General features: G+C 45.6%; 1 protein-coding gene across 3 annotated transcripts; it reads right to left on the bottom strand.

The window, feature by feature from the left end:
- Positions 1-6,260: 6,260 nt before the first annotated feature.
- Positions 6,261-42,792, bottom strand: TEKT3 (tektin 3). 3 transcript variants are annotated; one of them, XM_043583173.1, is made up of 8 exons: positions 42,710-42,792; positions 32,660-33,265; positions 29,480-29,563; positions 24,186-24,256; positions 18,999-19,142; positions 17,247-17,469; positions 14,297-14,451; positions 6,261-6,595 (listed from the first exon to the last, which is right to left on the bottom strand). In XM_043583173.1, exons 2-8 carry the CDS (start codon positions 33,236-33,238, stop codon positions 6,379-6,381), a joined length of 1,473 nt encoding a protein of 490 aa, XP_043439108.1. In that variant the 5' UTR covers positions 33,239-33,265; positions 42,710-42,792; the 3' UTR covers positions 6,261-6,378. The 3 variants fall into 3 exon arrangements, with proteins under 3 accessions (XP_043439108.1, XP_043439107.1, XP_043439109.1); XM_043583172.1 differs by lacking the exon at positions 42,710-42,792 and adding an exon at positions 42,126-42,352; XM_043583174.1 differs by lacking the exon at positions 42,710-42,792 and adding an exon at positions 34,701-34,855.
- Between the last annotated feature and the right edge of the window lie 29,297 nt (positions 42,793-72,089).

Here is a 72,089-nt window from a genome sequence, read left to right on the forward strand (position 1 = left end):
TTTAGATGACCTTCCCTCAATTGTCCAGGATCCTTTTCAGTATATTTTCATAATGTATTGCTTTTATTTTTCAACATTTACTTATTTATTTTGAGAGAGAGAGTGCGTGCGCACAAGCGAGGGAGGGGCAGAGAAAGAGGGAGACAGAGAATTCCACCTCCCTGCAGTGGGGCTTGAACCATGAGATCATGACCTGAGCCGAAACCAAGAGTCGGACACTCAACCAACTGAGCCACCCGGGTGCCCCTATAACGGATTATGTTAGTAATACCCTTCGGCTATATTTGGTTTTGCTAGCCGTACTCTAAGTTCCTAAAGGACAATCAGGGTCCAGTTCCATTCTTCACATCAAAACCAGAGTGGTCTTCCAGAAACTGAGGTATGTCCCTCCTTGCTTAAGACCTTCCCGTGCCTGCATATCGCAAGTCAAATCAAGCTCAAGCTCCCACAGTCGGGACTGGCTACAGACTTTAGGGGACACGGTAAACAATGAAACTTCAGGGCTCCCTGTTCAAAAATCGTTAAGAATTTCAAGATTGTGTCAGGAGAGCATTCACTAGGTATGAGCCTTTCTGAGCCCAGGGCCCTGAGTGGCTGACAGGTCTCATGCCCGCGAAGCCAGTCCTGGCCATAAACAACACCTGTATATAGCCCCTGGGTCTTTGGAAGCATATTTTTCCCAAAGAGCCTTCAGTCCCAGATAGGAAATGATTGTGTTTACCAACCACATACACCAGCATTTTGGTGCTAGTCCACTAAAATAGGTTCTTTCCCGCATATGTGCATTTTGTGTTGTTGTCTGAGCTGGAGTTATAGCCACAAAAATAGCTCCCTGACTTCCTCTGGAGGGAAAAGAGAATTCAGAACTCGGTCTCTCCCATTGTTACCTCGATTTGGATTCTATCTCATCTTGTGGATTTTGAGACCCTTAGTTCACAACATATTTCTTTGCTCATGGGGAGCTCAGGAGACACCGGGACACCTTAATAAAACGAACACTAAGCATTGTGTTGTGACTGCGATAGGGAAGGTAGGAAGGAGTCTAAATACGAAATAGAGAGAGAAAGAGTCGATGAGGAAACACCTTCATAGTTTTGAGCTGTGTTTATTGTTCATCCTTCAAGAAGAGAAGGACGATGTTTATTCACCTCTTGAGGTGGAGAAGGCTCAGAGGCTCAGGGATGAGACAGAAAGACCCATCAGGGGCGAGATAATGACTGTATGGGGCGGTTTCCTGAGAGAACAATCTCTTCTAACTACATTAGACAGAAAGGGATCCAGATCTTCCCTGACTTACGCTGTGGTTGCATCCCGATAAGCGCATCGTAGGTGGAAGATACCGTCAGAAAAATGCATTTAGGGGCACCTGGGTGGCTCAGTGGGTTAAGCGTCTGACTCTTTGGTTCAGGTCATGAGCTCACGGTTCGTGGGTTCGAGCCCCACATCGGGCTCTGTGCCGACAGCGTGGATTCTGCTTGGGATTCTCTCTCTCTCCTCTCTCTGCCCCTCCCCCGCTCGTTCTCTCTCTCTCTCTCTCTCTCTCTCTCCCTCTCTCACAATAAATAAATAAACTTTAAAAAAAGAGAGAGAAGAAAAACAGGAGCTTGGATTGAAGACCATTTAGGGGAGCTAAGACCCAGAAAATAACTTTAAAAATACATAGCTACCAAGCAAGAGAGATGACCTAACTCAGAGTACAATACACAAATATGCTGCACAAACAGCACGATAACGTAGTTTGACTCCATTTATGAAAACTAAAAGGAGCTTGGCATTCTCTAATGTTAAGTTTGAGATGGCAACAGGGAAACTAGACGGGGAGGTTCGTGTGGGTTGCACGTAGTTGAAGGACTTTGTACAAGTTCCAAACTGGTCACTTTGAAGGACCCGGTGGCAACCATTCTTGCATGACTATAGAAATGACACAGGTCGACAAAATCAATCCAGTGACGAAAAGCTAGATAAAGTCACTTATGTGACTCATGTAATCAAGGCGGCTGTTTATTTTTTTCATTTTTTAAAAAATTTTTTTTAACGTTTTTATTTCTTTTTGAGACAGAGAGAGACAGAGCATGAGCGGGGGATGGGCAGAGAGAGAGAGACACACAGAACCTGAAGCGGGTTCCGGGCTCCGAGCTGTCGGCACGGAGCCCGACGCGGGGCTCGAACTCACGGACTGTGAGATCATGACTTGAGCCGAAGTCGGACGCTCAACCGACTGAGCCACCCAGGCGCCCCAAGGCAGCTGTTTATTTGTAACATTTAAACTATATGTAACAATATATATTGATATTAAAACTATATATAACCATGCTTATAACTACATATATAACCATATATATCTATGTACATAGTCACATTATAACTATAACTAGCCTCCGTGGCTAAGTCACTTCAGCGTCTGACTCTCGATTTCTGCTCAGGTCATGACCTCACAGCCTTGAGATCAAGCCCCGCATCAGCCTCTGTGTGCCGAGTGGGGAGCCTGCATAAGATTCTCTCTCTCCCTAGGGGCGCCTGGGTGGCTCAGTCGGTTAAGCGTCCGACTTCGGCTCATGTCGTGATCTCACAGTTCGAGGGTTCGAGCCTTGCGTCGGCCTCTGTGCGGACAGCTCGGAGCTTGGAGCCTGCTTTGGATTCTGCATCTCCCTCTTTCTCTGCCCTTACCCTGCTTGCGCCCTGTTTCACTCTCTCAAAAAACAAATAAATGTAATTTTTAAAACAATTAAAGATTCTCTCTCTCCCTCTTCCTCTCTCCTCTGTTCTCATAAATAAATAAATAGATAAATCAATAAAGCATCAATGCTTCAGTCTCTCATACTGTGGTGTGGGTGGTGCTCTTAATTCTTGGCTGTGGCTCTGGCTTATGTTTTTCCTCTCAGGTTGCCTGGCCTCATCTCTCTCAAAGGGATGTTACCTACATCAAAGGGCCTGGGGTTGAAAGGTGAAACCGACCAGCTTGTTGCAAATAAACGGATACTCCCCCACCCCCTCCCAATATATAAAATGAGTTTCGCTATCAGTAAACACATGGGTGTCCAGAAACAGCAGGATCTCAGGCAGGCAGAGCACCACTGGGTGGGGGGCTGGGGGACAGGAAAAGCATCCTTATGGCTGAGTGACTGCGGGGCTGACATACCCAAGACTAGAGTCTTGAAACTTCGTCCAAAGATATCAACTCACCTTACAGGGAGGGGACAAAAACATACCAATGGAGAAATACCCGTCATTTGTGCGGTTTCCACGGCCCTATCCTTCCGTACACAATGAGGCACCACTGAGAGCCGTAGTCGAAGCCTCCGGGTCCCCAACAAGCTCCCTCTTCCCTGTGCCATGAGGCCACCGGAGTTGATTTTCAGACTCGGCCAGCTCTTCTAGAAGGTCCTTCGGCTAGAGGGAAGAAGTTGGCCACAGAAAGGGTCTCCTATGAGCCCCTAGCAAAATTAGCAGGTTGCAGAGGGAATGAGCCAGAGATCACGAGACGGAACCTTTGTGATGCCGACAGAGAAAGATTTGAGCTGAGAATTCAGAACGTTGAGAGCAGGGCTGACAGTGTTTGTGCAGATAACTCTTGCCGATGACACTGGCCTATGGCACCTCTAGACGCTTACCTGTCCAGGCTCCCACGGGGCCTCAGAATCCTCCTTAACACTCCATAAGTGCACACTACTCTGATCTAGAGCTGGTCTGCAAGGTGAAACAGATTGTCCATCTCTGGTGAGGAGATTAAGTATTGTCTCTCTTCCCCACGGATGCATGAATATATAGGGTTCCAGAAAGACCATCAGCGCACTCTGCGTAGAAGGCGGGCCTTGGCCATGATGCCAACCGTGAACCCGGTGCTGCTGGGAACAGTGGAGGAGACAGGGCCAGCAGAGTGGAGACTGAGGGGGAGCCTGGGGACGCGACCTTGAGCGGCCACTCTGCCTCCTCCCGGGTGCCTTGGGTCAGCCCTGCCTACGAAGGGAAGGGCTCCGTCCTTGCTTTTGGAGCGAAACAAAAATTATAACCCCCAACTAGACCCCACCTCGGCTATTTACAGCCTGAACTCAGGACTCCAAGAAGTGCCAGGTGAGGCGTTTATGACAACACTTCCCCGGGGGCACGAATGGAAATTGCTAAAATTACAGTGGACTTGGCTATTTAGGGGCAGTTACGCGCATTTCTAAATCTGAATGATGCCTGGGGAGGTGGAAGCCTGTGGCATTCCAGAAGCCCTTCTTAAAGCCACATACTATGAAAGACACTTCGGGGCCCAAATATATCAAGTCGCATCACGTGTCGATATTTGCAGGCTGGTGATTCTTCAACAGGATCACACTTGGCGATTCTTGGCTGTTCGTGGATTTCAGCGTTCGAATATTTACCCCCGCGAAGTGGCCGCGACATTTAAGACGAGAAACCGAATGTTTATTTGTAGAATTTAGCCTTGCCCACGGTTTACCAAAATTAACAAGAAAACCAGCCTTTTTCTGTGTCGGAACTACATCGTCTTCCCATCACATTCTTGCAATTCCGGGAACATTATGTTTAAGTTAGAAAAAAAGAAAAAAACTCCGCAAGCATATATTCCTTCAAAAAGGGAGCAATTCATGGAAAATGTCAGCAAGATTTTCCCCGAAGCATGTAACAAATAAAAGACATGCGGAATTTATGGTCACCATCGTCTAAAACTGATGACCATCCACACCTCATCGCTCGAATTGCCTAAGTGTTTGAGTGGCACTTAGACATCTTTGTCTCCATTAGAGGCGAAGGGAGAGGGTGCAAAGCCTACAGTCTGATTTCTAAAATGATATACTGAGACCACAAAAAGAACCCTGGTCCGAGCTTATCGTGCTTACGTCAACTCTACTAGCCTTTTGAGACGTTTCGTGAAGTTGACTGATCCAGGTCTGAGAAAGTTTTAGGAAACAGAGAGAGATGGGGTTTGGGGTTAATCAGCGGTTGGATGAGAGCAGAGAGAACACACGGAGATGCTAGCTAGCTAATGGGAGACGCGGGGCTACCCTAAGCGAGAAGCAGGAGACCCAGAGAGAAAACCGTTCCCTCCGGTAACCCCACCTTCCGTGTCGGGGCTTCTGCATCAAAGGATTCAAACGCTGTCGACATCCTGTGAGGTTGAATTCCAGATGGTTAAATGCAAGTTCAGGAGGCAGTAAGGGGTGCCTGGGTGGCTCAGTCGGTTGAGCGTCCGACTTGGGCTCAGGTCACGGTCTCGTACTCTGTGAGTTCGAGCCCCGCGTCGGGCTCTGTGCTGACAGCTCGGAGCCCAGAGCCTGCTTCGGATTCTGTGTCTCCCTCTCTCTCTGCCCCTCCCCGCTCATGCTCTCTCTCTCTCTCTCTCTCTCTCTCTCTCTGTCAAAAATAAATAAACATTAAAAAAATTTAAAAAAAAAAAAGCACAGGCAGTAAGATGTTGACAAACCTCCGTGATCACTGCTGGGTGTTATGATAAAGGGTGTGTTTTAGGAGTCTGTGTGTGCCTGTGTTCCCTAGTTTCCAAAATACGGCATGCAAATGTTTTTCATTTACAGTAAAGAAAAAGTTACTTAAGCAAAACAACTCCTGAGATACCACAGGACCTCCTGGAATGCAAGCAATGCCCCATTTTGCAGCTCATCCAGGGTCAACGCCTCTGTCATTCCACACCCCTTGACGCTCAGTTCCCTTGGAAAGAGTTCCCCAAGTCCCGTCGATGGGTTAGAATATGCTTTGCATTTCTCCCGTCTTTGCCTCTACGGCCACCTCTCTGAGTTCCTTGCTCAGTCGTGATTTCATCGGGCCATTTCCCCGCTCGGACCTCCCCCAACTCCTTGACCTGCGGTTGAAGGCCTCCCCACCTCACGTGCCCCGCCATCATGAATCACAGCCTGGTCTCCTTAACTATGGCTCCCAACGCACTGTGTATTTTTCCGCCCGTGTTTTGGCTCAGACTACCCCCAAGGTACCCCGCGTACCCAAGGGTCTTTCTCCTTTTCTGTTTCCTTCGAGGCAGAGCTGAAAATCCACCCTATCTGTGATTCCGGCCCCCACCCCCTCAGAGGAGATACATTTCTACTTCCCAACCCATTCGTGTTACATGGAGAATAATGAGGATAATACAAATAATCCTTTCTCTCTCTCTCTCTTTTTTTTTAACCTTCTCCTTTAGATCGGGTGTCTTTCTTTATTTCCTTCCCATAGCTCAGAAGCCTAGTAAATAGTAGAAAATCAAGGTTTGGAAGGAAACATAAGACTTTCCAGGACAGGACACTCGAACCTTTCTATCAACGCAACCCTTTAATAAGTGAATAGAGGAGCAGCTGATTTCAATGCTGCCACCAAAGCCCTGTGGCTTCGGTTCTCTTTGCCCTCCTCCTGGGGGAGGGGGGGGCCCTAACAGAAGCCCACCAACCGGAGGGTGTTGGGGTAAGTCTTCCGCATGCTCATGCACTTTTCCTGGTCGATGTACAGGGAATTGGCTTTGACGGCCAGGTCGTGCTCCAGGGTGGCTTTGGTGTGGACCAGCGACTGCAAGGTGTCCTCTGCCTCCCTCAGACGCTGCTGCAAGGTCTGGATGGTGCCGTCCACCTCGTATACTTCATTGACAAGGCTGCGGAGGCAGAGAAGCGCCGGGTTAGGTTGGCGGAAGTCACTCCCCCGAGACCGGCTAGGTGCTGAATTAAGGGCCTGCGTGGTTACTGGATTCCCACTGGACGGTGGCTGCGGGGCTGAGGCCCCCAGCAGCCCCACGGGGCACCCAGACGTCAGAAAAAAAGGAACCAGTGCTTGGGCTCCCTTGTGGTTCCGGTACCAGGCCGGGGCCACTCCCCTTAACGACACCCAGAATCCAAAAAGCAAGGATTTTAAGGACACCGTCAAATTTTCATACCCACGTACATTAAATTGCTAGATTTTAAGGGCGCCTGGGTAGCTCAGTCGGTTAAGCCCCTGACTCTTGATCTCAGTTCAAGGTCTTGATCTCAAGGTTGGGAGTTCAAGCCCCACGCTGGGCTCCGTGCTGGGAGTGGATTCTACTTTTAAAAAAATATTATATTTTATTTTTTGTTTTTAATTTTTTTTTTTACATTTATTTATTTTTGATAGACAGAGAGAGACAGAGCACAAGTGGGGGAGGGTCAGAGAGAGAAGAAGACACAGAATCCGAAGCAGGCTCCAGGCCCGGAGCTGTCGGCACAGAGCGCGAGGCGGGGCCCGAACTCACGGACCGCGAGGTCATGAACCAGCTGAAGTCAAGACGCTTAACCGACTGAGCCACTCAGGCGCCCCCAAAATGTCATATTTTAAAACAGAGGCAAAACTTGTAAACCTGTGACAGTGTGATATTTTTTTAAGTAGTAAAAATGGGGGGAAAAATCAAAGCTCAGCTGAACTTTCTTATATTTATTTCATCATGGAAATTATTTTCATTGTTAGGGACTTTACTCAGTGGCTAAAATGCAGCACAGTCAACATAGCCTGGGGGGGAGGGGACAGTGAGAGGGGTTAGTTAATGGGACATTCCTCAGATCATAATGCCCCTGTCCCCAGGTAAGGCCTCAAGTTCCCAGAGTCAACGTACTTGTAAAGGCGGAAAACATAATAAACCGGAAACTGATCGTGCTTGAAATCAGCTACATAAAACTGTGGAACAGGCTGTAGTTCCAATTACCTTGTGACAGTAAAAAGAAACATGACACGTTTTTCATTAAGATAAAAGAGAAAAAAAAAATTCATTCCATGGAAAAACCTATAGCATCTCCTCAAGTTACGTGGGTCAATATTGTTTTAATTGTTGTTTCCCTGAGTATCAGTGAAACTTCGCCAAACGTCTGTTGACCTTGTCCACGGTGAACTGCCTGGTCTGCTCTGAGCCGATTCTCTCTTTTGTTCTCTTTTCTACTGGGGTATTACTTGTATCTTATTCATTTGCAAAGAGCTCTTCCAGTATTAGGCATGCTGATTTTTTTTTTTTTTTTTTTGCTGTTTTTTTTTTGTTTTGTTTTGGTTTTGGTCTCCCTTCCTTCTGGCAAATGTTTTCCCTAAGTTGTTTTTTGCTTTTTGATTTTGGTTATGATGTTTTTATTAGACGTATGATTTCAATTTTTTACAGTAAGCCAAATCTTTCCCTCTCTCTCTCTCTCTCTCTTTTGGTGATTCCTTCCACCGTGGTTGTATTTAGAAAGTCTTTCTCTTCCTGAGGAGCAGTTAAGCAGGCGCTCCTTTACCCACGGATTTGGCCAATTACACTGAGGAGAGAGGACTACATGGTCACTTAAGAGAAAGAATAGGAAACAGTTTATAAAAAGACAATAATAGGGGGGGGCCTGGGTGGCTCAGGCGGTTAAGCATCTGACTCTTGATTTCAGTTCAGGTCACGATCTCACGGTTCATGAGTTCAAGCCCCACATCAGGCTCTGTGCTGGCAGAGCAGAGCCTGCTTGGGATTCTCTCTCTTTTTCCTCCTCTCTCTGCCCACCGCACCCCCCCCCAACTCATGCTGTCTCTGTCTCTCTGAAAATAAATAAATAAACTTAATACAATTTAAAAACCAGGGACGCCTGGGGGGCTCAGTGTGTTAAGCACCTGATTTCAGCTCAGGTCATGATCTCACGCAGTTCGTGAGTTCGAGCCCCGCGTCGGGCTCTGTGCTGACAGCTCGGAGCCTGGAGCCTGCTTCGGATTCTGTGTCTCCCTTTCTCTCTGCCCTTTCCCCTACTCATGCTCTGTCTCTCTCTGTCTCTCAAAAATAAATAAATGTTTGGGGCGCCTGGGTGGCGCAGTCGGTTAAGCGTCCGACTTCAGCCAGGTCACGATCTCGCGGTCCGGGAGTTCGAGCCCCGCGTCAGGCTCCGGGCTGATGGCTCAGAGCCTGGAGCCTGCTTCCGACTCTGTGTCTCCCTCTCTCTCTGCCCCTCCCCCGTTCATGCTCTGTCTCTCTCTGTCCCAAAAGTGGATAAACGTTGAAAAAAAAAAATCAAAAAATAAATAAATAAATAAATAAATGTTAAAACGATTTTTTAAATTAAAAAAACAGACAATAATAATGATAGCAACACACTTCTTAACTACTTTGTTATATATAAATATAGTATATAACATGTATATGTGTATTATATACATTCTATACATGTAGTATATATATATATAAATATATATGCACATGTATATACAGTCCTAAGTACTTTCCATGATCAGACAATTTAATCCCCATAACAACACCACAAAGTAGATACTACGATTATCCCCATTTTATAGATGACAAAACCAAGGCATAGGAATGTAGGTAACTCTCCTTATAGTTTTGCATGGGACTAGCCATCAGCTGCTTTTATTTTTTTTTTATTTTTTTAATGTTTTTGTTTATTTTTGAGACAGAGAGAGACAGAGCATGAGCGGGGGAGGGGCAGAGAGAGAGAGGGAGACACAGAATCGGAAGCAGGCTCCAGGCTCTGAGCCGTCGGCACAGAGCCCGACGCGGGGCTCGAACTCACGGACCGTGAGATCATGACCTGAGCTGAAGTCGGACGCTCAACCGACTGAGCCACCCAGGCACCCCTTTCAGCTGCTTTTAATTACCGTGCTGCTCCCCTGTCTGACTCTAGTCTGTTGAAAACACAACTTCAAATTTACCAAATTTTAACTAGTGATTCAATATTAAGGTCTTCTTAAAAAAAAAAAAAAAGTAACGCCTTCTTTATTTGGGAATTCATTTGTCAGCAGACTGGAGGGGCACGGAATTAATCAAAATCTACAGTAATATAGGGGCACCTGACTGGCTCAGTTGGTAGAGCATGTGACTCGTGATCTCAGGGTCATGAGTTTGAGCCCCACATTAAGTATGCAGCCTACTTTGAAAAAAATTTTCTTAACGTTTATTTATTATTGAGAGCGCGTGAGCAGGGGAGGGGCAGAGAGATACACAGAATCCAAAGCAGGCTCCAGGCTCCGAGCTGTCGGCACGGAACCCGACGCGGGGCTCGCACTCACAAACCGCGAGACGGTGACCTGAGCCGAAGTCGGACGCTTAACCGACTGAGCCACCCGGGCGCCCCTAAAAACATAAAATAAAATAGACAGTAATAATATGAAGAGAACAGTGACAATGAACAGAATAAAGATACGGTGTCCCTAGAGATAGAAAGGGATTTCTCCATCATAGAAAAACACCCAGGCCATGAGAAAATCATTATACCCAGGCAACCGTATAGCTTCACAGAACCCGGCAGCTGGAAAATAAATGTGAGAGGTCATCAAGCCCAGCTTCCTTGTTTTGCAGACAAGGAAATTGAGCTGGGGGACTGATGAACTGCCCTCTCCGCAGGCAGGCGGCCCACCTGAATTTATAAGCTTCACGCGGTTATCCAGGAAACCAAGAAGGAAATAAGGAGCCTCACAGGCCATAATAAGGAACTGGGTCCTATTTCCTGCCCCTACCCTCTCCGCTCCCTGCAAGCAAAGCACAGAAGCAGAGACCCGGGGAGCTGGCTTCCGGATACAGGACCCCGTTGGGTAAGACCGTCTCATTCCTTTTTGTAATCCCCACAATGTAGGGTTGCCAGGTAATATACAAGATGCCCAGTTAAATTTGAATTCCAGATAAATGTGCAATTTTTTCAGGATACTAGCTTTTTAATTGCAACAGACGACACGCAACACAGAATTTACCACCTTAACCATTTTAAAAAAAAGTTGCAGTTTGTTTATTTGAGAGAGAAAGCATGAGTGAGAGAGGGAGGGGCAGAGAGACAGGGGGAGAGGGAGAATCCCAAGCAGGCTCCACACTGTCAGCACAGAGCCCGACGCGGGGCTCGAACCCACGAACCGTGAGATCATGACCTGAGCCGAAGTCGGACGCTCAACCGACTGAGTCCCCCAGACGCCCCTTCTCACTCATCTTTCAAGGCCGCATCTCACCGCTGGCTTCCTTGTTCTCCGCAGATCACAGAGAGCTGTTCTGCTGAAACCACTCATTTGGGGAGGGGAATTACAGAACTGAAAAAACATTTTGCGTTCAAATACAAATAAAGCTACCGTCATTTTTTTTTTTTTTTTAACGTACCAAGATTATTTAAGTGGAGCAGAGCCTGGTCTGGCCTCCCACCAAAGATGCCAAAAATGTTTTAGCATTGCTTTTGAAAGAACCCCTTCGGGGGCGCCTGGGTGGCGCAGTCGGTTAAGCGTCCGACTTCAGCCAGGTCACGATCTCACGGTCCGTGAGTTCGAGCCCCGCGTCGGGCTCTGGGCTGATGGCTCGGAGCCTGGAGCCTGTTTCCGATGCTGTGTCTCCCTCTCTCTCTGCCCCTCCCCCGTTCATGCTCTGCCTCTCTCTGTCCCAAAAATAAATAAAAAACGTTGAAAAAAAAATTAAAAAAAAAAAAAAAGAAAAGAAAGAACCCCTTCGGAAAACTTGAAATGAAAACAAAAGTCTGGACACAAAAACTGCAATTTGTCACTCACTCCCCAGAGTCCACGGTCTTTCTCGTTTCTTCGTCTACACGGCCAAAGGGTTCCTCTCCGAAGGATGAGGGTGAATAAGGAAAATGATCCCCTCCCTCAGTCGTCATCCCAAATTCCACGGCTGTTCCTCTAGGACCGTATCGTTTGGCAACGGCACTTTAAGGAGAAATCTTGACGGAAACAAAAGTCGGTTTTGTCCTGAGGTCAGGAAAGGGGGCAGGGGCCACAGACATACTGTGGGTTCTACAGGAAGCAAAGGGAGAGTAAATTCTGCGTAGCCCTGAAGGGGGAAGAAAGTAAAAATCACGCAGCCCTGAATGCCTCCTTGTCTGCTTAGACGACTTAGACGGCTGCTCAGAAACCTTTTAAAAAGCAGCCCCTTGTGTGTCGGTCGGATGGCAGTGTGAACAATTTATGGATCCCCGTCTCCCCTTCTGGTGCCGCTGCAGAAACTCTCAGAGAAGGAAACTTCGCTCAGCGTCCCCTGATAATATTTGCGGAGAGCCACAACCTGCGAGCAAATCCTGAAGGGGCCGGATGGGCCTTGCTCTCACTCCCGGCGTCCTGGGAAGCAAACGGGCGCTGCAGACTGGCCGTCGGGGGACCTGCCTGGCCTCCAGGGTGGCGGAGGTCAGCTCACCCCGAATGATGCCCGGGCTGCGCGTGGGGAGGGGCTCCCTGGAACCCACTTGGGGAAGCGTGGTGCCAGCCTGGGTGCGCTGCTCTGTGATGGCCCGGAGGGCTGCCCCGCCAGGAGAAAGGCAGGCTCCGTTGGCCTATCTGCTGAAGCACACTTCTTTTTTTTTTTTTTTAATTTTTTTTTTTAACGTTTATTTATTTTTGAGACAGAGAGAGACAGAGCATGAACAGGGGAGGGGCAGAGAGAGGGAGACACAGAATCGGAAACTGGCTCCAGGCTCTGAGCTGTCAGCACAGAGCCCGACGCGGGGCTCGAACTCACGGACCGTGAGATCATGACCTGAGCCGAAGTCGGCCGCTTAACCGACCGAGCCACCCAGGCGCCCCTGAAGCACGCTTCTTAGCATCCGACGCACCCGCCGTAGGGGGATGGTACAATCACCACCCCCGTGAGAGGCGGGGAGAGAGAGGGTTGATTGGGTTGAATGGGGCTCTGCGGTGCGGTGGGCAAGGACTCACTCTGCGTCTCTACGCACCAAGTCGCTCAACCCGCTTGTGCCTCAGTTTCCTTGTTTGTAAAATGCGGGGAGTCAGCGAGGTCCTGGAGGGCTGAGGACGGGCCCCGGCACTGAACGACAGCCAAGCAGCCACTCTATTCCGGCCATCGCCCTCTTTCTTGTCTTCACCATCGTTGGACTGTTGGCTTCACTGCCATCTCCCTTGGCCTCCGAGGAATCCACACTGTGTCTCCATCCACACTTGTGTCTCCGGCCGGGGCTCAAAGCTGTTTTAGCCCTAGGATAAATCCTTTGTGATGATGAGGGAACCCCATCCGGGAACCAGGCGGGAGACAAGACCAGCAGGCGGCCGTTCCCCCCCACCCCCTCCCAACACCGGCACCAGAAAGGAATCTGGAAGTTCAAGTGCAGCCCCTTGGCGCTTCCACTTGCTATAAGTTCGATTTGCTTCCGCACGGGGCCTCTCCTGACCTGAGAAGGGCAATGATGAAATCCAGAAAGAAAAGGCAAACTGGCAGGTGTTGGGAAATTGGACGTGAAGCCAGAATGTGGGGCGGAGCGGAGGGGGTGGGGTGGGGTGGGGGGAAGCTTTGGCCAATTCCCCAGGAACCCATCCCAAAAAGGGATGTTTGAAGTTAAAATCATCATCCTAATAAGACGCATCTAGCGTTCAACGGCCTCCGAATCTTCCTGTTCCTGTGTATGTGCAGGACGTGACGAGGGCCAGCTGCTTTTGATTTCTACTGAGAACAGAATACCCTGAAATGAGCCTAACAAAAAGGGTCCTAAGGGACCATGATGATGGTCTTGATGAGGAGAGGAGATATTAAATGCCAAGAGAGGCCAATGAGAACAAGTGAGTGAGAGCAAATAGACAGGGGTCATTGGAACTGGTACCACACGCCCCTTTTCTGATGAGTCCCAGGCGCTGAAATACACACAGGAAACAACACTTACAAGAGAGGTACTTATAAGAGAGGTGTTCTGGAAACCCCAGACCCCAGGAGAGTGCAGAGGAACCCGGACGCCCCACTGGCCCCAATGAATGAGCCTCAATGTTTATTATCATTTTTTTTTTTTGCATATAGTATTGGTATCATTTCCTTTTTTTTTTTTTTGTGGTGGATTGTACATGCAAAAAATTTACCATTTATTTACTATAAAAATTTTTTTAAGTTTATTTTTGACAGAGAGAGAGAGAGAGAGAGACATAGCATGAGCAGGGGAGAGGCAGAGACAGAGGGAGACACAGAATCCGAAGCGGGCTCCAGGCTCTGAGACATCAGCACAGAGCCCAATGCAGGGCTCGAACGCACGGACTGGGAGATCATGACCTGAGCCGAAGTCAGATGCTGAACCCACTGAGCCACCCAGGCGCCCCCATCTCAACTGTTTGTAAGCACACAGTTCAGTGGCATTAAATACTTTCAAACTGTGGGGCCTCCGTCACCACCACCCACCCCCAGAATTATCATTCATCCTCCTCAATTGCAACGTCGTGCCCATCATGAATAATTACGAACACTCTTGAAGGAGGCTCCTACAGAATCAGCATCACTGTGCTCCGCGATCTGACCGGTGTGAAAGCAGGAAGCGCCTTCATGAAGACCACCGAGCCACCATCGGGCTGGTGGGTTGACCCCCAGGCGCATCCCCCCCAGCCTGGCCCTCCTGCCAGGGGCGCTCTCCCGCCTCACCGTAGCTGAGCCATGTCCTGGCAGAGCTCTATGTTGGGTCTCCTGGTGCGCTCGTCCAGTCTGGTCTGAGCCACCTTCAGGAAGGCGGACTTGTCCTTGATGGCCTTCTTGATGGATTCTATGGTCATCTCAGTCTGGAAGATCTCCTGCAGGGTCTGTAGGGAGAGGAGCAAATGCCTGAGGCTTCTTGCATTTGAGGAGAGGGCCTCTTGCCCTCCCGTGGGGAGGGGGTTTCTCTGAGCTCCTTGATCCCTCCCAACCCCCTCCCTTGGGAATCTCCGGAGAGCTGACTGTGGGCATCTCTTCCCAGGTCCAGGTGCCACCTGCCAGGTGGGGAGAGTATTTACACGATAGAGATGAGCAAAGACTGCAAATTGGAGCTTCCTTCCCACCCACAACCGCTAGATCGCCTGTTAAATATTTAGCAGCGCGCGTGTGTGCCTAAGGCGGGAGGTGTGAGTGGCCCTTACTTCCCTCCTCAATCAGGACGTCCTGCCTCTTTGTCTTCTTACTAGCCTCATAGAGGCGTTTTCCTGCTGGTGGACGATTTGCCTTGAAGCCAATCAAGTTCAAGTTTCTGAGTGTCTCACTTGCGTGAGAGGAGCACTGGCAGTTTGGGGGTCCTGACTTTCTATTCTCTTTTCGTAAAGAGGGTTCCCCCCCCGCCCCCAAACTGCATCACCCTGGATCCCTCCCTGGTCTCTTCTCCTAGACCCTGACAATTCCACCTTCTGCCACGACCTTGACCTCTGCACTCCCGATTCTCCCCATCCGCCCACCACTCTCCCCTTCCTCGGCCACCTTCCTGTGGCCTGGAGACACATCCCAGGGTCACCCAACCTCTGGGTCTCTCTAAGATACAAGATGGCAGGACCAATGTGTTGCCCATGTGTGTTTACCCCCCAAAGTGCCCAGCATAGTACTTCGAATGCAGCTGGTAGGGCCCGAATGCTATTCTCTTCCCCAGCCCCCCAAAAGTTCCTGTGTCCAAGTCCTAACCCCAGTGTCTCGGAATGTGATTGTATTTGAAGAAAGCGCCTCTCAGAGAGGCAATTATGTTAAAAAGAGGTCATTGGGGGGGAGGGGGGCGCCTTGGGGCTCAGTCGGTTACGCATCTGACTTCGGCTCAGGTCACCATCTCACAGTTTGTGGGTTCGAGCCTCACGTCGGATCCTGTCTCCAGCCCCCCGCCCCCACCCCTTCCCCACTCATGTGCCTTTTCTCTTTCTCTCAAAAATAATTAAAAAAAAAATTTTTTTTAAATGAGGTCATGAGGGTAGGTCCTAGTCTAGTACGACTGGTGTCCTCATAAGCAGAGGAGATTAGGACACGAGCAGGCACGGAGGGAAGAGCATGGGACACATAGAGAGAAGATGGCCATCTGTAAGCCAAGGAGAGAGACCTCAGAAGAGACCAACCCTACCCTGCTGACTCTTAGATCTTGGGACTGCAGCTTCCAGAATTGTGAGAAAATCGATTTCTGGTGTGTAAGCCACCCGGTCTGTCGTGCTTTGTTACGACAGCCTTAGCCAACTGATGCAGAAGTAAATACAGGTTCGTTGAACAAAGGGACTCCGATCGCGCGAGCCTTCTAGAGGCCTTTGGAATAGCTTCAGACTGCCCCGTGGACACCTTCCCACTGATGTCGCCTACCCTGTGGCTCCAGCCCGCCTTGGCAAGTTTCTCTTCCCGGGACACACGCCGTCCATTTACAGACCTGACCTCCGCCTCTGACCGGCCACCTCCTGAGGCTTTGCTGGAGACGTCACTCCGCCTGAATGTTCGCTTCCTTCCCCAGACCCCGGCGACACTTTCTGTATTTAGTATCTGGCGACCGCAGTTTATAACTTTCTATCGTTACTAATTGTTCATGAGCTTCCCGTGTGTCGCTGGGAAGCTTCACAAATACAAGCTTCCTGGGGACACGACAGACTATCGTACTCTCTTCTGTAGCGCACTGCCCGGCTCAACAGATCTCCTGCCCAAAGAAGACACCAGGAGAAGGGGACTTCAACTGTTGCCATCCAGGAGAGCCTGGTGCCCCCAGGGGGATAATATCACCTTCCAGCAACACGGCTGAATGCGTCAGGTTCTTAAAATAAGAAATGAAGGGGCGCCTGGGTGGCGCAGTCGGTTGAGCGTCCGACTTCAGCCAGGTCACGATCTCGCGGTCCGTGAGTTCGAGCCCCGCGTCGGGCTCTGGGCTGATGGCTCGGAGCCTGGAGCCTGTTTCCGATTCTGTGTCTCCCTCCCTCTCTGCCCCTCCCCCGTTCATGCTCTGTCTCTCTCTGTCCCAAAAATAAATAAAAAACGTTGAAAAAAAAATTTTTTTTTAAATAAATAAATAAGAAATGAAAACCCATACGCAGCATAATCCACAGAAATCATAACGGCTCCAAGAGAGACGCGAAAGAAAGAGCTCCTTGTTTATCTTGAAACACTCGACTTCTGCTGAAGTCCTTCATTTTATTGTCATCATAAAACGTTTATGCTTAGAGCACTTTAAGGAGTTCAATATCAGAAACACTTTGAACCACCTAATCGTTTCCTGGTTTGGGTTTTGTATGCCAGAAAAAGAGCCTGAAATAATTGAACAGAAAACATCCCTGCCATATGTTCTAATAATACATTTGCTTCCTAGTTACATCCAGCGATCCATTAAACTTTAACCATAATATTTTTGTTTCTATTAACTACTAGGAACCTTTCCATGCACAGTGCATTCTTTGTATTCCAAACACAAGTGGATTCCGATTTCATTTTGACACCTGGCTACCTGGCTAAAATAAATGGCGTGCTTTGTACTGGCTTTAATTTTTCTCAGTCTGGATGGCCAGGAGGTCATGTGTCTTCCGGCATCCCGGCGGCGGCGGTGAGAGATTTGTGATCTCAGAGCCCCCTGCCCCATCTATCCGGGTCAGCCAAGGGGTACCACGGGCGCTTGATTTACCTTCGCTAAGTGAATCTGAATCTTATTTTTAGCATCTGCAGTCTCAGCAATACGATTGGTGAAAGACAAGTTCACTTTGTTGAACTGATTCCACATCTCATTGGCAGTCACAACCAACAGGTTGTGAATGTCGTCCCTTAGCTTGGAAGAGGCCGCTCGCGTACTTTGGGAATGGAGAACATTGTCATCCGTAAATTTGGCCCAGGACTCGGGCACTGAGACCCTGGAGGGAAAAAAAAAAAAAAAAAGTAGAATCATATGTGGGTGACAAGGACGAATCAGCCTAGATGGTCTGCAGGAAATCATTCATTTTGTGAAAGACAGAACCCCAGAGCAATGAATCCTGGTTTTATTGCCTAAAATATAAACATCAGAGCAAAGCTTGTCGAAAACTTTTCTGAATTGTTCCTTATTTTCCGGCTAATGTTTCTGTAAATCCAAAGCATACACTAAGTCCAGTCGGGAGGCCTGGGGGGATTGATGAAGGGTATCAGCGTGTTGAGTCATAAGAAATGTGTCTCACTGGCCCAATAAACATATGAAGAAACATCCAACCTCAGGAGTAATCAAGGAAGTACTAACAAAAACAGTAATATAGTAATAACCCTTTACTGGAATAGCAAAGAGTGAAGAGAATGATAATGTTCTGGTGAGCATGTTTTAAACGTGTTTTAATGTTTATTTATTCATGGGGGGAGGGGCAGAGAGAGAGGGACAGACAGAGAATCCCCAGCAAGATTCCCCGATGCGGGCTCAAGCTCACGAACTGTGAGATCATGACCTGAATCGAAATCAAGAGTCAGATGCTTACCCAATTGAGCCAGCCAGGTGCCCCAAGGCAAGGAAAATATGCTTCATTCCAACGGTGGTCATGGTGATACAGGCATAGAAATTTGTCAAAACCCACCCAAATGTACACCAAATGTATTCCAGTGTAGGTGAATTTCACCTCAATCAAGTTGGTTTTTTTTTTTTTTTTAAAGGGAAGGATTGGAAAAAGACCATGAACCCAAGACTGCATCCAGGGGCCTGGCATGGAAACCACTGATGGCACAAGTTTAATGTTCAACATTTAAAGCAACAAGCAGTGATGGGGCGCCTGGGTGGCTCAGTTGGGTAAGTGTCCGACTTCGGCTCCGGTCGTGACCTCACAGTTTGTGGGTTCAAGCCCCAAGTTGGGCTCTGGGCTGACAGCTCGGCCTGGCACCTGCTTCAGATTCTGTGTCTCCCGCTCTCTCTACCCTTCCCCCACTTGCACTCTGTCTCTGTCTCGCAAAAGAAATAAACGTTAAAAAAAAAATTTTTTTTAAGCAACAAGCAGTGATAATAAAACAGGAAGCTGTTTTTTTTTTTTTAATCCCACAGTTTCTGCTTCAAGTAGCTGTTATTTTCACAGGTCGAACTATAAACAAATATTCTTTTTTTGAGCTTTTAAAAATATGTATTCTTGAAGTACAGTGGATTACAACGTCCTAATAGTTTCAGGTGTACAACACAGTGATTTGATGATTCTATACATTACTCAGTGCTCACCACAATAAGTGTAAACAACAAATATTCTTTTACAAAATAATACAGGATGCTAGAGTCAAGGCCTGACGGAGGAATATGCACGCTTACTGAAGATCCGTCCAAAGCAGGGAGGATCTCTTCTCTTCCCATGTTTTCCACTTCTAACCTGCATCATTTTGAAGGGAGAGAGAACGAATTAAATGACGTCAAAATCCTAGAAGTGCTTCGTGCCCAACTTACGTCGCATCGACCCTCTCCACTCCGCGAAAGTAGCTGACACCATCCGACGTGTTGCGCAGATGGTGACATTTATCGTCAATTCGGTAAGCTGCCTGTTTGTCACTCAGGTCCTTCTCCAGCTCGTGCTGGGAAGCTCTGTTAGCTCTGTAACACCGAGTGGGGGAAACGGAACTTCAGGTTTAGGCAACAATTTGATATGAGGAAGGGTAAATGCCCTTCTGTGCAGGGACCAACCCACCACTGCGGTCTGGGTCTCTCCTCTTGCACACAATGTCCAGCTTCCCAATTAACAGGCGCCCTCCCTGAAGGTGTCCATACATGTGAGTAATTAGAACACTGCCCACACTGCCCCTCCCATGGTGTGTGGTGGCGCTTGGGAGAGAAGAGGTGTAGACGAACAGAAGGTTTGAAGCCCTGAGGCTGGGGCCCATCTTCCTAACACAAGCCCTGTTCCAGGAAGGATACTGGTTTAAAGTAATCTGTCCACACCTGTGCCTCTCTTTCCTTCTTCTTTTCCCTCTTCTATATCCTAATCCCTCCATTCTTTGAGTCCCACTCTGTGAGAAGTTTTGAGACATTTAAAGCCAGCTTCCCTCCATCTAAAAGTGACTTCAGTTTGTGCTCACGGGAGGTTGAAGAAGTTTGCCAGGAGATAGAAACCAAGAGTCAAAATTAAGCTCTGGGGCAGGGGAGAGAGTGCTTGAAAGCAGATCAGGAATTGGTGGCCCCCAGGCTCATATGCTCCAGCAGCCACCCTTCTGGGAAGGAAGAGGCTCTCAGATGCATGGTGCTTCCTGCTCTGCCAGAGAAGAGACCCAGCAGCTCACCACCAGAGAGACAGGCCCATGGGGTGGGCATGGGTGACGGGTGAGCCACATCTTTACTCAGGCAGTAGTCAATTCAACAAATGCCTGAGTGTCCACTACATGTCAGGCACTGTTCTCCAAGCCCGAATGTATCCATGGACAAGGCAAACATCTCTTCTCTAAAGAAGCTGACATTCTAGCAGGAGGAGACAGGCAATACCCCTAAGGAATAAGGAAATCGTGTGGTTCGTTAGCAGAACAAGGCAGAAAACAAAGCAGGGAAAGGGAAACAAGAGTGTGAGTGATTATTTAAACAAGACGGTCAGAGTAAGACTCCTTAAGGAGGCAGTGTTTGAGCAAAGACTTGCAGGAGGAAGAAATAGGTCAGGCAGGACCTTGCTGGATGTTGGAAAGAGTCAAGTTTTGTTCTGAGTGAAGGGAGAGACCGCCGACTTACAATTTTAAAGGATCATTTGGTGCTGGGTTGAGAACAGACAGCAGGGGACAGGTAGACCCATTAGCAGATGGGTACAGTTAAGTTACGCAGGAGAAGGATAGTAGTGGCTTTGACCAACAGGGTAGTGGTGAAGGAGGTGACAGGCGTTCAGATTCTGAGTGTTTTAAAGAGAGAGCCAATCTCTCCTAGAAGCTTAAACATCAATGGAGAATAAAGAGGTGATGTTGAGTAATTGGAATAGCAGAATTCCATCAACAGAGATGGGTGAGGCTGTGGGCGAGTAGGCTGGGGAGAAAACGGATGGTCAGCCAATACATTGAGCTCAAGCGTCCATTAGACATCCAAGTGGAGCTACCAAGGAGCTTGTTGGAACTTGGAAGAGAGGTCTGGGATGGAAATAAAAATTGGGGGATCATTAGCATCTAGATAGTATTTGAAAACGCAGGACAACTGGATGGTCTTCATCATTTCGGTATTCCTGGCACACAGAACGGTCTTGGCATATGGAAGCCATTTGGTAGAGCCTGTGTTGAACTGACTAGACTAATCCCAGCTGCCTGTGCCTTTAGGTAAGTCAACTGACCTATCAGAGCAGATTCTTTTTCCATAAAATGGAAATGAGGGTAGCAACATGCCAGTAGTCTGCATTTTGTGAATCCTAAAACAATTTTGGGAGCTCTAAAACACATGCAAAAGTTGAAAGATGGGAGAGTTGCCTCCCCTTGCTATTTCTGCGTTCAGTCTCCTGCTTCAGGTTCTTCTGTTGAAACTCTAAGATTAAGGCCTTTCTGACTTGTGGTCTGGGACCAAGATGCCCCATAGCCTTCCTCTCTTGGTCTGACACGCCCTGAACTTCCTCTGACCTGACCTCAGAAACTCCCTTAGGAAGGTGTTAGAGGCAGCATCCCATCAACCTATCTTATAACCCAAGATGGGAAAAATCCTGGCTGCCATATTGCTGCCTAATGACATTCCATTTTCAACTGAGATCCAAATTGAGGCTTTCGTTGTGTGTTCCAAAGCAAATAAAGTTACGAAACTCTCCTCCCATCACCTTTCCTAGACCAAGCCCAAAGACCATGTAGGCAACCCCAAAAATCCTGGAGAAACCAACCCAGGAAATGAGGTAGACATTCTGCCCACTGTGTATGAAATGAAAGCCACGGTCTTTAAAGCATCGCTAACAAAGGTTCCAAACAAGTGCACGTGTGGAGACGCAACTTTCTGCAAAGGCCTGAACAGGGCCAGGAATGGCTGGGAATGAGACAATTTATAAACGAGACTGATAGGAAGATGTGGCTGTTCCACAGTAGAACAATCTGGGCAAGAAGCTTGAAGAACATGGAAGATGAGCTGCAAGGTTTTAGGTTATAAAGAAAACAGGATTGGGAACTGGACCTGGAGAAGAGAGAACAGACACGATTCTGTGAACCATGCTAAACTGTGGTTCTGTGATTCCCAGGGAACAGAAGCCAAGAAGTAATATCAGAACTGCACTGCCTTGTGGTTACAGCTCAGGAAAACTGCATGTGGTCAACCAAACCATGTACAGTCAGTCATCCTTAACTAATCTTCTACCTCTCCTCAGTATTTTTGTACTAAAGAGCCTTTCCAATCAGACACAGAGAGAGAGAGAGAGAGAGAGAGAGAGATCTCAGCCATCTAAATCTTGCCAAACTTCAGAGCATCAATCCTGATGGGCACAGTGAGCAAACAATACAGACAGTACGGATACCTCCATGACACTTAGGTATACCCTGTAGGCTATCCCACATTATCCTTGATAACATTAATATAAGCAGAAGCAGCCTCTCCTTTGGCTGACATATTTGATCCTGCTTTCCATGACCCATAACCAGATGAACATTAATTTTTCTAGTCATGTTAGGGAAGAGGCTCAACCAATGTGTTTTCTATGCTGACAGCTGTTTATCATTGCTTAAGACCTTCCTTTGATTATTATTCTCCCTTGCCTCAATCCCCACCATAAGTAGTAAATACCTCCTATCTGCTATTGCCAAGAAAAGAGGAATTTGTATTCTGGTAGAGTAGGATGGGCGAACAATTGTAATGCAATGGGAAGCAGTCAGTGCTGTAATAGCACAACCAGAGCACTGGGGAGCATGTGCCAGGGACCGTGGGAGATCAGGGAAGTGTGAGTCTTTAAGGAGTTATGGAAATCACCATTCAAGTGAGCCACAATTCATTACTTCTCCAACTGTTGGGCTGAATATATACCAGTCACTCTCTCATCAAAGAATGAAAGCCTGAGTTGAAAGAAATCTTAGCCATGTCTCCAAATTAGGGCAGAAATCCTTTCTTTAGCATCTTAAAATGATTTCTTTAACTATGAACTTAAAGCAAGCACACCAGGGCACGTGGGTGGCTCAGTCAGTTCCGGCCCAGGTCATGATCTCACAGTTTGAGTTCAAGCCCTGACTAGGGCTCTGCACTGACAACTCCAAGTCTGAAGCCCTTCCCCCACTGGTGTGCACATTCTCTCTCTCTCTCTCTCTCTCTCTCTCTCTCTCTCTCTCTCTCAAAAATAAATAGAAATGAAAAAAACCTCATTTCAACCTCCAAATAAAAATGTATATGGGAATGTAAGCTGGTGCAGCCACTCTGGAAAACAGTATAAAGTTTCCTCAAAAAACTAAAACTAGAACTACCCTACAACCCAACAATTGCACTGCTAGGTATTTATCCAAAGGATACAGATGTGCTGTTTCAAAAAAAATTTTTTTTTCAATGTTTATTTATTTTTGGGACAGAGAGAGACAGAGCATGAACGGGGAAGGGGCAGAGAGAGAGGGAGACACAGGATCGGAAACAGGCTCCAGGCTCTGAGCCATCAGCCCAGAGCCCGACGCGGGGCTCGAACTCACAGACCGCGAGATCGTGACCTGGCTGAAGTCGGACGCTTAACCGACTGCGCCACCCAGGCGCCCCCAGATGTGCTGTTTCAAAGGGACACATGCACCCCCGTGTTTACAGCAGCACTATCAACAACAGGCAAAGTATGGAAAGAGCCCACATGTCCATGGATGGGTGAATGGATAAAGAATGTGGTTGGTATATATACACAATGGAGTATTACTCGGCAATCAAAAAGAATGAAATCTTGCCATTTGCAACTACGTGGATGGAACTGAAGGGTATTACGCTAAGTGAAATGAGTCACTCAGAGAAAGACAAAACTCACATGACTTCACTCATATGAAGACTTTAAGAGACAAAACAGATAAACATGAGGGAAGGGAAACAAAAAGAATATAAAAACAAGGAGGGGGACAAAACAGGAGAGACTCATAAATATGGAGAACAAACAGAGGGTTACGGGAGGGGGTGTAGGAGGGGGGAGGGGATAGATGGGTCAGGGGCACTAAGGAATCTACTCCTGAAATCATTGTTGCACTAGATGCTAACTAACTTGAATGGAAATTTAAAAAAAATAAATTAAAAAAATTTTCTAAAAATGTAAAAAAAAAAAAAAACTTTAAAAAATAAAATAAAAATAGGGGCGCCTGGGTGGTGCAGTCGGTTAAGCGTCCGACTTCAGCCAGGTCACGATCTCGTGGTCCGGGAGTTCGAGCCCCGCGTCAGGCTCTGGGCTGATGGCTCAGAGCCTGGAGCCTGTTTCCGATTCTGTGTCTCCCTCTCTCTCTGCCCCTCCCCCGTTCATGCTCTGTCTCTCTCTGTCCCAAAAATAAATAAACATTGAAAAAAAAAATTAAAAAAAAAATAAATAAATAAATAAAATAAAATAAAAATAAAATAAAAATGTATAGGTGCGCATGCACGTGTGTGTATGTGTATCCATCTACAACAAATCCTTACATAAGACGCTAAGAGAAATTTAAACAGGAGGCACAATAGCACAGTTTGGAGACGTGATTTTACGTTGTATATAGAGTTACAACTTACGCAAGTTGAGCGATGGCCTTATCCAAATGAAGCTTCATCCTTTCTTCACAGCACAGAATAGTGTCAACCTCCTATGCGATTAAAAAACAAAACACATTAACGTTTTTCATCATCAGGTACAACATCCAACAATGTGAGAACACATCAATAAAGGGCAACTTGGTTCCTGGGGGAAAAAAAAAAAGAAAGCATCAAATAAAAACAAGAGAACAGTTTTTACATCCAGTTAATTACCGACATCCCCTCATGATGCTGCAATCTAAACATGAGGATGAGAGTTTCCCTTTTCTGGGGCTACCGGAAAATTACATGAAGGAACTAGTCGGGATGGGGATAAAACTGTCGCATTTTTCTTTATTTTTATCTCTGGTCCTTAATCAAAACAATCAAACGGTACGTAAATACAGACATTCTGGTGAATTTAACGCAGGCTTCTTTTATAATAACTATTCTTCAGAGACGATAAACTGGGGAGACAGAGGAACAGCCAATAAGGGACTTCCCTCTGGCGGGGCATGTAACCTCCAACAGACCCATTTCTTTGGTCCAAATGGAAACTTGACCTCCACACCAGGAGGCCAGCCCTCCCTCGGCCCTGCCTGTGCCTTGCAGTTCAGCTCTCACACTCCTATAAACACCTTTGTAGCCTCTCTCCTTGTCCACGCGCATGGCATTCAGATGCCGCCAGGATACATGCACTATTACATAGCATGTGTTGTATCACAGATGTTTTTTTTTTTGTTTTGTTTTTTTTTTTTTTTTTTTTTTTTGGGACAGAGAGAGACAGAGCATGAACGGGGGAGGGGCAGAGAGAGAAGGAGATACAGAATCGGAAACAGGCTCCAGGCTCTGAGCCATCAGCCCAGAGCCTGAGTATCACAGATGTTTTAAATAAACATGTCTCGCTTCCCTCTGAAGATCGTGTTCACATAAGAAAACCCAGAAACCCAAGATGGCAGCAAGAAGACATTTCAGGGGCGCCTGGGTGGCTCAGTCTGTTAAGCACCCGACTTCAGCTCAGGTCATGATCTCACGGTTTGTGAGTTCAAGCCTCGTGTCGGGCTCTGTGCTGATGGCTCAGAGCCCAGAGCCTGCTTCGGATTCTGAGTCTCTCTCTCTCTCTCTCTGCCCCTCCCCCACTCAGGCTCTGTCTCTCTCTGTCTCAGAAATAAATTTAAAAAAAAAAACACTAAAGAAAAAAGAAGAGAGAGAGAAGACATTTCAAAAGCGCCCATGGTCATTGTTGCCACTACTTCAAGCACAGAGTGATCACACTACACGCACTTGTTTGTGGCCTGCCTTTTCATTTGAACCTTTAACATTCCCCGATGACATTAAACAATACCGTGATGAACACCCTCAGTCAATATTTGGACACCACCAAAGGGTATGCCTTTTGTCGAGGTTTTGACAAATACAGCCCAACTGCCCTTCACAGAAGCCGTGCCCCTGTATAACCACAAGTGAGGGTACACCTCATTACCTCACCTGTAACGCGGTCCCCACCAGATCCTCTCCATTGTTCCCGGGGCGACAGGACCCCTCCCCCAAACAGCAAACGTGATGAAATTAATAGTTTGACTCACGTTTGCTCATCGTTCGGCTTTCTTCTTTTGTGAACCACCTGTGTCTCCACTTTTTCTGGGGCTTTTTTTCTTATTAATTTATATATTTAAAATGCAATCCTTTCCCATCACAGAAGTCATAACTGTATACATAAATACATGTAGTATTAAAATATACGTATATTTTTAACCAGTTTGTCCCTTGCCTTTGTATTTTCGCAGAGTGGTTCCAATACATAGACAGTCGTGATTTCTATAATGTCAAATCTATTAAATATCCCCTTTTGGTCCCTGCCTTCATTAATTTGACTAGAAAGGCCTTCTTCACTCCAATATCAGTTACTACTCAACTATATAGTCTTCTTATTCTTTTTTTTAATGTTTATTTATTTTTGACAGAGAGAGAGAGAGAGAGAGAGGGAAAGAGAGGGCAAGTAGGGGAAGGGCAGAGAGAGAGGGAGACCCAGAATCTGAAGCAGGCTCCAGGCTCCAGGCTCCAAGCTGTCAGCACAGAGCCCGACGTGGGGTTCGAACTCACGAACCGTGAGATTGTGACCTGAGCCAAAGTCAGACGTTCAGCCGACTGAGCCACCTGGGCGGCCATTTTTTCCCCTTAGACAGAGAAGACAGCACACAAGCAGGGGAGAGGGGCATAAGGAGAGAGAGAGGGTGGCTGGGGGGGGGGGGGAAGGGTTCATGGAATAGAGAATGCCTAAAACCAAAGACCTTTGGAACTGTCCCCAGTGTTAGTTTGTATATTAATAGGTACTCAAAGGTTCATTTGGCTTTAACTAGGTCAAGGAGTTAGCCTGGCCTGGGAGGACCAAAAAGATGGTACCCTGATCGGTTCCCCAAGAGAAGCCATTCTGGAAGAATTTGATGGCTATCACTGATTGAATGTGAGTCAGAGTCAACAGAATTCACGAGAAAATATGTCGAGGCACCCGCCTTCGCGAAAAGCAGGCCTTTTAAGACTACTTCTTGTCTTTGCCAGGGCTTATTTAATTATTCTAAAAAGGTAGAGTCGTGCTGGTAAAAAGAGAAGATACGCTAATATTACCACTTGGAGTAAGATATGGGTGCCCTCGTTACTCGAATGGCAATGACCAAGGTACCCCTCAACTGATGAACCATTGTTCTAGCTGCAGATTTCGTTATCTGGATATAAAGCAGCCTCTGCTACTGGTCTAGACAACATTATCGTTCTCGAACTGGGAAGGGACTTGTGACTCTACTATATATTCAGGATACTCTATTCCTGATCACTCGTGTGCAGCAGTTGGGGTCTGTGGCTTTTGCAAAGTAGATTGTGTGGTCTCTCTGTAGTGGCCAAATTTCCCTGAGTTTCTCATTTCCACTCATATTTCTTTCAGAGAATCAGGCAGTGAAGAAAAGCAGAAGAGCCAGGGACAGTCTTCTGCTTACGACCCTTCACGGCAAGAGATCACTAAAAATAATTTAATACACTGTTAAAAGGAACCCTGATAACTTGCGAGGATGCCATTACTGATGGCCAGGCTGTTAGCTAGTCCAATTGCCCTTCTTACCAAGGATTCATCTTTTACCAAGGACCAGTCACGGAAAGGCCAGCCAAGCTGGTTCAGGGATAGTGAACCGATTGCCTGCGGCAGAAATTCAGCAGGTCAGAGTAGGAAATGAGAGGGAGAAGGCGTAAGAGCCAGACAATGGAAGGTCCTAGAGATTCGGGAGTCCGGGAAGAGATTTTTAGTGGACAGAACCTCTGGTGATCATGGGTAGTATGGATCCGAGCGAGGGGAAGATATTTGGGGATTCTGCATAAACCAGCTAGGAAGGAGGACCAGTAGGGAGAACGGAATGGGAAGGAGGGGGCTGGGAATCAAATCAGAGGAATAATTTACAAGAGCTACAGACTGACTACAAAGGGTGAAGACGGTCAAGCAATGACACCGTGCCTGGAGAACCGTGGCACCGAAACTAGGAAGGGAAAGGCTGGAGGCATCAGGGTAGAAGAAAAGAACACTTTTAAGCTTCATAAATAGGAGCCAAAAAAAGAGGTGGGGGAGGGGTGACAGGGTTATAACCCCAACAGAAATACATTTCTGGGACTTAGGGACACAGGACTAAGACATAATAGAGAATCTGGCCAAAAAAAAGACAAGGAAGGGCTCGAGGCACATCGTGGCTGACATCTAAAGGAATAGCAGAGATCTTCTGGGGGTAAGTCTAGGAAGTGAAGGCCAAAGAACTCAGAACTAAATCACATTTAATTGGTGGAAGGTTTGGAATATATATATATTATATATATATATATATGAATATATATTTTGAAATATATATATAAGGTTTGGAATATATTTATGAATATATATTTTGAAATACATATATAAGGTTTGGAATATATATATTATATATATGAATACATATATTGAAATATATATATAAGGTTTGGAATATATATATATTATATATGAATATATATATATTGAAATATATATATAAGGTTTGGAATATATATATATATATGTATATATATATATATATCTCAGCTTCTAGATGGCAACTTGGCTATATATCAAAACTTCCCAAATGCATATGCCTTTTAACACATCGATTACGTCTCTTGAAATGTGTTCTAAGGAAATAATCAGAAAAAATACAGTTATCAATAATAGTATTTTTGTACACTGCAGTGTTATTAAAATAGCAAAAAAATGGGGGGGAGTGAGAAAGGGTGACAACTTCACTATTCAAAAAGAGAGGATTGATTTTTTTTTTTTTTTAATGATAGCACCTTGACATTGTGGAACCCAATGCAACCCTTGAAATCACACCTTCATGTATATCTAATGCTATGGGAAAATGACCCCAATAGAATTCTTAATTAAATAAAGCACTTTGGGAAGGGAAGGATAACTAGGCAGAGCACACAGGAGTCTTAGGGAAGTGAAAATACCATATACATCAATGATGGATATGTTATGATACCTTTGTCCAAACCCACGGAATCTACACCACCAAGAGTGAACCCTAAGGATAAAACTGGACTTTGGATGTTAATGATGGACCAGTGTAGGTTTGTCAATTGTAACAAAGGTACCACTCTGGTGGGGGGGTGTTAGTAATGGGCGGAGGCTGTGCCCGGATGGGGACAGGAGCTAACTGAGATATCTCTACGCCTTGCCCTCAATTTTGCTGTGAACCTCAAACTGCTCTTAAAAAATTAAGTCTTTAAAAAGAACGGCGGTGCCTTCCCTACAACCATATCTAAGAATAAACATCATTGAGCAGTTATCCAGAAAAACAACGCACCACAATTCAAATTGTGTACACAGTATCATTCGAATCTTGAAGACCTGTTTGTGTGTCTTTAAGTTGGGTGCTGTCTCAGTACGACTAACAAAAAGAAATTCTCTGAAATTCTCTGGATGAACTGAAATTCTCCAAAATTAAAGGTGATTTCTGTCCGGCTGAACTTCAGATGATTTTTTTTATCTTTCTTTATCCTATACTGTATCTTTCAAACTCTCTTACATCTATTGAACATCTAATGAACATATAATGAACATCTATTACATGTATAACCAAAAAAAAAAAACGGTGTCTTTTGTAAATGCTATAAACATTTGGATACTATAATTTCTTACTTATAAATGGCTTCATGTAATATCATTTTTTGTTTGCTTCTATACATTAAGGACATGTTTACAACTACATTTCTCCTTACTGGTGCATTTCCCCCATATTTACCGTCAGTAGTTGGATTTCCACATCGTCATGAACCAGATCAATTCCCATTCTCTTCTCTCGATGAAATAGACATTCTCGGGCTACCTACAGATACACAAAGAACAGAAAGAACTAATCCAAACTGACTAAAATGAGTGACCAGCAGCTCTAAGGACCTATTTCTAAAACAAGTCAGTGGATACTCCCAATACCAATTTTTCAAGCCATTTTCTTGGAAATCTAGTATGAGACCCACCATGACAACTAAGAAACTCCCTACTGCTAGTTAAGAGATAGAGTTAGCTCTTCACATCAGTGTGAAAAAAACTCTAATTTGGAAAGTTGACAAAATAAAGCACATGACATTTACATGATTCCCACAAATTAGCATCTGAGAAAACTACTTAGCATTAAGTCTTCTACAGAAATAGTTCGACAACCTGAAACATAGTTTTCAAGATAGTATTTCCACATATTTTCGACTGAGGGTGAGGAAGAAACAAATTATTACCTTTAAAGATGCCAAAATATTTGTGTAGCCAAAAATCTTAATGATTATTTTTCAAGTTCCATTTATTGTTTCCTAATTACGAAAATAACGTGCCTTGTCCATTAAAGAGAAAAAATATAGAAAAGTAGAAAATGGTCTAGCTATATTCCTATCACTGTTTCATTTGTTGTTTTTAATTAAAAAAAAAAAAAAGGTTATGAGGCACCTGGGTGGCTTCGTCAGTTAAGCGTCCGACTTCGGCTCAGGTCACAATCTCATCACTTGTGAGTTCGAGCCCCGCATCGGGCTCCGAGCTGACAGCTCGGAGCCCGGAGCCTGCTTCGGATTCTGTCTCCCTCTCTTTCTGCCCCTCCCCCGTTCACAGTCTGTCTCTCTCTGTCTCTGAAAACTGAATAAAAGTTTAAAAACAATTTTTTAAAAAAGGTTATAATGTCCTTACAATTTTAGAGTATGCTTTTTAGGATTGACATTAAATGGTAGGCTCCGGTCATAAAATATTCTTCGAGACAAAGTAGGTTAATGACTCCAGTGGAAAACAGCTTGGATTGCTAACAATAAATTATGTATGAAAGAACATTATGTAAATGTTAAAATACTCTTTTCCAAAGACTATTTCTTGACATGGAACAACTGTATAATCTTAATCTTTTAAGCATAAAATATAATAGCATGTATACTGTAATCTGGACATAGTGTCACTGAACAAAATCTTTCAGTGAATGTATATTTTTTAATAGGAAAAGTCACATTTACTAGAAGATGGATTAAGGGGTTGAGAGGAACGCTGATGACTCTAATGTGTATCACTAACCTGCTTTTCGTAAGTTTCTACTAACCCACAGTCTATTAGGGAGCTGTCAGCCCAGAGCCTGACGCGGGGCTCGAACTCACGGACTGTGAGATCATGACGTGAGCCGAAGTCGGACGCTCAACCGACTGAGCCACCCAGGCGCCCCAACTTTTTTGCTCATATTAGTTGATCATCTGTGTTTTCCCTTCTGAGATGTACCTGTTCATGTGACTAACTCTAATCTTAAATTTTTCTTAATGTTTTTTATTTTTGAGAAAGGGACAGAGAGCACGAGCAGGGGAGGGGCAGAGAGAGAGGGAGACACAGAATCTGAGGCAGGCTCCAGGCTCTGAGCTGTCAGCACAGAGCCCGACGCGGGGCTCGAACCCACGAACTGTGAGATCATGATGTGAGCCCAAGTCGGACGCCCAGCAAACACTAATCTTAATCAAGACCTTCTCACACTGTGCTGATAGTAAACGTTCTAGCACACAGGAACATCCGGACAAAAATTGTATAAAAAAAAAATATTCAAATTAGGCCCATCTCACTGAAAGGATTACTACTGAAAGGAAGAAACTGAATGTGCTCTGGAAATTCAGAGCGTAAGTGGCTGTCACTTCAAGGATACTCTGAAGGTCAGGTGGGATGCAGAACAGACCAGGAATCCTCAAAATGAGCCAGAGCATGAAGAAAGTATGGAAGGGCTTCCGACCTTCAAAAAACATTTCATGACAAGTGAATTTAAAAGGACATCGTTCGTGCACCGTCACTCTTTCTTGGGATTTCTGGTGGTTGTGCGTGTTTGTGCGTACTTGTGTTTGGTGGGGGTACCGGGGAGAGGGGGGGCAAGATAAGAAGTAACAATGTGAAGAGGTCTCCAACAAATTCTTCAACCCACTAGACTTCTGGCTCCTTAATTCTCTAAGGAGATGTCATAACAAAGACCTCCTGCAAATGCTCATCACATGGGAAATGAGTCATACAAGTGTGAAGAAAAATGGTGTTAGCTTCATCAGTATATATACACCTCCAGAAATAATTTCTGTAACTTACGCATCTTCAAATACAGAATGTCTTCTTTCAATGGTTGGGGGGGGGCATAGAATGAGCTTGGAAGGGGCCCCCCCATCACACATTCGGGGGTGAGAGGTAACCAGAGGCCAGCAACAAATTAAAATGCTGCCCCCACGATCACCAGAACTGGCTTGACTTCAGGCCCATTTCTCTATTCAGTCAAACTCATTCTATCTCCTAAGATGGTCTTGAACATTTCACTGTGCCCTCAAAAGGAATCAGCATACGCACGGGAGGCCTTTCACGAGACAGATTGAAAGAACGGTACTTTTTTTCCTCAAATAATGGGACAGCAATGACCAAGCAGCCTATTTAATAGATGGGAAGATGGCATTCTCACCATAAAACGTTGTGTGTCTTAAGAATGTCCCTCAGGGCGCCTGGGTGGCTCAGTCGGTCACGTGTCGACTCTTGATTTCGGCTCAGGTCATGATCTCATGGTTCGTGAGTTTGAGTCTTGAGTAGGGCTCTGCACTGATGGTGTAGAGCCTGCTTGGGATTCTCTGTCTCCCTCTGTCTGCCCCTCCCCTGCTCACGTTCACTCTCTCTCCCTCAAAAATTAAAAAAAAAAAAAAAAAAAAAAGAATATGTCTCTAGTTAGCCTCCTTTGCTTTGCATTCAGAATTCTTTCTATCTAAATGGCTGTTCTGTATGAAACTCGTAACGGTTTTACCAATGGTGAAATTAATTACAGATGCATTGATGGGAGGTTGGCTTCTACAGGTGAAGGAAAACATAATAGGTAATAACCTCAGTAATTCAACCAGTGGGTTACAATCATATAAATACATAGTGTTTTTTCATCAAAAGGTCTTATATTTACCTGAAGAGGGGCTTCTGTCTCCATCAAGGCCCTCTCCAATTTTTTCTTAACATCAGTGAGTGCATTTGTCTCTCCAATCATTGCGTCCAACTCATGAGTGATCTCAGATTTCCAAAATCCTATGTCATTGACTCGCTCTCCCAAATTTTGCGTGGAGTCTGCCTGAGTTTTTCTTGTGTGTTGATACTTGTCTTGAATCAGGCGAGACGTATCTACCCTTAGCCTCTCGGAATTATGTCGGGAAGTGTCGGATTCGAGATAGTTGGTCAGATTGGACCTATACCAGTCGTCAGGAGTATACCTTGTGAAGAGAGTGGTTCGGTTGGAAACAAAGGGAAGCATGGTATTGTCGCACACCTTCTGAGATCTGGTGCAGTACGGGCCCAAGGTTGGTGAGTTGGAGGCTACTTTGTAGTACGTGCTTGGCCTCCAAGGAAGGCTCAAGGGATGGGTCACATTGTTGTGGGGGAAGCGGTCCCTGTAGCTGGATGCCAGAGTACTGACGGCTGGTAGAAAATTGGTTGGTGTTGGTTTAGGGTGGGCGTAAGTTGCCGTTAACATAGAACCTAGAGGCTCCATGATGCTCAGACAGTTTGTAAATCTCTCCTGTTTAAAGGGCGGGGGGGGGGGTAGCATAAAAATAGACAGTCACATAAATTCATTTTCTTTGGTGAAAATTTAAAAATTAAAAGCCACATTTGGCTTAGTTTTAGTAGCAGTGCTCCCTCACATATTAGGTGTCTGTTCTAATTCGACAGCCACCTTTACTGGCGATAATATGCTCCAAAAGGATTTTTTCCCATCTCTGTTTCTAGAATACACTAAAATCACAGTTTTTAGATAAGCCATCTGAGTTTCTGAATTTTTTTTTTAATTATGATTTAAATTTATTATCTTGTAACAAATCTACATGAAGAGCCTGAAATACGCATTTTAACAGACAGGGATTCAAATCTTGGCTCTGCTATTTGCTAGCTGTGAGGCACTGGGCAAGTTACTTAAACTCGCTGTGCCTCAATTTCCTCATCTCTAAATTGGGAATAATAATAGCACTTAATTCTCTGGACTGTTAGGAGAGGTGTTAATAAAAACGGGTTGCCTGGCAGAATCCCTCACACCAAGCGATCCTAAATGAGCACACGGTTTGGGTAACAACCGTGTGCTTGCTTTGCAAACACAGCTCAAGGCAGGTGCCTAGCTCCCTTTTCCTGGCAACTTGCCACCTCAAGGCACCTCCAGTATAGACATTCTAGGGCAATTGTGAAGACCAAGCAAGACAATGGTAAGTATTTGGATTGCTTAGCACAGTTCTGGGCACAAATTCAATGTTCGATAAATGTTAGCTTTTTCAACTACCAATACAAAAGAGTATATAAAGTAAAAGATAAATATCCATCCATCCCCCCAAGTAGACATTGAATGGTTCATTAATAGTTGTTTCTTTCCAGATTTTTTCCTATTCATATGCCAACATATGTATCATTTTTTTTTAATGTTTATTTTTGAGAGAGAGAGAGCACGCGCGTGAGCAGGGGAGGGGCAGAGAGAGAGAAGGAAACAGAGAATCAGAAGCAGGCTCCAGGCTCTGAGCTGTCAGCACAGAGCCCGACGCGGGGCTCGAACTCACGGATGGCGAGATCATGACCTGAGCCGAAGTCGGATGCTTAACTGACCGAGCCACCCAGGCGCCCCACCATCTGCATCGTTTTTAAAGCTACTTTAAACCTGCATCTTCTTATATCCCATTTGTACATACGAACAGAGCTTTTTAAATTTTTTTTTAACGTTTATTTATTTTTGAGACAGAGAGAGACAGAGCATGAATGGGGGAGGGGCAGAAAGAGAGGGAGACAAAGAATCGGAAGCAGGTTCTAGGCTCTGAGCCATCAGCCCAGAGCCCGATGCTGAACACAGCTTTTTAAATACAAATATTGAATTACCTTAATCATTTTATGTATCATTTAGAGCACGCATGTTTAAAAATATATGTTTCTGACTTCTCTCCCTCTTAGAACATAGAGCTCCACTTCCTCCTGCTTACCCCTTGAAAAGCATTCTATTGTTTGGAACTTTTGATCGTTATTAGTCCAGAAAGGCAAGATGCCGTAGTCTGTGACATACTTTCCAGCATCTAAATGTCATTCTACTTGGGGGTCAGTGTCTATGGACCCATTTACTGAAAAGGGAAAATAAATCAGATCCAATTCCATACCCGTCTTGGGAAAAAAAAAAATATTTGATGATTATTTCAATAGTTATGTCTTGAGGCCTTTGGCCCCCAAACCACAAAATTATCTATTTGTAGAATTGTGGTCAAATCAAAATGCACTTGTTCCATATGTGGTGAAACAGCTGCCCACCGCCAGTGGTGGTGGCCCACACAACCCTACCTTCCTGACTTTTTCCCAATTCTTCCCTCCCTCAGTGCCCAAACACCTTGTACTGGCCAAGCCTAGCAGCATGATGGTGAAAAAGAAACCTTCATAATCAGTCACATCTCTTCACCTCCGTTTGAAAGCGAAACGCCGTTTTTCGGAAGAGCAAATTCAGAGCAACTCGAGCCCTTCGGGTCCCCATGGCTACTTTCCGTTCTAAACTCTTCTCCAGTCAAATCTAGAAATAATCTTGTCATCTTTCCTTCAGCAAGAAGCTTCAAGCAGGCACTGGACCCCTCTTACTTAGATTTTCTTAATTCTTGACAATAAAAGCTAGCGACTCCCTTGGTCCTTCAACCGAGGAATTCCAAGCATAGAATTACCGCATATGTTTGCCCAGCACCTATTATGTTGAGGTCCTGAGGCATCTAAACCCATGTTTGTCAAACCATGAGTCATCTACTCTGAGTGGTAATTTTTGAAATGCTGAGGTTCATATCCCAGAGGAGACGTACGGATGAAGAAATTCAATACAGTTTACAAATGTTTCCAGTGCTATATTTTTAAATTAGGGATGGGACGTAATTTAAAAATCTGGAATCTGATGCATAAAGCTCAGTTGTTTAATGTTCACAGATGTAGAGCTCCTCGTGGGTGGCAGTAGGTTTCACACTGAGACACAATATTCTACATGATACACAATGTTCTATACAGTCACACAACAGAAGTTCTAGCTCCAGTCAGTGATCTCAAAAGTCATTCAGGAGGACCAACCAAAAGACGACAGCATGGCAACATCTTCTATTTCGAGTCATTATTGGTCAAAGAAACTGAGAGTGTCATGGCCTAAGCAATATTTAAAAATTCAAAATAGACTTTCGCCTCCAACCATGATAGAGTAATAAAGACTAGACTTAGGCTCTTACATCTAAAAAACTAGACCAAATATATGAAACACCTGTTTTCAGATACTGGACAATAAGCAGCACGAGACTCTGATTCCTGAAAGAAGAGAAACAAATAAGGCAAACCTTCTGATTGTCCTGGCATTCTGCCTGGAGGCAACTTCCAGATTAAGGGAAAAACAGATGACAATGGATCAGAGCCTGTCAACATGTGTGAGTCGAGGAGGAGATCAGAACTTTGAGAAGCTGACACAGCTGGAAGTTGTGAAGCAGGATTCCAGAATGAGTCAAGCTCTCTAAGTCAATGTAGGCATCTGCTTGAGTTTTTGCTGAGCAACAGGCTGTACATACATCAAGGGACGCTCCACAAACTTTGGCAAAGAAGGATGCCAGGGTTGTTACTGAACAATTTCTAGAGATCACAGAGGGTGGAGAGACATTTTGAACTCAGACCAATCAGAGTGGAGAGTTGCTGATGATAATCTGGAGCATTCCATGGAGACCCCGAGGAGTCACACGTTAGAGATGAGGCTGACCCATCTCTGGAATGAAAGTACTGAAGAGTCATTCTAGCAAAGCTTAAAAAGAGGCCTCAAAGGGATCAAATTAATCTGCAAGTAATTTGATTGCCTGATGACATCAAGACATTCACGTATGTAACCTAACAATGTCCAGCATTGAATCAAAATTACCAAACATGCCAAGTAGCAGAAAAATGTGACATATGATTAGGAAAAAAAAATCAGTCAACAGGAAAGATGTGGTAGAACAAGCAAACAACATGGAAGTAGTTAAAGGAAAACAAGAACATAATGAAGAGAGACTTGGAGGATTTTTAAAAGAACCAAATGTAACTTTAGGAATAAAACATAAAATACGTTCTTATACAGTATATACTTGAAAAATTCCACTAGATGGGATTAACAGCAAATTAGACATAGTCTAGTTAGTGAATTCAAATCTAATCAAACCAAAGTACAGGCTTTTTTAACTTAAAAGAGAGAGAGAGAGAGAGAATCTTCGGGAACATAGGCATATCATCAAGTGTTAGACTAAATCATGTACTTGGGAATGTCATATAGAAAGGAGAGACAGAAAAAATATTTGAAGAAATAATGGCTGTATATTTTCCAAATTTGATGAAAACTATAAATCCCCAGGTCCAAGAAGCTCTAAACACTCCAAGAGGGTAAACATACCCTATACACATGCACACAGATGCACACACAACACTACCATCATCATCGCCACACCCACCATCACCTCAAAGATCATCATAATCAAATTGCTGAAAATCAGCGATAAAGAGAAAAACTCGAATCAGAGCAAAAAGACACACTACAAAGACATGAACAAAGGTAAGCATTAGTGCAAAATTCTTGTCAAAAACTATGCAAGCCAGAAGACAATCAAACAACATCTTTAAGTGGCTGGGAGAAAGTGTAGGCCTACAACTGTATATCCAGTGAAAGCATCCTTCAAAGATGAAGGTGGAATAAAATTTTTCCATGAAAACAAAAGCCAAGGGCATTGATCATCAGCAGAACTGCACCAAAAGAACTGTTAAAAGAAATTCCTCAGGCAAAAGGAAATGATACCAGATAGAGACTTGGATCTACACAAAGAAATAAAGTATCGGAAATGGTAAGTACGTGTGCTAATATAAAAGAGATCCTTTTGTAACTTTTAAATTTCTTTAAAAGATGGTTGTGTAAAGTGAAATAACAAAAAATTACTGTGGGGCTTATAGCAAAAATAGAAGTAAATTATATGGTCATAATAGCACAAATGATGGAGAGCTGAAATGGAAATGTCTTATTGCAAGGGTCATAACTAAAATGGAATAATGTTATTTAAACATGTACTTCAATAAGTTTAAGATACAGATTGTAAAATTTAGAGCATCAGTTCCCAAGATATGTCCCAAGAACCCACAGACTTGCTTGAAACTTTCTCAGGGATGACAAGGTCAAAATTGTTTTCATAGTAAATACTCAGGTGCTATTTTCTTTTTTCACTCTCATTCTCTCACAAGATTTACAATGGAGTTTTCCAGAAGTGATGTGATATGTGATATCACAACAGACTGAATACAGTAGACAGGAGAACCCAGCTTCTAAGACAGAGATCAAAGAACTTTGCCAAAAATGTAAAACAATGCTACTCTTCTCACCAGATGATCTTTGTTCCAGAAACATAGCTTTTTAATAAAACATATTATTTACGTTACTCTATAATGAGTTGTATACTTATTTTTTTAATAACATTTTTAACTTTTCAATTTAATTTCTAATATAGTAAATATAAATAGGTGCGATCCACATAAACTAAAGCTCTTTGAGGTCCTCACCATGAGATTATTTGAGTATAAAGGGGTCCTGACCTGGAACACTCTCTAAGAAAGAAATAGAACAGAGTTAAAACTAATCAGCTAATAGGATAGGGGGGAAATGGAAGACTTAAAAAGATGCATAATTAATCCAAGAGAAAAGAGACAAAAATAAGACAAAGAGAAAACAAATAGCAAGATGGTAAGCAAAAAACCCCACCACACTGATAACTATATTCACAATAAATAGTTTAAACAATCAAATTAAAAGGCACAGTTTCTTAAGCTGGTTTTTATCAAGCAATATTGAACTATATGCTTGCTCAAAAAAAAAACCACTTTAAATATAAAACACAGATAAGTTAAAAATAAAAGTATAGAAAAAGATGCAATGTAAACACAAATCAAAAGAATTCTGAAGTGGCTATATTAATAACAAACCAAGCAGACTTCAGAACAGTAGATATTATCACAAATAAAGAGAGAAATAAGGAGAAAAGGATTAATCAAAGAGATGTAATGATCTTCAATGTCTATGCAACCATCAATAAAATTTTAAACACATAAAGCAGAAACAGGCAGAACTAAAATGAGAAATAGATCCACAGCTATGGTCAGATATTTCAACACTCAACTGTTAGTAATTGTTAGAAAAAATAGAAAATTGGTTGATAAATAAGTTATTTGGACCGTATAAGTAACTGGACATAATTTGCCTCTATAGAACACACCATTCAAAGCAGCAGATTCTTTGTATCTATATGAGATGATAGATATTAGCCAAATATTGTGGTAATCATTTCACAACACATGTAAGTTAAGACATTATGCTGTATACCTTAAACTTATATAGTGCTACATTTATTTCAATTTGGCTCAGTAAAACTGAAAGAAAAAATATCTTTAAACAGCAGATTACATACTATTTCCAAATGCACAGAATATTCACCAAGGTAGACCATATACTGACCATTGAACAAGTTCTCAATTAACATAAAATACTGAAATGATACAGAATATGTTCTCTGACCATATCAAACTAAATTAGAAATCCAGAATAGAAAGATATTTGGAAATTTCTCAAATCGTAGGAAATTAACACACTTCTACTTATCCTCTAGGTCAGTGAAGAAATCACATGGGGAACTAGAAAATATTTTGAACTGAATGAGAATAAAAACAGAGCACATCAAAATTGTGAGATTCAGCTTAAACAGTGTTTAGTGATTTTTCAGTGATTATTCTAGAAAATAAGAATTAGCTAAAATCAGTGCTCTCCACTTTATTCTTAATAGTGGGGTGGGGAGGATGCAAGCAAAGTAAAGCCAAAGTAGAAGGAAAGAAATAATAAGAAGAGAACAATCAATGAACTAGAAAACAGACAAACAGAAAAACAAAAGCAGTGAAATTCTAACAATAAAATGGATAAACCTCTCACCAGACTGATCAGGATAAAAAGAGATGAAAAATTACCAATATCAAGAATGAAAAAGAGGTATTGCCATACACCCTGCCCACATTAGACCATTAATAAAGCAATGTTACTAACAACTTTATGCCAAAGAATTTGGCAACAGAGATGAAATGGACAAAATTCTTTAAACATACAAACAACCAAAACTAACTAAAGAGGAAACTGATCACCTGAATAGCCCTCTGGTAGTTAAAGGAACTCCATCTATAGTTTAAAATCTTTCCTCAAAGAAAACCTCATACCTAGATGGATTTGTTGATGCATTCTACCAAACTTTTAAGGAGGGAATAATACCTCAGTTTTTAAAAAGCCTATAGCTTACTTTGATGATGTGCCTTTGACAACATTTAAATCTCTAAATTCTAACTCAGGCACATCTTAACAGGGCTCGTGCAGCACATACTAAGATAATCAGCTGATGCTATAAATGTCTCCTATTTGCAAGTAAACCGAGCAAATTCTTTGGAAAAATGACCGAAAATAGCTGTGGAAAAATTCAGACCCTAAATTATGCGATTGTTTTTTTTTTTTTATTATACTTTTAGGCATGACCGAAAAACATTTTAAGAAATGAAGTCAAATACAGTGTTTGACTATATTTATTTAATGTGGAGGCAATAGTTATTTACCTACTGGGGAAAAAATGCTATAATTGTCTTCTATAAATATTAACATGCCAAAAATACAATCAATCACACAAAGATTGTTAAGTACTGGGAGGCTCCGCTGACAATCCAAAAGATGACCTTCGGTTGGATAAACGTATTTTATTAGCATATTTAGGGAAGACTTTAAACTCATAAATATTTTAAGGTATAAAAACCTATAGATCATCTTCTGCAGAAGATATGACAAGTAGAGTGGGTGTCCATGACATGCTTCACACTCTGCCTCAGTTCAGTGACCAAGATAGGCTTGAAATAATCACATACAGTCCCCCTTAGCCCCCTTGGTCATAGCCGTCTCATGACTGCCAGTTTCAAACTGGAACACAAAGAAAACACTGCCCCCAATACATTAATGAGCAGCAGAATTTTAAAAAATGGTATCAGATTTCAGCATTAAAGCAGTTTCTTTTTAAGCAGATGTTAAACAAGAAGGCAGGAAAAGCGAAATAATCTCTTTCTTCCAAAAAAAAAAAAAATGTTGAATAAGGCACTCCCGTCACCGAGAGTGGAAATATACGTGAGCATACACTGGAGAGCTATGGGGCAGTCTCTAGTAAAGTTGAAAAAGTGCTTTCCCCTGGGGCCTGGGTGGCTCGGCCAGTTAAAGGGTCCAACTCTTGATTTCGGCTCAGGTCATGATCTCACAGTTGGTGAGTTCAAGCCCCACATCAGGCTCTGCACTGTCAGCGTGGAGCCTGCTTGGGATTCTGTCTCCCTCTCTCTCTCTGCCCTTCCCCCACTCACTCCCTGTCTCTCTCTCTCTCTCTCTCAACATAAATAAAAATATACTTTAACAAAAAGAAAAAAGAAAAGAAAAGGCACCTTCCCCATTCAGCAATTCAACTTTTTGATATATACCTAGAGAAAGTTGAGTGTGTACGCAATTAGAATGTCCCAGAATATGTTTCTAACAATTTTTAAAAGCAAACGGTCGAAAAGTCTATCAACAGGAGCATGCACACATCATCAGTAGGAAGTTCATAAAGCATTATCACAGGGCAGTTAAAATGCATGACCTAGAGCAGGTAAAGCATGACACCATTATATAAACTTGAAAAACAACGCTATACGTTCATTTTTGGACAAATACATAAGTAGTAAAGGTATAAAAATACACAGAGTAGAAGTAAACACTAAATTCTGGTAGGTACGTCTGCTGGGACGACCCCTCCAGGGTCCCCTTCCCCAGTGAGGCCCCAACGTCTGACCTCAGCATTTGGGAGCCGTGGAAACCAGACAGGAAAGGAAAAGAGGGGACGCGATTCCCAAGGGGGTACATAGGAGGGAGGCCTCATGATGGATGCATGGATGCTTGAATGCTCTACTGCGGAAAATATTTCATTTTAAAAAGAAAAGAGTTGGGGCGCCTGAGTGGTTGGGTCGGTTAAGAGGCCGACTCTTGCTTTCGGCTCAGGTCATGATTTCACCGTTCTGGGGATCGAGTCCCACATCCGGCTCTGCAGTGACAGCACACAGCTTGCTTGGGATTCTCTCTCTCTCTCCCTCTCTCTCTCTCTGCCCCTCCCCTGCTCATGCTCTCTCTCTCTCTCTCTCTCAAAATAAACAGTTAAACATAAATAAAGAAAAAGAAAAAGGAAACAGCAGAATATTTTACCAGAAACCCCAAAAACACTTTGCCTAGTAGTGAAACAATTTGCTTGCCTTTTTTCACAGTGACCAGACAACTAATTTTAACCCATTTCTAAAATGCTTACCTGCATCATTATAAGCATCCAGGGGGGAAACATAAAGGGACTTGGTCTAAACGGTCAAAATACAAGAGCTTCATGGTCAGAGCAGGAACACAAATGGCCACAGGCCGCGGGAGAACACCTGCCTTGATGGGAACCTCAGGAACCCTCTCTGAGCGGCCAGGTGTCTGTAGGGCCCTCCCCTTGGTGGCACTTAGAAACCCGGCTAATGAAGCAGGACACAGCGCGACAGTGGAACAGCACAGCACTGAGAAATCACACGAGGGAGCACAGGGGCGGGGGGGGGGGGGGGGGGGGGTCGGACGCCCCCTTTGCTGGTTCCGTATTTAGCAATAACTCCTCAATCCTTGCAGAGCATGGGAAATGTAAGTTGCAAAGGCACCGGGTAGGGGTTGGGTAGTGGGTACCAGTGGGTTTGGACGGTTTCTATTTTGAGGGGTGGGAGCAGGGAGGTGCAGGTGGGGGAGAGGAATTCCAGGGTTTCCACTTCACCCCCAATTCTGAGGTCAGACGTTGGGGCCTCACTGGGGAAGGGGACCCTGGAGGGGTCGTCCCAGCGGCACGCAGGAGCCGGTGAGACCACTCACCTGTGGGCGCGCAGTCCCGCTCTTGAGGGCTGGGACCCCTACCGGTCCGGCCCTGGCCCCGCCTTTCCCACCTGTGACGTCAGCGCCCGCGGACCACTCAACGGCCGCCCCTGCCGGCTCTCCGGGAGCTGATTGGCCCGTAAGAGGAGGGGCGGGCGGCGGGCGCGGGAGGAACCCTGTGGCTGGCGGTTGCCATGGACGCTCTCGCGCCTAGTAACCACGGCTCCCTGGGAGACCTGCTGGGTCCCGGGGGTGACCGGGTGAAGCGCCACTCAACGGAGAGGCCAAGGTGATTCCCCGCCTTTCCTGCGGCACCTGAATCGGAACTCTTCAGCTGCAGGGGGCTTGGTGGCCCGTTCTACGTGCAGGATACGGGCAGGACTCCACATTCGCACCTGTCCTCTGTCCTAGCAGAGCCTTCTCCCTTGGTGGCATTATCTAGTGATCCTCCCCTCCTTCCTCACTCTAAGGAAAAGATTTGGGCTCTCTCTCTCTCTCTCTCTCTCGCAAATATTTCCGTAAACAGTAGCCTGCCCTATTTCACCCAGGCACTGGGTCACCTGTCTTCCATATATCACTATTCACCCGTGCAACTTCCTTACAACCATGCGGTAGGAATTTACGTTTTACACACACACAAAAACTTCAGGCCTGGAGAAGTTATCTGACATAGGCAAGGCCCCCCAAACAGTAAGTGGCAGAAGTCCCACTAAAACTCAGATCTGTCAGACTTCAAGGAGCTCTTTTCTACAAGGCAACCGTCTTAATGGGTGAACAGTGAGGCCAGGGAGTTACTGTTAGCGCTACAGGAAAAAAAAAGCCCCCCGTTAAACATTCTTGGTTGGTCTGGGAATCCCCGCGTGACATCCCACCAAAGGGTGACACCAGGGGACTTGCTGCCAGGGTAAGGCATCATCAGGCTGGCCCTTGGCAGACCTTAGTGAGGTGACTAAAGGTTAGGGACCTCAGCTCTGCCCCTTCAGAGACGTGAGTCTGTCTGTTTTCCAGGTTGATTAGAGGCCAACTCACGTGAACTGAACTAGAAAATCTGTTCCTCCACCAGAGTCTCCACTAAAGCAACACAGCAGGTCTGACCATGGATACAAACCCAGAATATTATCCCCGAGTACGAAAACCACAGACAGCATCCAATGATCAAAAGCTGCTCATCAGCCCAGCCACAGAACTAAACAGGACGAGCCTGGGCCCCCAGACCCCACCAGGGCACCAGGGCTCCCCCAACCCTCTCCTGTCCTCCTATGTTCCTTACCAGCGACTCTTTCTATTTCTTGCCTAACACACATTTTACCCCGAGCTACCTTTTTTTGAAACTACCTTGTCTCACAAATAGTGTGCATTTTGTATTAATTCTCAGAATTCTGGCCTGCAGGCCGTAGACTCGGTAGATGCTACATTGACCTTCAACTCATCAACACACCCCTTTGAGGAAGGTACTGCAGCCCAGCACACATCCATACCTGCTGAAGACCTGGGGAGTCGCTTTCTGTAACAGGGAAGGCAGGCACAGGGGCGAAGGTCCCCTGTTCGGAGGCTTTAAAGCCATCTTTTATAGGATAACACCTTTAATAAGGCAGTCTGAATAATTTTGACACCATCTAGAAGGGAGGGCGAGTGGCCCACAGATCAGGATTCCATGGCTGGTCCAAGAGAGCTTAAACACAACCTCCTCAAGGTTCTGGGATCAGAGTCTTTGCAGAAGATGCTTGTTTGTCAGCACAAAGGCCAACGGAACCACAAGAGAACGGGCTTAGAAAGGTAGTGCCGGGCCACGGCTGCTTTATGAGATCCTTTCAAAGTCAAAGATCACGAGGGGGTCGCGGACAAGCTTCTGTTCATCCTGGAGGGCAGAGCAGGAGACGGGGTGGGAAGCTTGTCAAACATGAGCGGGAGTGAGAAAGTAAGCAGGGACCCCCATCACAGACCGCCGCTTCCGTCCCCAGAGGGGCAGCCCTTGGAGGCTGGGATGGAATCTGAGGCCTTTCCTCAGCCCTTTAGCACGGAAAAAAGAAAAGTCTTACTGCATGAGATGGGTGTTTCCCAAAGTGTGTTCCCCGGACCATTAAAGAGGCGAGTGGTCAACTCAGAACGCTTGTTATCATCTCCAAGAACACTAACTGTTCCACGGAACACAGTTTGGGCAACACTGGCTTAACATTAAATGTGTCCCCAAGATACGCTTCAGTGAGAGAAAGAAAAATCCATGTGCATGTCTAGCTAATTGCAGACCTTCTCCAAAGCAGTTGAAAAATACCTGGTTTATCTGTGTATTCAGTGAAAGGTTCTAAGTCAGTTGAGGCTTGAAGGCAGTTCCCCATCTGAGTATACTGTCTAGGAGTGCAGGGGTGGGGGGTGGGGGTGGGGAGGAGAAGCCAAAGGGTGGCACATGGGAAAAAAGATGGAAGAAGGACCCACAGAGAGGGAGAGAGACAGTAAGGAAGTGAAAGAGGTGTATGGGGGTGTGAGTGTGTGGGAGTGAGAATATTTAGGAAAATTAAATAGACAAATATAGGATTCCACTCATTTGTGGAATTTAAGAAACAAAACAGATGAACGCAGGGGAAGGGAAGGAAAAATCAAAACACAAAAGGAGGCAAACCCGAAGAGACTCTTAAGTACGGAGAACAAACTGAGGGCCGCTGGAGGGGGGTTGGGTGGGGGCGGGGCTAAATGGGGGATGGGCATTAGGCGGGCACCTGTTGGGATGAGCACTGGGTGTTACATGTGAGTGACGAATCCCTGGGTTCTACTCCTGAAACCCATCCTACACGGTATGTTAACTAACCTGAATTTAAATGTTAAAAACGTAAAAACAAAAAACGTTTGCACTCGTGAAAATAAAAGAGAATATATATTACCTTTGTATCCGGCTGTCTCTCTAACCCGCCCGCTCTTTCTAAATTCTTTTCATTCCATTAGTCCATCTAATGGGTATTTATGTGGGGAAATCGGAAGTATCGCGTTGTAAAAAACGTGAGAGCCGAAGTCCTAGGATAACGTAAGTCCTGAAGTGCGGTCTAAAAGGACAGAGTAGTGTAAATCTTGACCTGCGTCCCCTGCCATTCGTTTACAACCGCAGGAAGGCGATATCAGCGGCCGCTGTTGTGTTTTGCTTACGTTACTAAGCTATTTGTAGGTAGGGGTGTGTATCACCTTAAGCTTTTTCAACCGAATAGACGTGGTCATAGCGTGAAATTTGCAGGGCACGCCCTGTGGGGAGTGGAGTACCTGGGGAGAGCCGAAGACACATAGACCCTACCAAGTTTAAACACCGTCTTCTACTCCCTTGTGTAGCAGGTGACGAGCTGTGATTCTAGAAGCTCCGTGCCGCACCGAGTGTCCCATTTTGGGGTGGCCTCCTGATCCAGTGGGACAGACTCCCACAGGGCTCCCACAGGGCTCTCTTTCCTTGTGTTTCCATCAGAGTCATTGTCGCCTTGTCACATGCTTTTTTTACATATCATCTCTCCCGTGAGACTGTGAGCCCTTTGGGGACGGGGCTGATGTTCTTCCAGCTGTGGTCCCCAGAACCATTTTTGACGTCACTCTTGTCGTTGAGTGAAGTTCCAACACACATCCCCGTGTTTGTCTTACCTGTTCACATAAATGAAGATGCCGACCGACATTCAGGTTGGAGCTTCCTCGTTCATCAACCGCAGCCGTAGGCTGCCCAGAGACAGAAGAGTTTAGCGAAAAATCAGTGGAAAGCACTCTGTGAAAATCAGTTGGCACTATGGAACTTACAACACAGAGTATCGTATATCACTATCATTTGTAAATTGTGAGCTATACATCCTTTATATCATTCAAGGATATAATAAAGTTGTGTGTATGTGTGTATACGAATACACTTTACCCTGAGAGCCAACGGTTGATTATTTGTATCCCCGTGAGTGGGTCCCTGTTCGTATCTCTAAAGAGATTACCATCCGGTGGGACACGGGAAAGCCCGGATGGTGCGGGCTCCAGTGTGGGGAGAGTCCCCAAAAGAGGGAACGCACAGTCAGCCAGGGAATCCCGAAAGCTTAGCTTCTAGGTGATACAGAATACTGCCGCTCCTCAAACTGAGGAGAGTTTGCGGAAATAAAAATGGAGCCGGCTCTATAGACAGACGTGCTGTGTTTGTATCAGGTATTTGAAGTGGTATTTCTCGGTGATTAATAAGGAAGTTAATTTCTCTTTGTTGACTTGGTTGAAAAGAGTTCCTCCCCTCTTCCTACACTGAAAGGAGCCAGAGTCTGGTGAACGTGACCTTGTCTGCTGTGTGTCGGCCTTTGATGTATGTTGGCCTCGGTTGGCCATTTCTGCAGGTACCATCCTATAGACACAGGCCCTAGACACACGACTGCATGTTTTACGACCCGAACCTAAGCTCCCAGCTCGTTGGGTCGTCGTCACAGTCAGGCAATGTGGGGAAGACTTTAGTCAGCTTATGGCGTCAGCCACGACCACAGCGCTCTGGTGAAGAGAGCCTCTCTAGCACATTCTTCAGCTGGCTGTAGCAGATGATGTCAGTGCTACAGTCCGCAGTCCGTCAGATGCTTTGACCGTTTCGTGAGCACAGCCTGTCAACGTGCTGTCACTCGCAACACTGGGCTTTACATCTCCCTGAAGAAGGACTGCCTTCTGGCTGCCAGCAGCTACCTTGCCTGCAGAAGAAACGCTAGAAGTGTCTAGGAGTTTGTGCCTCAGGCCAACCGTTACCCAAGACTAATGAGTTCACGGGGATGAATGTCCCAGTTGCCTTGCCCTGACTGGGACGACTCTGAGGTGGGACCTACCCTATCTCCAGAGCTCCCCCTGAGGCACTGAACCAAACCCCCCTTCCTGGGGACTTGGCTAGATATTGTACCCCTCCTCTCCTGACTTCCCGTCTAGATGTCTGGATCTCACTTCCTCATTTCTCTACTACTTTTTCCAGGGGAACACTTTCTGAATAAGTCACTTTCACACTAATCCTCAGGGCCGGCTTCTACGGAACCCAACCTATGGCAGTGGCCGTGGTTCCTATGATGGGCTCTCTACTCCCATCCAGCACTCTCCCTGGCCACAGCTGATTGGACCACAAGTGGGCACCTAGCTCAAAGGCAGCCCATCTGTAGTCTGGCCAGAAGACTGAGGTAGCCCAGCACCAAACCCAATCAAGGCAGAGCCTCTCTCTTGGAAAGTTTGGTTTTGAGTCACGCAGAGAGTATTTGAGTCGGCGTGTTTGATGTTGCGAAATTCTGGCTGAGGTTCATACATTTGGACTGCCAGGGAGGAACAACACAGTCCTGTCATTGAGGCCCTACCGTATCCTCAGCGACTCTCCAGTTTGCAAACATTTTCCCATTTCCGTGAGATTTCTTATTTCCACCTGCCTCTCCTTCCTGCCGCCCTCATTATTCAAGGTAGTTAGATATCTCTGTTTCCCAAAGAGCCTACAACCCAAGCTGGGAACCACCTCATCGGTGGCCCCGATGTTCTGGCCACTCATTGCCAAATCCTTCAGGGAGAGTTTCCTGAGAATTATCCAGAAGGCCATGATGATTTTAAATAGGAGCGACTGGAAGCCAAATCGGTGTCCAAATAAGTTGAATAATGGAGATGGGAGGCAATCTGTTTGAGATATTGAAAAGCTGAAAGGACACCGACTAGTGTCCGTGCTTGGGTAGAAAAAGCATCTGAATCGTCTTCCGACTTCCATAGCCCCTCTGTCACTTGCAGCAACCAAGATGAGACTCCCAAACTAAGGAGGAGACAGAGAGTGGAAAGTCTACCAACCAGGAGGGTGGAGGGAACTATACATAAACCATAAATGTGGAGCCCTTTGGGCTTAGAGGTGACTCTGGGGGCTTTGGATGCCTTTGGATGCCTTCAGTGATGACAGGACCAGACTAGAATGGAAACTGAGGCACGTCGTCTGGGACTTGCTCCATGTCTGCTCTATAACTAGATTAAAAAGGGCCTTCTGGGGGCGCCTGGGTGGCTCAGTCGGTTGAGCGTCCGACTTCAGCTCAGGTCACGATCTCACGGTCCGGGAGTTCGAGCCCCGCGTCGGGCTCTGGGCTGATGGCCCAGAGCCTGGAGCCTGCTTCCGATTGTGTCTCCCTCTCTCTCTGCCCCTCCCCCGTTCATGCTCTGTCTCTCTCTGTCTCAAAAATAAATAAATGTTAAAAAAAAAATTTTTTTTTTAAATAAAAAAAATAAAAAGGGCCTTCTGACCTAGCCTGGCTCACCAGGACCCCAAAAAAGAGACAGGAGCACAGAGCAGACATCTTTGTTCACAAGTGGACGTTGAGTGATCTTTGAGGGATCAGGCCAGGTAGAGTGTGGAGATGGTGGAATGGAAAGCCAGAATGTTACAGACACGAGCAAATGCAAACAGAATTCAAGCTTGCCGGGAATCAACATCGTCCCCCTCCCCACCCCACACTTCTCTAGAATGCTCATAAAAATACCAAGTGCTCTTCATAGGCCAATAATTAGCTCATCTGAGTCACAATACACAGCCATCTTTGCTCTGCTAGAACATTCCCAAGTACAGAGCATGACACATCAGAATTGCCCAGAGAGCTTTTAAAATGCAGCCTTCAGGCTCTCATCCCAAGGGGATCGGATTCAGTAAGTCTAGGGTGGGGCCTGGGAATCCCTACAAACTTTATTGCAAAGGAGTCTACTTGGATCTGAGCAGTAATACCTTACTTTAATCTTAGGGATTTTTTTTTTTATTGACATATAATGAACATACAGGGTTATGTTAGTTTCAGGTGTAAAATACAATCAGGGTGCGTCTACAGGCAAAGGAGATACTCTGCCTCCTGATTTCTTTTGCTTGCGATGGGTATTTCTAAACTGACATAATCGACATTATAAACAAGGTGTCCTTTCTCCTGCCTGTGAGTGAGATTTTTAAAATAGTTACTTATATTTCGAATTTAAATTAACTTGTTGTTGTTGTTGTTGTCGTTGTCGTTGTTTTTAGGACGAGGAGGAATTTTTGTATCTCTCTTGTATCTCCCTCCCCGGGCCTGGGAGACGCATCGCCAGCATCCTTCGATGACTCCCCCACACCCCGGAGGCCTGTGAGCATTCACCTCGGAGCTTCATTTCTGCTTCCACACACAGTACTTCTGGGTGAACCCAGCACAGCTCCAAGTTTCCCTGCGGAAGAGTCTTCGAGATTAAAAACCAAAACACAAAAGCAGAGGCGCCTGGCTGGTTCAGTCGGTTAAGCGTCTGACTTCGGCTCGGGTCATGATCTCGCGGGTTCGTGGGCTCGAGCCCCGCGTCGGGCTCGGTGCAGACAGCTCGGAGCCTGGAGCCTGCTTCGGTTCTGTGTCTCCCTCTCTCTCTGCCCCTCCCCCACGTACATGCTGTCTCTCTCTCTCTCTCTTTCTCAAAAATAAATAAACGTTTAAAAAAAAAGGCAAATTTCACCATGCCCCAAGATATTCTAATGTCTTCTCATTTACATAAATACCTGGAGCCTGCTTATACGTATCTGCTGGGAATATATGTCTATATGTTCTCCCTTGTCTCTCTATCTCTCTCTGTCTCTGTCTCTGTCTGCATAAGTACACATACGTATGTGTGTATATATATGTACATATATATACATATACACCTATATGTATATACCTGTATGTATGTATATGTATATGTATACACCTATATACATATACACATGTATGTACATATATGTACATACGCACCTATGTATATATATATACACATACATATATATACATATATATACACATACATACACACCTATATATACATGTATAGGTGTATATATACATACATACACACCTATATATACATGTATATATGTATATATAGGTGTGTATATATATGTATATATATAGGTGTATATATATACACATAAACCTATATAGTCTCTCCTTCCTTAGAAATCACTTGAGTCCAAAGTGAAAACCATAAACTCCACACTGTATTACTTCCTACTTCATTCAGAACAACCTGTGGCTTGTCAATTAAAAGACAAAGAGAAAAGACAAGGACCTGTGTTATCACCTGCAGGCAACCTCAGGCCACCTCCCCACCCCCAGGGACAAGAGGTCTGACTCATAGCTGCCCACGAAACAGGGTCCTCTCCCCCTCGTCCCCCCTACCTTTCAAAGTCCCCAGTGTTCCGAGGACACTCCGTCTGTCATCGCTGCAATTCTGCAGACGCCCCACCGCCGCAGCGGCTGTTCCTCCAGGAACAGTGTGATGGGCGCTGTGGGTCCCACCGCCCACTCCCCACGCTCTACCTGGGGCGCAAGCGCGCTGCTGAACTTCAGCGGCTGGGACGGCCTTGGGCCTTTCGCGTCCGGCCTTGGGGAGCGCGGCTCTAGGCTCACATCTGCTAGGCGTTTCTGAAGACCACAGTCATCTGCCAACACAGCTTCCCACACCCCCACCCGGGGTACCCGCCGCAGCTAAGGAGGTGTTTTCTGTCTAAGGTGGCCCCGGGCGCGTGGGTGAGGACACACAGCCTCAGTAACAAGACAGATCGAGCTGGTAGTCTTGGGTTTGCCCTCCACCGGTGCAAGACAATGACCGAGTCATAACCTCTCTGAGACTCGATTTCCTTATCCATGAAGGGGGGATGATGCTACTGCCTTTACAGGTTGTTAGGCAAATTGAGTAGGAGCACAGGGGAAGGGACAGCCCCCCCTTGCTCCGCAGAAGAGCGCGTGGCCCTTCTTACAGAACAAGACAGGGGTGACGGTGGAAGGTTTGTGAGCCGCACACGGCGGTATTTTCTCCCGGCGTCCTCCTCCCACGGCGGCGTAGCAGGAAGGGAAGCCTCGCATCATCTTGCAGCAGAAACACGGCAAGACAGAACTTAATTATATGTGGCTGCGAGTTAGCCACAACATTGGATGAGGTCATCAGTGCTTACAGAAAACGGCCGAGGCTTCTGGAAAGGTGACAACTATTTTTAAATAACTAGACTTAAGGGGAAAAAATTAGATTCGTTGGTTTCTGAGACACACATCCTGGAGGTTTAAATAATTTATTGGGTGCTGCACGGTTTTTTTTTGGGGGGGGTGGGGAAGGGGGTGTCTAAGAGAGCCAGCAGGTGATGGCAGGAGACAAGGGCGCTGTGAGTCTACCATGGCTCTGAGAGTGGGTCTCAGGAAACACCGAAGTGTCTGCTGGGTACAGCACAGAAACTCTGTGCAACCCGGTGGAGACTTCTGGACTGTTAGGCAAGCCTACTGGAAGCACTGGAACATTTTCCAAGGGGCGTGTCGGCCTCAGATGGTTTCACAGCATCACTCTCCCGTCTTTGCTTCAGTACGTATTCATTCCTACAAGGGATCTGTAGGATCCCTTGAGGGGAGCAAGTTCAAGGCGTCCTCCTGATTCCTTCACCCTTCCACCAAGACCCTTCCTATTCTCAACAGTGTGTTGGCCTCAAGTGTAAAACATTCTGGGGAGCCAAACAAAGGGACAGCCCGAACACTTGGCGATGGTCCAGAAAGTGAATCACTCCAATAATCAGGCAACGAGTTATTTTGCCAACCTTGTGGTTTTTTAGTTCGTTTCCTCCAAGATTGAAGGAAGACCTACACAGGTGTCCATTCATCAAACAGGTTTTGATGATAGATGATCTTGGGTTTGGGGGGGCATTTCACTCAGAAGGAGTTACATTTTAAATTGAGTAACCCTGAGGGGGGCCTGGGTGGTTCAGTCGGTTAAGCGTCGGACTCCTGATTTCAGCTCAGGTCATGTTCTCATGATTTGTGGGTTTGAGATCGGCGTCAGGCTCTACGCTGACAGCATGAAACCTGCTTGGAATTCTCCCTCCCTCCCTCTCTGCCCCTCCCCTGCTCTCTCTCAAAATAAATAAACATCAAAAAAAATTTTTAAAAAAGAAAAGAAAAAAGGGGCACCTGGGTGGCTCAGTCGGTTAAGCGGCCGACTTCGGTTCAGGTCATGATCTCGCGGTCCGTGAGTTCGAGCCCCGCGTCGGGCTCTGTGTTGACAGCTCAGAGCCTGGAGCCTGTTTCAGATTCTGTGTCTCCCTCTCTCTGACCCTCCCCTGTTCATGCTCTGTCTCTCCTTGTCTCAAAAATAAATTAAAAAAAACGTTTAAAAAAAATTTTTTTAATAAATAAATAAACATCAAAAAAATTAAAAAATATGGGCGCCTGCGTGGCTCAGTCGATTAAGTGACCAACTCTTGGTTTCTGCTCAAGTCATGATCTCGTGGGTCGTGAGTTCAAGCCCAGCATCAGGCTCCGCACTGCCTCTCTCTCTCTCTCTCTCTCTCTCTCTCTCTGCCCCTCCCCGGCTCACTCTCTGTTGCTCTTGAAATAAGTAAATAAAACTTTAAAAACTTAAAAAATAAAATAAAATAAGTTGAGTAGCATTGCTATAAGGATTCTCTTTCCAGTCCTATCTAATTTGTATGAACAAAGTTTCTCAACACCGGCATCAATAAAAAGGAGACATTGGCACAGAAATAACACCGAAACTCAGCTCAGTTTAACAGTGATCTGTGTACTAATAGTAAAATAAATAAATCATCTCCCATCCATCTCACCGAGAGGTGCATTGCCAATAAAGTGTTGCTTTGGGAGTTTAATACTAAAATAAAATAAAATAAAATAAAATAAAATAAAATAAATTTATGTTTGACATTTTTAGGCTCGGAGTCTTACGCGATGGGGTTACAAAGAATTTACAAATTGGGGCGCCTGGGTGGCGCAGTCGGTTAAGCGTCTGACTTCAGCCAGGTCACGATCTCGCGGTCCGTGAGTTCGAGCCCCGCGTCAGGCTCTGGGCTGATGGCTCAGAGCCTGGAGCCTGTTTCCGATTCTGTGTCTCCCTCTCTCTCTGCCCCTCCCCCGTTCATGCTCTGTCTCTGTCTGTCCCAAAAATAAATAAACGTTCAAAAAAAAAAAATTTAAGAATTTACAAATTGTTAAATTTCATCTATATACACATTTTTACTTTGTTTATATTTTATTTTTGTGTGATTTCTATACAAATTTTGGCAGAGAAGTACAAGAGGGTCATCGGCGGGAGATTTTCAAGCCTAACTGCACATCACATTAAAATGCATTGCCAGGGGTGCCTGGGTGGCTCAGTGAGTTGAGTGTCTGACTCTTGATCTCGGCTCAGGTCATGATCTCATGGTTCGTGGGACTGAGCCCCACATCATGCTCTATACTGATGGCACGGAGCTTGCTTGGGATTCTCTCTCTCTCTCTCTCTCTGTCAGAATAGGTAAATAAACTTGTAAAAAATAAACAAATAAAATGCATTTCTCTAGGGAGGGAATTGGAATGGGAATGAGCTCAAAGAACTGAGGTATAATTTCTGACCATTAAGATAAGCTTGTTCATTTATTTTTATTTTTTCTTTCTTTCTTTCTTTCTTTCTTTCTTTCTTTCTTCCTTTCTTTATTTTTGGGACAGAGAGAGACAGAGCATGAACCGGGGAGGGGCAGAGAGAGAGGGAGACACAGAATCGGAAACAGGCTCCAGGCTCCGAGCCATCAGCCCAGAGCCTGACGCGGGGCTCGAACTCCCAGACCGCGAGATCGTGACCTGGCTGAAGTCGGACACTTAACCAACTGCGCCACCCAGGCGCCCCGAGTTCATTTATTTTTAAATGGGTAATGGTGTGGGGTGCCTGGGTGGCTCAATCAGTTAAGCATCCGACTTTGGCTCAGGTCATGATCTCACAGTTTGTGAGTTCAAGCCCTGCCCGCATCGGGCTCTGTGCTGATGGCTCAGAGCCTGGAGCCTGCTTCAGATTCTGTGTCTCCCTCTCTCTCTGCCCCTCCCCCCTTGGACTCTGTCTCTGTCTCTCTCAAAAATAAAGAAACATTAAAAAAAAGTTTTTCATGGGTGATGTGGGTATTATTCATTACGATATGTAACTGGACATGTTACAAAGAATGATATGACAAGTTCACGTTTAAGTATCAATATTGACAGTACATAAAAATTAGTCCTTCAAAACTTCTTAAACATATACTTCTTTTTTAAGACATCAACTTTAAGAAGGGTGTGAGAGTACAAAATTTTTCAAAAACAAATTTTAAATTTACCTAAGCCCCACATTGTGAATGTTTTTAGTGTTTCCTTTCGAAAATAAACGTTAAATATCGTTTCATCATATCTTCCCACAGAAGGTACAAATCATATGAAAGTTTATGATACTCTTTTCAGGGCATAAAAGAAGCGACAAAAGTGTTATCCAGAGCTAGCTACAGTACGTGCAGTTCCTGGGACACACGAACTACATCTGGGATGGGAGAGAAGATGGCCTCGGGAGAGGGGAACAGCAAGGCAGCTCCCACTCGTGATTTGGCAGGAACCAGAGGGGAAAGACCAGAGAAAGGATGTGGAGGGGACATGCCAGGACAGATGCTAACCACAAGGCCAATCAATGTATTCTTCCCCCACGCGTGCTCAGGGTCCCCAGCCCCTGCAGACGAACCTGCCCTTTAGCAGCATTGCCATGAGTCAAGCCTGTTATCTCCCACCAAAAAGTGGGTATCGGAGTGAATGCAATTGACTGGTAACAGATCCAATCCCAGTGTTGAGCAATGAGCAGGAAGTAGCCGCAGGAGACGCTGAGCCCCGTGACGTCGGGGAGGGGCCTTAATTTTCCAAAATAGGCCACCAAAAGCAGAAGCTGGACACGCTGTAGGAAATGCTCATCAGTTGCACAGTGTTGCCAGGGCCTGGCTCTGTTTGCTTTCAACGGGGTAGAAGAAACAAGTCGAATTGTACACACAGATGGCTTAGATCCCGTGCATGTCACAAGTTGTCCATGTTAACAAAGTCTTGGCTCTTCCTGCACGGGCATACACACACATTCATGTTCCTTGAGCACCTCCGGAAGCATTCTTGTTTGAACGTGGCTGCCTTCACGATCGGAGAGTTTTGTTTCCAAAGTATTGAGTAGTCAAAGCAAGAATGGGCCCAGCCCCACCTAACCCACGGCCGCGAACTTGCCGCGCCAAGTGTGGTCCGTAGACCAGCAGCAACAGTGTCCCCGGGGAGCTTATAAGGAATGCAGAACCTGAGATCCTGCCTTTATGACAGAACTGCAGAATCCGACGTTTTACGGCACGTCGAGGGGTGTGTACACAGAAGTGTGCAAAGCACTTGACAACATGGCACATAGTTCAGTAGATGAGGGTTGGCCACTTGGTGTAAGTTGCAGAGACCTGTATCTTTCTCGAGAACCTCTGCCGAGAAACAACAACGCTAAGGAAAACTACATCTTCTTGGTTGTTATCCTTCCTGGCGTATTGCATAATAACAAACTTATTTGGGCAAACACGTTGTCTCGGGTGTTTGGAGCAGCTTGGATTTTTGTTGAATCCTAAATGTGTGTGTGCATGCGTGCAAACCCGCATAGCGTAAAATGGACGTGCACAGCACAAGGAAAGAAAACTACAGACCAACATCCCTTAGAAATACAGATGCAAAACTCCTCAACACAATGCCAGCAAACCAAATCCAGCAGTATATTCCAAGGATTGTACAGCACGGTCAAGAGCGATTCACTCCTGAAATTCGAGGGTGATTCAACACATAAGAAGCAGTCGAGGTAATACGCTGCATTCAGGGAACAAAGGGGAAGAAACACATGATCCTCTCGGTTGGCGCATAAAAATATTTAACAAAATCTAACACCCTGTACTGATAAAAAAAAAAAACACTGAGAAAACTGGTACTGGAAGGTAACTTTCTCAATGCGATAAAGGGCATTTATGAAAAACCCATAGCTAGTATCACACTCAGTGGTGACAGAACACACATTTTCTTCCTAATATCAAGAACAAGACAGGATGCCCATTTTCACTCCTGCTACTCAGCATTGTACTAGAAGCTCTAACCAGAGCAAGCAGGCGATACAACACATCCGGATGGGAAAGGAAGAAGTAAAACTGTCTCTGTTCACAAATGACATGACGTTATATAGAGAAAATCCCCAAGACTCCGAAGGAAACCTTCTAGAGCAACAAATGAAGTCAGCAGAGTTGTAGGATACAAGATCAATGCACAAAAGGCAGTCACGATTTTATACAGCAGCAATGAGCAATCTGAAAAGCTAATTAGGGGCACCTGGGTGGCGCAGTCGGCTAAGCGTCCGACTTCAGCCAGGTCACGATCTCGCGGTCCGTGAGTTCGAGCCCCACGTCAGGCTCTGGGCTGATGGCTCGGAGCCTGGAGCCTGTTTCTGATTCTGTGTCTCCCTCTGTCTCTGCCCCTCCCCCGTTCATGCTCTGTCTCTCTCTGTCTCAAAAATAAATAAAAAGTTGAAAAAATAAATAAATAAATAAATAAAATAAAAACATTAAAATAAATAAATAAATAAAAAATAAAAAAAATTTTTTTTAAAAAGCTAATTAGGAAAACAATTCCATTGATAATATCATCCCCAAACATAAAACACATGGGAATAAACTGAACCAAGGAGGGGAAATACTTGCGAGTTGAAAACGGCAACACATTGCTGGAAGAAATTAAACAAGACCTAAATAAAGAGAAAGCAACCATGTTCATGGATTGGTCATTGTTAAGATGGCAGCACTACCCAAAGTGATCCACAGACTCCATGCAATCCCCTTCAAAATTCCAATGTCCTCTTTTGCAGAAACGGAAAAGCTGGTCCTCAAATTCATATGGAATTCTAAGGAGCCCTGAAGAGCCAAAACAAATGGGAAATGCAGTTGGAAGCTGCAAGACTCACACTTCTCGATTTCAAAACTTACTACACAGCAACAGCGATCAAGACAGCGTGCTATTGGCGTAAGAGTAGGCACGCTCAATGAAATAGAACTGAGAGTCCGGAAATAATCCCGGAGATCTACGGTCAATTGATTTTCAACAAGGGTGCCAAGACCATCCGATGGGAAAAGAACAGTCTCTTCCACAAACTGTCCTGGGGCAACTGGGTATCTACCGGCAAAAGAATGAGGTTGGACACCTCCCTCATGCCATATGACAAAAAATAACCAAAAGGGTCCAACGACCTAAAAGAGCTGAAACCATAGCCTCTTAGAAGAAAGCGCAGTAGAAAATCTTCACGGCCTCGGATTTGGCAATGGATGAAGGAACTACGTTGTTTGCACAGTGATTGCCAAGATTTCCACGTCTATAAAATTTTACTGAGTACCTTAAGAAACTTGAATTTGCTTACGACAAGTGCTACAAAATAGCAAGTGTATGTTGAGCGCTCCATGTGTCCCAGATAGGACAGTGTGCTTCGCATGTATTATGTCACTGAAATTCAAAACCCCTGTACAAAGGGGTAGTGTTATTAACCCCATTTTACAGAGGAGAAAAAAACAAGATTTTAGAGAACTAAATTAGTCCACTGTGTCACAGTGCTAGAATTTAAATCTACATCTCTGACACTTATCATTGTTTGCTTCCTCAGAAGAAACTTGATTTTATGGGGTTTTTTTTTGGGAGGGGGGGTGTTTGTTTATTTATTTTGAGAGAGTGCATGGAAGGGGCAGAGAGAGAGAATCACAAGCAGGCTCCGCACGGTCAACTTGGAGCCTGATGTGGGGCTCGAACTCACGAACCATGAGATTGGACCGGAGTCGAAATCGAGAGTCGGCCACTCAACTGACTGAGCCACCCTGACGCCCCAGGAAAAAAAAACTTGATTTTTCCTCAGTGTCTGGGGATGCTTGGCTCTTAAATCTTGGTGGATTCCATCAGTCATGCCATCGGGCATGGCAGGAGAAAGCACGCCATCACCCCCTTGTCTGGAACCCAGAGAAGACGGCGTTGATTATTCTGTGACTCCTTCTTACATGGGATTTCAAGTGGTGACACCAGCCAACGGGGACTAGGGTGTGTTATAAAATATCACACGACCCAGAGCTTGAGGATGTTGGGTCAACGTGGGGGGGGGGGGGTAGGGGTTACCTGTGTTTCCGCTCAGATGTTTGCTTGGTTAAAAATAACCATAAGATTTAAGAACACGTTCTTGGGGGCGCCTGGGTGGCGCAGTCGGTTAAGCGTCCGACTTCAGCCAGGTCACGATCTCGCGGTCCGTGAGTTCGAGCCCCGCGTCGGGCTCTGGGCTGATGGCTCAGAGCCTGGAGCCTGTTTCCGATTCTGTGTCTCCCTCTCTCTCTGCCCCTCCCCCGTTCATGCTCTGTCTCTCTCTGTCCCAAAAAAAATAAACGTTGAAAAAAAAAATTAAAAAAAAAAAAAAAAAAGAACACGTTCTTGGATCTAAACATGGGCTAATATTTAACAAGTAGTGTGTATGTTTGGTAGAGATGCCTCAGCCTCGACTAGGTCCATCAGAAGGGGCTCGGGCCAACACAAGACCTCAAGAAAGATGACACTGAGTGCATTTTTACTTGGCTTAGTTCAGTTTCACGATAGCTGCACTCACACAGACCACCCCAAATTGAACTCTGATGGTCACGCAAACAAAGGAGTAGTCAGCTTTTAGAACTGGAAGGAACGTCAAGCGGCTTTGTTTTTCTTTCTATCTTTTTCTGGTACCAACACTTCGTTCCACAGGAAGTGAACAGTGGATATACCTGCACTCTCCTTCTGGAAAAAGTTAATCACTGACCTCTTCCTCTTGCTCTGCAAAGAATGTTAGAAATCTAAGGACCCTAAAATTTTATACGGTTTCGTCTCATTTCTTTGCAAACAAAGAAACCCAGGTGAAGCCCGGGGAGTTTCAGTGAGTGGCCCAAAGTCACACTGTTGCCAGAATCTGGACCAAAAACTAAGGCACCCTGACCCCAGGGAACATTTCCCTACTCAGTGGAATGTTTTTCTCAGATCACATGTGAGTTTCACTTCACAGAGCTGACATCTTGAGACTTCCAGGTGCCTTCTTTTCTTTTCCCCCTCTCCCTCTCTCTATTAAATATTCTCTTTCCTGGCTCCTTGGCTTTTTTTTTTTTTTTTTTCATTGCTAGTTTTCTCTTTCACTTCGGTGGAATAAATATCGCTTCCTATGCGAAAGTTCACGGTCAGCAAAATGTGCGGTTCCTTGTCTATCTGAAAATGGCATCATCCTCCCCTCACTCTTCGTTCACAGGTCGGCTCAGTAATAAAGTTCAGGTTGAAAAAAAATTTTCCTTCAGGATTTTGTCATCTGCCTTCCCGGCTTGCGTGATACGACTGTGATTCTCCATCCTTTTGTTTTGCCTCTTCTTCCCTCTTCATCCCTACTGTTCTGGAATTTTATGAAGATAGATTTCTTAGGCAGTCGGCGTTCGCTTGTCTGATCGGCCGCAATGCTGGGCACGTGGCTGGCCCTCACGATGTAGGCTGTCATGTCCATCAGTTCCAGAAAATCTTCCTGCGCTATTTCTTGGACAATTTTCTCCTTTCTGTTTCCTCCGGAACCGGCACAAGGTGGATTTTGCTTCCCCTGAATCGAGCCTCTAACGTTCTTATCGCTTCTCTCCTGCTTGCCATGACTTTGCCGTTCAGTTTCTCCGCTGTCGGAAGACCTCCTCGACCCCATCCCCAGGTTTCCTGCCACATTTATTTTAGTGATACTTTTCATTTCTAAGAGCTTTTTGTTGCAATCCAGTTTTTCTTTTCTTTTTTATGAGAAAGGTGTTCTTGTGTGGATGCAGTGGTCATCTCCCACCTCTTTGGAAACATTAACTGTGCAGTATTTTCAGTTGCCTTCTCTTCCCAGCATAATATCCTTCCTCTTCTTCTTTTTTCAAAGGTTATTTTTATTATTTATTTTGAGGGGGGGGGGACAGAGGGGGTGGAGAGAGAGAGAGAGAGAGAGAGAGAGAATCCCAAGCGGGCTTCATGCTGTCAGTGCTGAACCCGACCCGGGGCTCGATCTCACAAACTGCGAGATCACGACCTGAGCCAAAATCAAGAGTCGGATGCTCAACTGACCGAGCCACCCAGGCGCCCCTCTTTCCTCTTTTCTTATGTTGGCTTTGAGCACTTGTGTCACTGGTGATCCTTGACTGTCCATTTATGTTTCAGAGCAAGGTGCCAAGATGGCGACCGGGAGCTCTATGTGAACCACGAGCCGGTGGCCTCCGTACCTGGACACCTCCAGATTTCACCGGGTGCACCTGTTTTCTCTGGGGAAGAGTCCCCAAACCCCGACCCTTGTGCAGCTGCTGACACTGTGTGAGCAGAGCATCATGCCTTAAATGTCCAAGACCAGGGCTCCTTCTGTCTCATCTTTCCAGAATATAAACCCTCGGCTTTTTGTGTGGAGCAACGGAGGCGACGTAGGCCAGCTGCTCTGAAGGAAGGTGATGGTCCTCTTGCCTATTTGCAGCCCCCAGCGTGCCTCCAACTTTCCAAGGTACCTAATGCCTTTGAGTCTAAGGTCTTCAGGGGACTTTACGGAATTAAATAGTTTTCTTTTTCCTTCAGTATTCCCTGCTTATATCACCCGAAAAGTTTCTTCTTTCCTAAGTCAGCTCCTCCCTCCCATCTGTTTTCCATCTGCCAGAACTGTGTTTAACTCTCTTGTCCGTGGGTGGCTTCTGTCTTCCCTCTTTAGCCTTATGAACATGTACATTTTTTTTCCCTCCTATAATGTTATTTCAGAGTGGTCTTGGATGGAAAGATGGGAGAGAGAAAAGACATACACGTATATTTAGTCTGCCACCTTTCACCAGCTCTTTTTTTTTTTCCTTCTGTTCTTTTCCAGTTTCAACGTTCAGATCATCGCACGCATTGGGAAGGTCTATGTATTTTTCTGTGTTCTGGGAGCGATACTATATTTCTCGGGAGAATTTGTCCAGAAAAGTACCTGGGCCTTGTATCCTTTCAAAGGCTAGATTTTTCATAGCCTTTTCGATCTTTCTATGCTTATTGGTTTCTTTGGGTTTTCTACTTCTTCTCAAACCTTCTCAGAATTTGGTGTTTGGAGCTTTGGATCTCCAGACCTCTTACCTTTTGTCTTATTCTTTCTTCTGATTGTTTGTATAAAAATCCAGAACATGGCGTGTTATTCACAGTAGACAAAAAGTGGACACAACCCAAGGGTTCATCGGTGGAAGGGCGTATGTGCTATATACATACAATGGAATATTATTCAGCCTTTCCTGAGAAGGAAACTTTGACACGGGCTACAACATGGATGAACCATGGAGACATTATCTAAGGGGAAAAAAAAGCCAGTCACAAAAGGACAAATACTGTATGAGTCCACTTGTAAGAAGTCCCCAAAGGAGTCAACTTCATACAGATGGAAAATAGAATAGTGGCTTCTAGGGGCTGGAGGGAAGGGGAAAGGGGAAGTTGACGTTGAACAAGGACAGAGTTTCAGTTTAAAATTTTTTTTTAATCTTTATTTTTGAGAGAGAGACAGAGCGTGAACAGGGGAGAGGCAGAGAGAGAGGGAGACACAGAATCGGGAGCAGGCTCCAGGCTCCGAGCTGTCAGCACAGAGCCCGACGCAGGGCTTGAACTCACCGACCGTGAGATCATGACCTGAGCCGAAGTCAGACGCTCAACCGACTGGGCCACCCAGGCACCCCAGCTTATAGGATTTCTACTTGGTTCTTTTTTTCACATCAGCTATTCTTATCTCATGGTGATTATCCAATGAACCCATTATAAGATATTAACTACCTTTATTTTACAGTATTCTTCTGTTTTTATTATTTCCTTGGAGGATGATTTTCCCCCACAAACACACCCTGTTATGCGCGGTGGTTCTCTTTCTGGTGTCTGTTCTTCTGGAATGGTCACTCTTACCCTTCCTTTTGTATTGAGAATTCCCTCCCTGTCTGGCTGTGGATGGGGTGTGTTTTCACTGCACTTTGCTCTTAGCGATTGCAAGGTGGGGTTTTCTGGCTGTGGACGGGTCTCCATCCTTCTTGGGGTTCAGTAGCCTCTGGGGGCGCTTCCTTCCCTCCTTAGTGCCAAGAGCTCACTTTCGCTACCTGAGCCGGCAGGCAAAAACCATTACTTCTGGAAGTAGGAGCTGGGGGAAGCAGTTGCCTGGCCTTCCAAATGCAGCCCTCATTACTGCCCCCAAAGAAAGCCCTGGAGTCCTAGCTGCGCCTGTGTTTTTAGCTGAAGACCGGGCATGGGTCTCCCTCCCGTCACTATATCTGCATCTCAGCCTCTCACCACAACGTCCTCTGGGCGGCTTGCCTGCTGTTCTGCGTTGCCCTCCGTAGTCAAGAACCACCCTCGCCCTTATTGTCTACGGGAATGCAATCTTATCTTTTCGAGCTCTTAATGGACTTCTGACTTCAAGAAACTTTCCCATAGGAGTTCTGTCCACCCCCTTCGTCGTGCCCTCCATTTTGTTCTTGTTTTAATTTTTCCTTTTATTTTCTTTCTTATTGGGGAGAGAGAGAGAGAGAGAGAGCACGCGAGTGGGGGAGAGGGGCAGAGGGAAGGAGAGAGAGCATCTTACGCAGACTCCACGCTCAACGGGGAGCCCGACGCGGGGCTCGATCCCACGACCCTGGGATCGCGAGCTGAGCCGAAATCGAGAGTCGGACACTCAACCGACTGAGCCACCCAGGTTCCCCTGTGCTTTTAAAAAACCATTCTGGGTAGGACCACGTTTCTTCTGAGGCCCACACCCAGCTGGTGGATTTCATATGTTTGAATGGTTCTAATAGATTGGAATAGACTCTTGCGACCAGCCGAAGGTGTTTTCCTCCACAGGCTGCTACGTAAAGGGAGCCTATCGTTTCTTGCATACCACAGCCTCGCACGCACTTCCCTAGGAGACGAAGGTGCTGTGTTCGGCCGCTGCAAAATGACCACAGAGTAGAAACACTGGCTGTTTTGCTGCCAACACCATAAAGAATCAATGCACAGCCATGGAGTAGCGAGGGACATAGGCGTCCTTTTGTTCAGCAGCAATTAGGACATTCCAGGAGAGCCAGTTCTGGGCAGGGGGCAGAGGGAGTAGCCACAAAATGGCCTTTGTCCGAACTCCCAGAAAAAATTCCAGCCAGTGGGAGTGAACACAGGCACAGTCCAGAGAGTGGATCGTAGATGTCCCGGATCTTGGCTTTTACGGCGAAACTATTCCAGGAATTCGCGGACCGTGGTCTATCAAAGGAAAGCAAACAGCCTCTCAAGAAAGGGTGCCACTTTGAGAAGAGTTGACTCCAGGATGGAGGAGTTCGTAAGCACTCAATCTCTAGAAAGCTGGGTGGGTTATTTTGTGAAGCGCGTGTAGACCCAGCCATCCAAAGACACCTTTCCCCCACCCCCCGCACTTCGCTCAACCCCGCGCCAGCCCCCAGTTCCCTCATCCACACGTAGAAATGAGCGGCCATTTTGATTTCCCTCTAGGTAAGCCTTCTAATTAGAGACATTCATGGTACAGTTTTGCTCACTAGGTAGGTATTATTATTGCCGAGTTAGAAGCAGGGAAACCAAAGATCCAGGAGGTTAAGAATCTGGATGAAGGTTACTTGGAGGGGCTGAAATTTTAATCCACATCTGTTGGCCTGCATTCCCTGGGTAGATTCCCACATCTACCACACAGAAGACCGTGCCGCTGGAGGGAAATATTGGCACACCAGTAGGTAACCTGTCTCCAATTCTTCCCTCTTTATTCGCCCATAGAGCACAGCTCTGTGCTTTGCTCTCCTCAACTTTACATCGGGCACGCTGACCGTGCCTCCATCATAGGCCTTCAGTAGCACTGAATGATGGGAAATGTGGCGTACTTAGGAGAGTACCCGGCACTTAGTGATCAGTAAATGGACCTACTGTAATCATGTCAAGGGCCGTAGCATAAGTACCTATCCAGGATCAGTGAGATATGCTTTGAAAGATCCTTCCGGCTTGGCAGGACTTGCGCTGATGCACACATTTTTAGCCTCATTTGGGACTAATCGTATGCGTTGAGAAGGTGGCTGGCCGGATGAATGGTGCACTTTTTGACCACTCAGGCATTAACTGAGCTCAGGTGTCTTAAACGCTGACCACCACTGGGCAGAGTGGCGAGATGGCTGGAAGACAGCTTAATGCTTTAGTGTCCGCCCTAGCTAGGACCCCCTAGCTTTCCTTTTTGCCAAGAAGATGGGACTTGTACCGTCCGCTCCAGGGACAAAGTGTGCTGACAAGAATTCTGAATGGAAGTCATGGGGTCTAGACCTGAGGGTGTCTCTTTCACCAGCTGGTAGGGCCGGGTGGGAGACAGGACCCGAATTTCTTCATCTGCGTAAGTATGGAGAGGAAGCTCATTCACGTCTGAGTTTTTCTCCTCGCCCTCAAAAGACACAGTTCTGCAGCTTTATTTCTTTGTGAAAATTAACCCCGGTTTGTCCCAAGGTCAGTCGCCAGCCGGCCACCACAAAACCCAGCAAATCCCAATCTTTGAATGATAGGCGGCAATCTCAACTGAAGCGAACCAACTCTGAGCGGTCAACCCTAAAGCAGTAGGAGAAAGTCTTTTGCAAAATAATCATCATAAGACACGCTTGGGCCCTACGTAGGTGGCAGAGTCACCTTCGTGCCTGGTGCAGGACATGTTTTCAGCGTTTCTCCTCCAGTGAGTCATTCCCGCTGGACTTTGGCATATAATTTAATTTTTATGAAGTTTGGACTCGTTATTAGTGGAAGGGTGGGAGCAGGGTGTGGGTTTCATGCCTACACTGGGAGCCACTTTGCTGGTCTGTCCCAACCTACCTGAAGTGATTCAGAACGCTCTCCTTCACTGGTCACTGTGTCCCAAGGGCTCACGGTAGCCTCACACGGCACTCAACTCTTCAAGGGAACAGGACGGTTCCATTTTCCCACATTGCTGGAGAGGCTTCGCTCTAATGACACATTTTTTCAACGTTTTTTATTTATTTTTGGGACAGAGAGAGACAGAGCATGAACGGGGGAGGGGCAGAGAGAGAGGGAGACACAGAATCGGAAACAGGCTCCAGGCTCCGAGCCGTCAGCCCAGAGCCCGACGCGGGGCTCGAACTCCCGGACCGCGAGATCGTGACCTGGCTGAAGTCGGACGCTCAACCGACTGCGCCACCCAGGCGCCCCTCTAATGACACATTTTAACACTACGGAAGCTTAGTTGTTTTGATAGGTGTAGAAATCACCGATGTAAATACAGTTGGTTCTCATTTTTCCTAGCAGTCGTAGTCCGTAAAGTCACCAAGGACGCCGAATCAGTAAATACTGAACCGTGGCTCGTAAGGAAAATACGAGGCCGGGTTCCCGTGAGTCTTTGACCACAATATTTTCATCAACCAATCAATAGATAGCCCCGTCTTACGCGTGCTTCTGTTGAAAGCCCGTCTATTTGATATCTATTGTTGATTCACTAACGCTGAATTCACAGCCAACAGCGCCGTAACTCGTGCTCCGCAGGGCCTCCCTGCTCACGTATTTTTCTCCATAAGGCACATCACACACAGCCTTCTCGCACTTGGGAACACCAAACAGCACTTCAGCACTCCCTCTGGAAGCCACTTCCAGCAACAAAATCACCAATAAAAAATTTTTTTCTTAATTAAAAAACGCAAACATGTGAAAAATATGGCACTAAATATACCAGGGAAAGGACGCTTGCTTGCCTCATGACGATCCAGAGCAGGAAGGCGGAGGTGACCCTGTGCTCGCTTCGGACACCTCACGTGTTTTTGCCACCTTGTGGGGTTTTCTTTTTTTTTTTTTTTTTAGTTTTTTTTTTAACATTTATTTATTTTGCGACAGAGCACGAGCGGGGGAGGGGCAGAGAGAGAGAGGGAGACACAGAACGTAAAGCAGGCTCCAGGCTCTGAGCTGTCAGCACGGAGCCCGACGCGGGGTTCGAACCCACAAACCGTGAGATCATGACCTGAGCCAAAGCTGGACACCCGACTGAGCCACCCAGGCACCCCTGTTGTGCATGCACGTGTCTGAGAAGGACCAGGACAGCGATGAGTACTGGCGAGTAGATGAATTCACCGACAGGGAATCCACAAGTCATGATGGGCAGATTATAGCTTAAAATGGTAGGGGTGCAACCAAAGGGGCAGAACAAATCATACAGGTTGAGAGCCAGGTTTTAGAGTCAGATCACATATGTTTAAATTCTGGCCCCGCCACAGACTCTCGTGTGTACAAACTCTCCTTCACACCTTACCCTTGCCATCTGCGACATCAGACTAATAAAAGCGTGTACCACAAACGAGTTAAAATGTATTAAAGTTCTCAGACTCAGAACACTGTCTAACGTGATAAGTGCTCGGTGAACGTTAGCTGGTCTTTCTTACCCTTTGCCCCCCTGACCCACCTTCTTTGGGGAGAAGTAGAAAAACTAGACTCCCCCCCCCAACAGGGAAGACCCCCATCCTGGGCTCCCATCCTCAAAGAAGTAGAAACAATGGCACCAAGGTTTCCATCCGACGAGGAAAAAAATTGAATGAAACCCTGAAAACACTGGGAGTATTCACATTAGGATAATTAATCCACACACTTGTGAGTCCTGGATGTTTCTGTGACTACTTCCCTTTCACTTTGGCCATAACTTATTTCCACTGGCTTTTAACATATAATTTTCTTGTTACGAAGCTTAATATTTCTTCCCACTGGCACACTAGGAAACTGGACGGAGGCTAATGTTTACACAGCATGTGGCAACGCCCGTGTGACCCAGAGCCAGAAGGTATGATTCACTGTGTCCAACACGGCTGCGTAATCTCTAGATAACTCCTAAATAACACACCTGCCTTACGGACGGGAGAGAGCTGGAGAACTGCCGTCCGGTGAGGGCCCATCCCCATCACAATTCCGTTTTCTGGGAGAGCAAGACACTTCCTTTGGCGGGTCGAGTTTGCCAACGAAAATGTCTGGGGGAGGAAAAAAATCTGTCACTGCGTGCGGTGCCAGGGGACTAGAGTTAATAATACCGTCACGCATCCCCGGGGCGGGGGCAGGGGGGGGATTGTAACTCTGAAATGTACGGGCAGACGGCAGCTGAGAAAGAGGAATGTGAAAGGGCCACAAGCAACCAGAGTTGAAAATACTATGCTAAACATATTTTAACTTATGTTAAGATCATCCGTGGTTCCAAGGGCACCGGGGTGGCTCAGTTGGTTGAGCATCCGACTCTTGATTTCCGCTCGGGTCATGATCCCAGGGTCGTGGGATCAAGGCCCATGCCAGGCTCCACACTAAGTGAGATTCTCTCTTGAGATTCTCTCTCTCTCTCGCTCTCTCTCCCTCTGCCCCTCTCCTCCACTCACACTCTCTCCCTCCCTCTCTAAAATAAAAATAAACTAAAAGATAATCCATAGTTCCACTGCCTAGCCCATATAATACAGGTAAAAAGAGCTCCATATTACAGGGTTGTTATGGCTGGATGGCCCATGGGAAGTGCTTAGCATATGCCTGCAGACAGTAAGTGCTCAATAAATGTTAGTTATTGTTATTGCCATTATAGACCTCCCAAGGAACACTACAGGTGGAGACCCGATGCTACATTCTTAACCACACCCAATGAGTTAGTATCCAAAGTCCTTTGATGGGACTATAATGTAAGGTCATCCAAAATGGATGGAGAGGACTCTTATCTGATAAATCTTGATCAGCCTAAATAAAGCTGCCCATCAGGTCATCTCTTTTTTTTAAAGCATCAAATTGTACCAAACAGTACAAAACTTCTTCCCCAGATACTCTAGAAATTATGTAATATGTATACGTATATACACATACATATACACATTCGAATGTGTCTTTTGCAGAAATGATCGTATTACACAGCAGAAAATAGAATAAAGCACATGAACGAAAAGAAACCTAACACCCGTCCACAGCACCCCCTCTGAAACACCACAATCAACGGGTTTGCCTGTATCTTTCCAGACTTTTTCTATGCATTCCACCTAGAGATGCATTTATTGCTCACAAAAATGTGATCCTACGGGTTTTTAGCTTACATTATTTCACCTGCTGTCTTCCCACTTTTCATGTGAATTGCTCATTCTTGCCATTGCGAGGGGCCCGGCGGCCCACCAGCCGCTGTCCTAAGCATTTGTCAAGTTTGTTTCTGACCTGGTGGGATTGGCATCATTATAACAACTTTACACATGGAAAAATTAATGGTTTACGAACTTCAAGTAAACTTGCCAAAGTCCACAGAACTAGCAAGCATCTGGCCAGCCTTCATCACAGGCACGGGGGCCCGTTTTCAAAACCAAATGTTCTCCTGGCACGCCATTTGCATGGCTACGTGTATCCACTGGGGGTGAACCCAGTCCCCCGTTATTGTGCGTCTAGAGTATTGTCGGGGTTTTTTCACTGTTATAAACACTGTGGCACCAAATATCCTTACATAGTCTTCGCTTGGATAATTTTCTTACAAAAAAAAAAAATCCTGCAACTAGAATTGCCAGATTAAAAGACTTGCAATTTTTTTTTTTAAAGAGAGAGAGTGAGTGGGGGAGAGAGAGAGAATCTTAAGCGGCGTGGAGCCCAACACGGGGCTCGATCCCACGACCCTGGGATCGTGACCTCAGCCGAAATCAAGAGTCGGACGCTCAACCAACTGAGCCACCCAGGTGTCCCAAAGGACTTGCCAATTTTAAAGCTCTTGACAAATAGTGCGAGGTTGGCCTCTAAAAACAGGATACTATTTGAAACAATAAACCCCACGAACGATAAACGGGAGTGTTCATTTCTTCTCCCACATTGTATATCCCTTTAATCAACAAGTGCTTGGTGGCTCAGTCGGCTAAGCGTCTGGGTCTTGATTTCAGCTCAACTCATAATCTCACAGTTTGTGCGTTCAAGCCCTACATAGGGCTCTTACTCTGACAGTGCAGCGCCTGCCTGGGATATTCTCTCTCTCTCTCTCCTTCTCTGTCTCCGCCTCTCCTCTGCTCATGCGCTTTGCTCTCTCTCTCAAAATAAATCAACCTAAAGCTAAAATGCAAACACAAAAGCATCTATGAATGCATAGCGTGCTCATCGTCACTGAGTTTTCATTGTTATAACAGGCGGAAGAGTGTATGTTTGTTTGGTATCGATCGTCACAATAATCCAGGAGAAAGGCAGACAACGAAATTCTGCAGAAAAGGAAACAGACACCCAGCGAGCTTCAGAAGCCCGTGCAAAGCCCTGCAGCTGGTGAGGGACGGAGCTAGGATCAGAGCCAAGCCCATCGGGCTCCCAGAGCCAAGCTCTGGCTTTTCTGCCTTTCTGCCAACCCCAGACACCCAGGATCATCTGAGGGTTTTGTGCAATTTCCTGTCCCTTCCCCGCAAGCTGTGTATTTTGAGCCAAGGCCATTAAACGGAACCAACAGGAGCGCTGACCAGAGAGAAAGCTGCAAATGGAGTGATAGATCCCCAGCTTCTGGGCTGACCTGCCTGGGGTGGATGTTTGGTTCTGTCTGAAGAAACCCAGCAGCAGATTCGTGTCAATGAGATGGTGACACAGGCCAATTGCAAATAGTATTGAAACGGGAAGAGACACTAGAAACCATCTGGACCAAATCCTTTCTTTTAGCGCTGTCACAGTGGAGGCCCCGGGGGAATGGCTGCCTTATCCAATGTCAGGTTGCTGGGTGTTAGCAGCGTGGGGATTAGAACCCAGGGCTCTGTAACCAGCAGGTCCACTTTCTTGCCATAAATCTGTTCTCAACAAGCCCAGATGGCACCTGATCCTTCTCCTTATAAAACAGAGCCTCTTCTCATCCCAGTGAGCCACCAGTACCAAAGAAAAGGAGCGATCCCTGTCAAGTCTCTGGAGCTTTACCTCCATTTCTCGCCATTTACAACCCTGCTTATGAAACGTCTAACTCTTGGGGCACCTGGGTGGCTCAGTCGGTTGAGCGTCCGACTTCAGCTCAGGTCACGATCTCGCAGTCCGTGAGTTTGAGCCCCGCGTCAGGCTCTGGGCTGATGGCTCAGAGCCTGGAGCCTGCTTCCGTTTCTGTGTCTCCCTCTCTCTCTGCCCCTCCCCCGTCCATGCTCTGTCTCTCTCTCTCTCACACACAAAAATAAAATAAACATTTAAAAAATATTTAATTAAATTTTTTTTAACATTTATTTATTTTTGAGACAGAGAGAGACAGAGCATGAACGGGGGAGGGGCAGAGAGAGAGGGAGACACAGAAACGGAAGCAGGCTCCAGGCTCTGAGCCATCAGCCCAGAGCCTGACGCGGGGCTCAAACTCACGGACTGCGAGATCGTGACCTGAGCTGAAGTCGGACGCTCAACCGACTGAGCCACCCAGGCGCCCCTAAAAAATATTTAAAAAAATAAAATAAAGAGTTTAACTCCTATGTGAAAAAAAAACACCCACAAAACATCAAACTGGCCCCCGAAAAAATATTTGCAAGTCATATGCAAACATATATACAAATATTAATTAACAAACAGGTCAGATGCACCAACTTCAACAACAGCAAAACACAAACCATCCCACAGAAAAATATGAATGGAGATGAATAGGCATTTCTGAGAAAAAAACCACAGATGGTCCATCCACTAAAAATTTGTTAGATCTCACTCATCAATAAAGCCAAATCCAAATAACAGCAGCTATTCAGTGATAATACAGCCAAAATCATGAAAAATAACTCATTGGTGAAATACTAAATAACTAATGAACTAAAATCAGGGAATATTTCAGAAACATTCACCCATCTTTGGCTTGTCCTTGCTTCCTTTCTTGGATAGTCCAGTAACATGAAAAGAAATTTCTTCCACCACTTGCCACACTAATCATTTTAACCTCCCAAGTCTTAATTCCAGCCAAATGAGAAAAATATTTGCTTTTTGTCCTGAGGAAGAAAGATGAAATCTAGTTCTTCTAGAGAAAAGATGTTTCTCCAGACACAGCCCTCCTAGCCACAGAGGAGGAGAAAATATTTGTGAAATGCATCCAATCAATGATTTCTACCAAGCTATCTAAAGGACTCTCACAACAAACAACCCAACAGGAGACAAACAACCCAATAAAAATGGGCAAAATACTTAGGCAAACAGTTGACCAAAGAAGATGCACAGATAGCGAAGGAACCCATGAAAAGGCGTTCAACGTCACTAGCCATGAGAGAAAAGCAAATTAAAACAGTGCTTGCTGATATGTTGCACTACGTCTTCAACACAATATCTGCAATGAAAGAGACTGACTATCCCAGGCACTGGTGAAGATATAGGGTAACTGGAACTCTAGTATTCTGTTGGTAGGAATGCTAAATGGTCCCGCCATTTTGGAAACTGGTTTGGCTCTTACTTACAAAGTTAAATATACATTAAGAAGATGAAAAACTAAGCCAGAGACTGGGAGAAAATATTTGCAAATCCCACATCTGACAAAGGACTGCTATCTAGAATACATAATTTTAAAAAACATCTTGGGATGCCTGGGTGGCTCAGTCGGTTAAGCATCTGACTTTGGCTGAGGACAAGATCTCACGGTTTGTGAGTTCGAGCCCCGCGTC

Source organism: Prionailurus bengalensis, chromosome E1 (assembly GCF_016509475.1).
Source record: "Prionailurus bengalensis isolate Pbe53 chromosome E1, Fcat_Pben_1.1_paternal_pri, whole genome shotgun sequence".
Lineage (NCBI taxonomy): Eukaryota > Metazoa > Chordata > Mammalia > Carnivora > Felidae > Prionailurus > Prionailurus bengalensis.

What these genes read in the sequence shown, in the direction of transcription:
- TEKT3 (XM_043583172.1), bottom strand. Translation starts at nt 42,158, where the DNA reads ATGTTTCCCCCCTGGATGCTTATAATGATGCAG. An exon ending in GGATGCTTATAATGATGCAG is followed by an intron (nt 33,266 to 42,125) that starts GTAAGCATTTTA and finishes CCCTTTAAACAG; the next exon opens with GAGAGATTTACAAACTGTCT. An exon ending in GTGGAGAGGGTCGATGCGAC is followed by an intron (nt 17,470 to 18,998) that starts GTAAGTTGGGCA and finishes TTTTCCCTCCAG; the next exon opens with GGTCTCAGTGCCCGAGTCCT.